Source organism: Trifolium pratense, linkage group LG1 (assembly GCF_020283565.1).
Source record: "Trifolium pratense cultivar HEN17-A07 linkage group LG1, ARS_RC_1.1, whole genome shotgun sequence".
NCBI classification, from domain to species: Eukaryota; Viridiplantae; Streptophyta; class Magnoliopsida; order Fabales; family Fabaceae; genus Trifolium; species Trifolium pratense.
The window spans coordinates 24,016,344-24,088,432 of NC_060059.1; the positions used below are offsets into that span (position 1 = coordinate 24,016,344).

The window sequence follows — 72,089 nt, forward strand, 5'->3', positions numbered from 1 at the left end:
TACAGTGATTTCTTCAATTTAAAAACATGTTCTGGGTTTGAGACATCTTCAAAACCAGGAGGTTGCTTAACATACACTTCTTCAGAAATAAAACCATTTAAGAAGGCACTCTTAACATCCATCTGATACAAGGTTATTCCATGATTAACAGCATAGGATAGAAGTAACCTGATTGCTTCAAGTCTAGCAACTGGTGCAAAGGTTTCAGTATAGTCAATCCCTTCTTGTTGACTATAACCTTGTGCAACCAATCTAGCCTTGTTTCTTACCACTTCACCTTGTTCATTCAGCTTGTTTCTGAATACCCATTTTGTTCCAATAATGTTCTTGTGTGAAGGTTTGGGCACTAGAGTCCATACATCATTCCTTTGAAATTGATTCAGCTCTTCTTGCATTGCTACAATCCAAGCATCATCCTTCAGAGCTTCATCAATCTTTGAAGGTTCCATCATTGAGATAAGACCAACTAAAGATTCCTCATTTCTTAGTTGAGATCTTGTCTTCCTTGGACTATCCTTCTTGCCTAGGATCAGTTCATCTGGATGTGATGATTTGTATTTGAAGGTGTTTCTTGGGGGCTCATCATCTTCAGACTCATCAACATCAGGTTCAGCAGTTGCTTCAGTTCTTTGTTGTTCAGAGTCTGTAGGAACTGTTATGTTCAGAGGTTCTTCAGAGAATGGATGTTCTGAGTAGTTTGGAATATCTGAATATTGATCCTCTGATACCTGAAATCTAGACAAACCTTCCACAAGCTCTGACACTTGGTCAGGCTCTTTGTCATCAAATTTGACATGCATAGTTTCTTCTACAGTGTGTGTTTCAGAAATATACAGTCTGTATGCTTTTGAGCGTTCAGAATATCCTATAAAGATACCCTTATAACCTCTAGCATCAAATTTCTTTAGATGGACTTTGTTGTTTAAGATATAACATGTGCATCCAAACTGATGAAAATAAGAAATGTCAGGTTTTCTTCCTTTGAACAATTCATAAGCAGTTTTGTTCAATTTAGATCTGATATAGATTCTATTTTGAACATAACATGCTGTGTTTACAGCTTCTGCCCATAAAAATTTTGCTACATTAGTTTCATGCATCATGGTTCTGGCCATTTCTTGCAGAGTTCTATTCTTCCTTTCTACAACCCCATTTTGTTGAGGAGTTCTAGGAGAAGAGAATTCATGCAGAATGCCAAAAGTTTTCAAAAGGTTCATTTTCAAATTCTCCATCATGATCACTTCTAACTTTTAAAATGGTGTAGCCTTTTTCATTTTGAATTTGTTTGCAGAAGATGCTAAACTCATCATAAGCTTCATCTTTTGTTCTTAAGAATTTTACCCAAGTCCATCTATTGTAATCATCAACAATTACTAATCCATACTTCTTTCCATTGATAGAGGCAGTGTGAACTGGCCCAAAAAGATCAATGTGAAGAAGTTCCAATGGTCTTGAGGTAGAAACAATGTTTTTAGGTTTAAAAGATGATTTTGTAATTTTTCCTTTTTGACAAGAACCACAAAGTGTGTTTGAGTGATATTTGATTTTTGGTAAACCTCTGACAAGGTCAAGCTTGCTAAGCTTAGAGATTAACCTCCAGTTAGCATGGCCTAACCTCTTATGCCAGATCCATTTTTCTTCACTCAAAGTCAAAAGACACAACACTTTTTGTTCATTCAAATCAGAAAGATTAATTTTATAAACATTGTTTTTCCTCAGACCTTTGAATATAATGGAATTATCAGATTGTTTGGTTACAATACATGATTCCTTATTAAAAATGACTACATAACCATTGTCGCAAAATTGACTTATGCTCAATAGATTATGCTTAAGTCCATCAACTAACCAAACATCATTAATAGATAGGGAGGAATTACCTACTGTACCTGTACCTATTATTTTTCCTTTCTGATTTCCTCCAAAGCCAACTGATCCTCCTTCTTTCATAGTCAGCTTAGAAAATAGTTGTTTGTCACCAGTCATCTGCCTTGAACATCCACTATCCAGATACCATGAATGATTCATGATACTTCTTTGAGTGGCAGGCTGTATGAGAAACAACTTTAATCATTGCGATAGAACTCTTCATCACAGTTAATGATAAAGTCATCCCAGTATTCTTCCTCTTCATTATTCAAGTTCTGATTGTTAACTCGAGAACTTGTCAGCCATTTGTCTAGGACATAAGCCCTTCTTCCTTTGCATAGGACTTGTTTCCATACTCTAGGTAGGACATATCCTTTCCTAGTTGGTAAATCTGAATGATACATTATTTCAGCTTTTGGTACCCATCTTCTGGGTCCACGCTTGTTAGTCCACAAATGCTTACTATGTTGTCTAGTGTTAGAGAAAGATCTTGGTTTGGAATAATAACCTTTTTGAAACCTTTTCTTTGTTTGAAATCTGTTATTGTTCCAAGATTTGGATTGTTTATGATTCCAGGATTTGTATTTATCATCAATCCCATGTTCTGATTGATTATATCTACTGACTCTAGAATCATAAATAATCTGAGTCTTGTACTTCATCTGAGATTTGGAGTTTGAATTTTTTCTTTTAAAAACTTCTGATGTTTTAGATTGACTAGCTTCAGGTACTGAAGTTCCTTTGAATCCAGAATTTGAAGTCTCAGATGTTGAAGCTTTCAGAACATCTGAACTAATGTTCTCAAGTTCTGAACAACTTCTATCTTCTGAACTTTTCTTTCCAGATCCTGAGGCACTTGGTTCCTCTGAGCTGTCAGCTTCTAAATCACTCAGATCATCATTGTCATTTTCAACACTACCAGAATTCTTTCCCTCTTCACTTGGTGGAACAACATAATAAACCCAAGATTTTCCAACCTTTTTGGCAAAGGTCTTCAGCTTTGAATATGTTCTACCATATTCATAGCCAAGTCCTTCTCCTCTATGTCTCAAAACATTATAAATTCTATTAGCAGCTTTGCTCTTCCCAAGGTTGAGATGCACAAACTGTTGAAGAGCTATTTCCTGCTCATCAATAGGTTTGTGACAAACAGCACAACCCTTTTCAAAGTCATTCACTCTATTCAGAGTTTCTTGATACAGACCTTGAAAATGTTCAGCTTGTTCAGTCAGAGTGTTAAGCTTTTCTTGTAAAACTTTTTGTTTACTTAACACTCTGAGATGTTTCTCAATGACCTTGTTAAGTGCAGTTATAAGCTGAGATTTAGAGCAGTCAGAAAATACCTCATCAGTTACTTCTGATTCTGATTCTGATTCATCTTCTGAGTCTGCATCTGAGTCAGTTGAAGCCATCAGGGCTAGATTTGCCTCTTCTTCTTCCTCAACTTCTTCCTCAGATGATAGCTCTTCAAAAGTAGCCATCAGACTCTTTTTCAATTTGCTCTTGAATTGTTGCTTCTTTGAGCTGTATCTTTTGCTTTTATCTTTAGCAGACATTTCTGGACAGTCAGCAATAAAGTGTCCTAGCTTCTTACAGTTGAAGCAGTTCTTCTGATCATCCTTTTTGCTGACAAAATTTCTGGAGTTGTTACCTCTGAAATTTCTTTTGTTAAATCTGTTCCATTGCTGAAACTTAGTAAATAAAGCAAACTCATCTTCACCCATTTCCTCCTCTTGACCATCAGCAGAAGATTCTTCTTCAATATCAAGAAGCTGAGTCTTAAGAGCCTTAGAAGTAGTCCTAGTTGACTGTAAAGCCACTGACTTGGACTTCTTCTTAGTTTCTGAGTCAGCATCCAGAACCATCTCATGGCTTCTGAGATTGCTTATCAGAGCTTCAAGACTCAGAGTCTTGAGATTTTGAGCTTCCTCTATTGCAGTGACCTTGGGTCTCCAAGCAATAGGAAGACTTCTCAGAATCTTCTGAACATGGTCATAGGTGGAATAACTTCTCTTAAGAGCTTTAAGACCAGATACAAGGATTTGAAACCTTGTAAACATAGTCTCAATGTTTTCATCTTGTTGCATAGTGAATAGTTCATATTGCCTTATCAAGAGACTAGCCTTAGCCTCTTGAACCTTTTCATTACCATCATAGGTAGCACACATAGAGTCAAAGATAGATTTAGCAGTAGACTTGTTCTCTATTCTGACATAATCCTCATGTCTAATAGCACCAACAACAATGTCTTTAACTCTATGATGCTTAGTGTAGGTTTTTAAGTTAGCTGGTGTGAGTAACTTTCTATGCTCAATGGACAATCTTCCATGTTCATTTAAGTTTTCAAAAGTTACTCCCAGCTCAACCAAATCCCACAACTCATGATCAATAGCAGTAATATTGCTATACAGTCTTTCCTTCCACCACTCAAATAATGATGCATCACCATTGAATATAGGGGCTTTTCTGTTGCCACTATGTTCATGTGATTCATTACTCAAGTAGTCAAAACCAAAAGCATTTCTAGGACCACCACCAGCACCACTGGCCTCACCGGCTTCACTGGTTGTTCTAGTGCTACTATCGTCTCCTCCAGACATAGTGTTCTCACAAGATCTTTACTGTCTCACTGTTAAGTGAAAGTAACAGACCAGAGCTCTAGATACCAATTGAAGGTGTGAAAACACAAGAAGGGGGGGGGGGTTGAATTGTGTTTTAGCCAAGTTAAAACTTTTTCAAGTTCTTAACTCAACTACGTTAGCAGCGGATAAATAACACAAATAATAACAAGATAGAGAGAGAGAGATCACACAAGCAAATTATACTGGTTCCTCTCACAAAACGAGAGTAGTCCAGTCCCCTTGCACTTCCAAGGGATTTCACTATAATCACACAAGATTACACCTGCTCAAGCACACAAGCAAGAGACTTCTCAAAAATGCTCAAGCACACAAGCTCAAGACTTCACACTTAAGCACACAAGCTTAAGTTTCACACTTAAGCACACAAGCTTAAGTTTCCTCAAGTAATAGTAAAGTATATGAAGATATACAAATGCTCTTAGAAGAACCTAAAGAGAGCAAATACAAAGATTACAGAGTATTTGACTAAAGTGCAAAAACACTTGATAATAGGTTCAGAGCTTGTATACACAGAATTCAGAGTTTGTTCAGCGCACGTTCAATCCTTGATAATAATTGTTGTCTTTTTGCAGCTGATCCTTCTAGTATATATATATACCACCAGAAAAGAGTCGTTGCAAAAAAGAACCGTTTGAGTTGATAATCTTTTGTCTTCAAGCAGTCTGTCTTGATGCAGTTAGTTTGTATCTAAACTGAGTAAGAGTTTCAGATACTTTGACTACTGCAGAGTGGACTTTCCTTATTCAGCTAACAAGTCTGAAGACCCACGTTCTCAAGTGAGGATAGACAAAAACGAGAGTAGCTGAACTGATCAGGCTTGAAAGGTCCTTTTCTTCATTGGTAGAAGAGTTGACTTGCAAAGGGAATCTTCACAGATATCAAAGAGATCTTCAGAGGTTGATGAGGCTTTAGTCACTCAAGAAGTTCTGAAGACTTCATCATCTGAAGGTTGTAACTTCTGAAGTCCAACATCTTCTGAGCGCTTGTGAACTTCTGAATTCACATCCTCTGAGCTTCACTCAGAGCTTATCTGATGCTTATATCTGCGCACTTAAAATAAATTTTTAGTCCTTCCAATTGTTTATTAATACTTTGTTATCATCAAAACCTTAATAGATTTAGGGGCAAACATTTTTAAATCAATTTTATTCCAACAATACTTTCATCATCCTTCATCCTTAGATTCTCAAACTTAGTGGTTGGAAGATGTAGCCTTGATATTTTCACCTTAGAAGTACCTTCATGTACTGTTTTGAGAATATCCCAAGCTTCCTTTGCAGAGGTGCATTTTTTTATGAGTTTGAACATATTTTTGTCAACTCCATTGTACAAGGCATTCAGTGCTTTAGAGTTTCCAAGAGCTAGTTCATCTTCTTCTTTGGACCAGTCCTCCTCAGGCTTCAATTCAGTTGTTGGTTTACCATCTTTGTCAACAATCACAGGATGATCCCAACCTTTCAGAACTGCTTTCCAAGTCTTGCTATCAATAGATTTTAGGAAGGCTGCCATGCGCGATTTCCAGTAGTCATAGTTAGAGTCACCAACCAGAAGTGGTGGTCTGTTAACAAGTCCTCCTTTGTCCATATTCGCCAGAAAAATCTCCCTGGAGCTCACCGTAAAAACCAGAACAGGGTGCCTGCTCTGATGCCAATTGAAATTCCTGGCACACAGTAAACAGGTGTTGAGCAAAGTGTATCAACACTCGTCTGTCACGCAATAGACAGGTGTTGAGCAAAGTGTGTCTACACTTGTCTGCACACAGAACACAAATAACAAAGACAGTAAAATAAATAACACAAGAGAGTTGTTAACCCAGTTCGGTGCAACGTCACCTACTCTGAGGGATACCAATCCAGGAATGAATCCACTATAATAGTATTAGTTCAAAGCCCTCAGCAAACGCCCCGTTTACGACTTCTCGCCTAATCACTACCTGTGCTAATTCTACATAGGAACTCCTAGATATGAGACCCCGTCTTAATTCCCTCAACCTTACAACTAGTAAGGATTTTAATAACAACTCTAACAAACCAATGGTGGAGACACCCTCCTATGAAACTAGGATTTACTCTTGCTTAAAAGCTTACGAGCAAATCGAACACAACTTAAGAACTAACTCCGTACTTCAAAGCTTAGGAGAAGTTCACAACTACAACTCAATAAACTCAGGTCCTAAGCTTGCATCAATGAGACACAAGAAAGGCTCACAATAAAAACTCTAAAACCCTAAGAACACACACTTTATAATAACACAGTTTTTGATGCGCAAAACCACACACTTGTCTTCGTATTTATAGGTGTGAAACATCTTGGGCTCCAAGTCAGAATTAGGTCTTCAAAACCTTGTGGCAGCAGCAGACATATTTTTGAATCAAATAATATATTTTCTAAAATTATATTCCTTTTAAAAATAGAACTAGGGTTCGGCTGCCTTCAGAAACAAATAGACCACGTGCGCCTTGTTGTATAAGTAACCACGAAATAATTCTCCAAGCAAATCTTCAAAAGATTGGATATAAAATAATAATGCAAGTTGGCGCGCAGTCAGACTACACAGGTGTTGTTCCAATGTGTACCTACATCTGTCTCAGCACCTGATGTATGCACATATGTCTCAACACTTGGCTGACAGATGTTTTTGCAAAATGTAGCCAACATACAAAAACCCAACAACATGGTCAAATGTTTTTACTAATTCTTGAAAATTTTGACTTTTTTAAGCATTTATATAGCGTACGGACCTTAACCTGGTTTTATTCATCCTTAACCTGCATTTATTAGGCGAATAGACCATTTCAACTTTTAGTCAAATCTTGTATTGGTGAAACCTTGCAGTATTATTTTATTAATTCTTTAATAATTTGGTTATGAGGGTTTATTGTCAAAACAATGTTAGAAGAGAATTCATTTGGTAGTATGCTAAAGGTCTAGTGGTGAGGGGTTTTGGTAGTATGTTAGAGATCTTGGGTAAAGCGGGTGGAAAAAATGCACACGTGAAAAGCGCTCGCCAAACAGTAAAGTCACGATCGAAGTTTTATTTTTAAAAAGGGAAACGTCAATAAACCCCTTCAAGAACGAGAACAAGGTCATCGCAAATTTAATCGAAAGACGAATACTTTGAACGTAATTGAGACTGGGATTTCGCGTTCCGCATTTGGGGTCGGATGTCTACCGAATTTTTCCTTTTTTGGTCGAGTAAACTCCTATTGTTTACAATAATATAATATAATATTTACAAACTTACCCGTTTTCCCATCCTAACTTTTTGCTTACTTTTTTTTTAGGATACTTTTTGCTTACTTGACAATAATATAATATTTACAATACTAATATATATTTTGTTGAAATATATTATCTAAATAATTGTAAAATGTCAGCTAAAATTATTTAAGTATAAGTTATTGGTCATTAATTCTATAACTGAACAAATTAGAAAAAATAAAACAGAAAATAATTTTAAATGAGATATATAAATAAAAAGTCCTTCAATTATATTGCCTCGTCGTGCTAATTTCAACCTCAGCCAATATATAAAGAACCATCATTGGTATCTGATTCTCAAGCATAAGCATGTCACGCTTGACATATTGTATCACATGAAGTCTTCCGTGTTGATCAAACACGGGATCATTTTCATCATAGTCCGTCAAATTTTTAGAATGATAATTGACACTCAAAATCTCTAAAATAAAACAACCATCAAGAATCATCATTTGAAGGAATTTTGGTGTGTTGTCATTTGTTCAAATTAAATCTAATGGCTTATATACGAGTCTTTCGAATCGTGAGCCACCTAATCAAGCGTTAAAATAACAATTCAATGGGCTTTCCACACATCTCTTTAGAAAATGAACAAGGGCTCTATGTTTGTCGAGAACCTCATACATTCCCTCCATTTTTACACGTGTTACATACAACTTCAATTTTTTGAAATGTTCAACATCTATCATTGGGCGTTTTCTCCCTTTAATTTGCAGAGAAACAAGTTCTATAAATAAAAAGAAAATTGAAAATAATTTCATGCATGGGAATGGGGTCACTTGTTTGTCAATCCAATGTTTAGTGAGAACAACAATTTGATATAAAGTTACAATGACAAATCAAGTGTCAAATACATTATATTAGTATTCAAAATGAAAGCAAATTAGAAGTATAGATCAAATTATAAGTAGAGAAGAGAAGTTACAAGAAGCGGGCTAGGTAGTTGGATAAATTGCCGGGCATGGTGTGATTAATTATGGACGACGGTGAGGCCTCGGAGTAACCGGAAAACTAGGTGACTTGGTCGGGCTTGGACTTGGACTTGGGTTTTGATCAAATTGGCGAACCGTGTATATAGTTTGAATTATAGTAAGAGCAAAAAGAAAGATAGCAGCAACAAGCGACACTATAGCCCAAGGGTTCCTAAAATAAGCATGAATGAGACAAGCACGCCAATTTTTCCATGGTTTCTTACAATACAGATTCATACTATTCCGCACAATAACAAGATGTCCACCGCGTTCTACGGGGATTTCTTTGGACATTGAGTTGAATAATTTGGCAACAACTTTGTCATTCCCAAGAGCATTGATCAGGATCCCACTCCGGCTAAGAATTGGAACGTCCATAGCACTGTCGACAATAGTGTCCATTAAGAATATAAACGATGTTATCTCGTTACCTGCACCAACGTGGATACGCTCAAAGGCAATGAGGTTAAGGAACATGTATTCCGTGCCATCGTCTAATTTCAAAGCCGGGAGCCAAAGAACACCCCGATTGAAGGGAAAATCTTTTAGACTCCTTGTTTGCTTTTTTTGAAACGTATTCCAGCCTCTTGGAGCTCGATTGCGGATCGAATGATATGATCTATTTCACCTGCCTCTAAACATAAACAATTTTCTTTGGTTTTTTGGGGCTTGGGTGGTGGTGGTGCGTAGCTTGGTTCTTCTAGTATTAGACTTTTTCTATACAAGTCCAATACACGCATGCATTTCCCCAACTCTTTGATTTTCTCGTTCGAGGAGGTATCTTCCATGAATATTGGGTTTAACAACTTTATGATTTTCTTGTTTAACTCATAATCATCTTCCTGCAATGTTTCATATAAATTCTAGCTTTAGAATAATCAATCAACTTATCAACCAACATTTATATATAGCTATAAATGGAAAAATAGGGTTTGTCTACAGGGACGGATCCAGAAATCAATCACACGGGGGGCCGAATTTCTTTTTTTAATAATAAATAATAGAGTTAAATATATTTTTTTTCCTTATAAAAGTTTTTATGTTTAGTCCTATTAAATTTTAACCGAAAATATGCTCTAAAATCTTGTAGTTTGGTAAGAATAGTCCCTATTTTCAAATATTTTTACAAAAAATTGATACTTTTAGTCCTCAAAATAATTGCTATAAAATACAAATATGGACTAAAAGTAAATTTTTTGAAGGACAAAACTTAAAAACTCTTAATTTTATAAAGATAAAAAATATATTTAACTCAAAAATATAAGATAAAATCACAATAATTTATTTAGAAACACCTAAAATAAGAGTGGGTAAATTAAGATGTGTCATTAGCAACTCATATATATTAAAAATTATACATATTAAACATATTTGCATGGGGGAGGGGGGGTTGGAGCCCCTGCTTGCCCTCCCTTGGGTCCGTCCCTGTTTGTCTAACATGTACAATATATCACATGTTAAAACAACCAAAAGTGATAACTTTTTATTGATTAACATTAGAGAATTGCTATATATGACGAGAGAAATTAATGTTCACGAAACGGTCACGAATTACTATCTAGCCAATTAAAAACGTTGCTGGGCGGAAAACATGGGATTGGTGTCATTATTAAATTTTTTGATGAAGCATCTGACGGACATCAAATTGCCAACTCATTCGCTAACCATTCACGAAACATACTTTCGCTATGTTCAGCATTCTCCTTAACATTATTACTATCTTTACACTAACATTTGGTCTTTATACATATTAGTAAAAAATTATTTATCAATATCTTCTACACTAACATTTAGTCTTTACATATTAGTAAAATGTTATGTCAAAGTAGATTTTGTGAATAGTTCATGTAGTCAAACTGTGACATTTATTTTAGAATGGAGGAGTAACATTTTCCGTAAAAATATATTATTTAAATAATTGTAAAATGTTAGCTACATTTATATTTAAGTATAGATCATTGGTCAATAATCTTATAACTAAACAAATATAAAAAAAGGAAAATGTTAAACAGTGCCCCGGGGGCACTGTTTAAGGAAGCAAATATAGTAATATGGCATTGGAGTTTGTGCAGTCAACTCCTCGAAAGTGTAAAAAGTATTATTTTCAATTTAAAATTTTCCTTTTTTGGTTTCCTTAACCAATGCCCCGGGGGCACCGGTTAACATGACCCATAAAAAAATACAAAAAAAAAACTTAAATGACGAACAAAAAATGGACCATTAATATTACCTCGTCAACCTCGGTTTCAACCTTAGTCAATATATGAAGAACCTTCATAGGTATTTGATTCACAAGCATGAGCATATCACGCTTGACATATGGCAACACAATATCATTCTCATCATAGTCGACAACCGAAATTTCAGGATCATTGACTCTCAAAATCTACAAAATAAAACAACCATCAAGAATCATCATTTGAAGGAATTTTGATATGTCATTTTTCCAATCGGTATCAAGTGGCATGTACGAGTCTTTCAACTCATCAGCCACTTGATCCATACATTGGAAGAGAAATTCAATACGTTTGTTACACCTCTTTAAGAAATGAACAAGGGCTCTATGCTTTTGTACTTCCATAGCCTTTAAACTCTCCTCTCCATAATGGTAAGGACCAAAGGAAATTGCCCGTGGTTTGTAGGCTTTTTTGTTCAAATCTGTGACTTGTGACTTGTGAGGGTATTTTGGAATAATCTTCTTTTTATAGAAAATTAAATAATTACTTTCAAAAAGAGAAGTTAAATAATTTAATGCAAAGAAATATATCTTAGTGTTGGAACAACTAGTAACAAAAGAAAATAAGAACGAATAAACGCAAACAATAATGAAAACATCAGAAGTTTATAACGAAGTTTTTCAAGTGGTGGGATGTCTCTCTGACAGTAGAATTCAGTATAGCACATTTTTGTTAGATGGATGAAAGAATTATGATTTCATTGTTACAAATGAGCCATATCCAACACTTAGATTTTATATATCCTTTCAATTCCTTCTATAAGTGCCATTTAATTAATCTTATATAAGAAGATTGAACAAAGTATACATATTCATTATTGATTGATTATGCCAAAAAATATTTATTATTAATGTGAAGAATCAAACGTGGCTAAGATGATTTTAAATTAAGGAGAATGTTAACATGTGCACCAAAGACACATGTTAAGAAGACAAATGTGGTAAACATTAAATGTTAAGTTGTGAATTCAACTCTTTAAACATTAAATAAGGGTCATGTTAACATGTGCACCAAGAGCACATGTTAAGCTACTTAAAAATAGAAATATAGCATTTAATGATACAAAATATTTAATATTTAATGTTTAAAGAGTTGAATTCACAACTTAACATTTAATGTTTACCACATTAATTTATCTTCTTAACATGTGCCTTTGGTGCACATGTTAACATTCTCCTATAATAAAAATGTAATCAAAACATAACAAAGAAAAACTGAGTCAATCCTCATGTATCTAAACTGAGGTTTGAGAAAGCAAAATACAGAAAGAAAATACGAAACCTGGGATAGGATCCTAAATCGCTAAAACTCTACCTCCCTATGCCTCCAACAAATCCCAACAGCAAAAGATGCGAGAAAACTAGGTTAAAAACACAATTTATAGTCTGCACTGCAGCAGGCTGTGGTCTAGAGCTGTTACGCACACAGTAAAACTGTGCACCCTCGCAGAGCTGATACGTGGCGCGATCTGACGCAATGGTACACTATAAGCTCGTGGACCCTCGGCACACAGGATTCCAGCGACTGATCAGCATCCTAAAGATAAAAATAAAATCATTAGTATTTTGTCTTTCTGCTATGAAGCATGGATACTCCATTTGAAGGAGAGTACCGATACCGAGTACGTATCAGGTATTAATACGTATCTGGTATATCATGGTACGCACCGAAACCGTATCAATATTTTTAATTTTTTTCTCATACCTAATATGTTGGGTCTCTCTGCATGAGTTAACATATATATATATTACTTAATTAGCTAGCTATATGCTAATTAAGTAGATAGTAACATATAATATTCAGAATCTTATCTGAAAATAAAGCTAAAATAAAATATTCACCTCATAAGTTGTAAAATTATCAACATCTAATTGGAATCTTCTTTTTTATATTACTTTGCAAAATAAATAATTAAAATTCGAATAATCTTCTTTTTATAGAAAATTAAATAATTACTTTCAAAAAGAGAGAAGTTAAATAATTTAATGCAAAGAAATATATCTTAGTGTTGGAACAACTAGTAACAAAAGAAAATAAGAACGAATAAACGCAAACAATAATGAAAACATCAAAAGTTTATAACGAAGTTTTCCAAATGGTGGGATGTCTTTCTGACAGTAGAATTCAGTATAGCACATTTTTGTTAGATGGATGAAAGAATTATGATTTCATTGTTACAAATAAGCCATATCCAACACTTAGATTTTATATATCCTTTCAATTCCTTCTATAAGTGCCATTTAATTAATCTTATATAAGAAGATTGAACAAAGTATATACATTCATTATTGATTGATTATGCCAAAAAATATTTATTATTAATGTGAAGAATCAAACGTGGCTAAGATGATTTTAAATTAAAATGCGGAAAGCAAAGCATAGCTTTATCTTTTTGTTAGTAAATAAAAAAGCTTTATTTTATTTTGTTTTGTATATATTGAACACCAGCTTTATTTTAATTAAGTGATAACTGAAGTGAAGTTTTGGATTAACGACTACAAGAAAATGCTTCTGTATGATCACGTGGTGATGGTGCTTTTATTCTTGTTCTTTTTCTTTTTCTTGTTTTGGCTTTCATTTTCATTTTTTTACTCTAAAGATAGTTGGAGGCAAGTGATCTTCACGAGGATGAATATGACCATTCTGGAGGACTGAAATAAATATGTTATGGTGAAACTTGCGAAGCTACCTGAAAATTCTATGGTAGTTGGATATAAGATATTTAAGAAGACGGAAGATATTCTAACGGGTTGAAGAGAGGTGATTGTGATGAAATAATATAAATAATCATGTTTAATTAATATTTAATTTTTTTAATAAAAGTAAAATTGATAAGTTTGAAGCTTTGAGCTATAAAAAAGAGCTATGAGCTAAGTAAAATTAAAGACTTAATTGTATGTTGTGTTTCATATTTTTATTTTAAATTTTAAGTTGGTATTACTAATATATACTGTAATTTCATTCTTTCCATCAAATTTTCAATTAATTAATTTTCCTATCAAAAAAAAAATTCAATTAATTTGATCGAAAATTTCGACGTCACATTCTAAATTTCTACATTACACTCCAAATTAGACAAACGGATTTTAGTTATAGGCTGGCTTGCTATGCCCGGCTGCCCGCGAACCAAACCCTATAAAAGAAAATTTCAGAATTCCCGCTCCTCTCTCTTCTCTTGCGCCTTTTTTTCTGACACTGAAGAATTATTTTGCGCTTCTCTGTCAATTTTATTCCATACAAGGTTAGTTCGTTCATTTCATCCACAATTTATTGTTTTAGGGTTGCTGGTTGTATGTTTTATGATTCATGTTTTGATTTTTCGTTCTTGACATTTAACTCTTATTGAATCATGTTATCATTGCAAATTGCAAATGCTGCATATAGTTTCAAAATAATTATCATTACATTGAACAAAACTGTTTGAAATCACCCTTTTTGCAATTTTGTTTTTCTAAATTTATTTTTTTAATATTGTTTATATAATCAATATTGAGAAAAATAAACAGACATAGAAGTTTCATAGAAGTTCACATAAGTAGTTGATAAGAACTTGGAAAGAATCTGAATACGAAAAAATATACCATTACCATCTTGAGTTGAAAGCTTCATAGAAGTTTGAGGAAGTTTATCTTTCTCTTCTTCCTTCTTCTTAGTGTATCTAACATATATACAGATAACAAATAATACAAACCCGAACATTCCTGCTATAGATATACCAACCGCTGCGCCCTTAGCAAGACCTACGTAATATAGAACCAATTTTAATCTCACACCTCACACGAGGCATTAACCTTTTTTACTTTCTCATATTTTTTGTGCTAAAAATAATCATCATAATATGAATTTAGAAGGCCAAACCTGTTCTGCAAGAAGGAAAAAGAAAATGAAAGTTAGCAAGATTGAACCAAACATGGAGTAATATTTAATTCTATAAAAAATTCAACATGAAAAGTAAGATAATTAAAGTTACCTACCTAGGATATAAGGGAACATAATCTCCATTATGATCTGCAAAATTAAAATAGAAAAAAAAAAAAAAAAAACTTTGAGCAAATCATTGAAGAAGAATAAGAGTAATTTTACCATTGAATATACCCTATAGTTGAAACCAAATGGTTGGACGCAGGTGATTAATGAATTTTAGTAAAGTTCGAATCAATTGAGAGTACCTGAGTTCAAATCATGATTGAAATAATCATTGACCAAACTTTACTTACCTCTCGTTCAGATTATAAGTACCCCTTTTCCTAAGAAACTAGATGGTCAAGACCATAAAAATTCATATATCTCACTCATCCACATATTTTTCATCTGAACCACCAACTTCATCGAAAGTTTACGATAAAATTTATGTATAACCTACCAACTTTTTTATTTTAGACCTATCCAAGTTACACCAGGTGTGAGCGAAAGATCCAACTATTTGAGCCAACCGCAGTTAACACAATAACTTAGCCTTTGACTATATTTATACTAAATACTTTCGAACAAAACATCGAAAGAAACTAAAAATATACATACCTCTTCCTGGAAAGAATACTATCCCACTCTCTTTGCTGAAATCGACAATTTATAAAAAGAGTACATAAATTGTAGGATCTAGAATGGTTTTGGTATGTGATGTCTGAAAACCAAAATGATTTTTAATGGTTTCAGGTTGAATAATAATGATTCGGTGAAGACAGATTCAGTGAAGACACAAGCTGCTGATTCAGTAATGCAGGAGGAGAAGCATTTGGAACCTGACACAGAATTTGTTATAGAGTAAGAAGCAACCAATGTGACAATTCTACTTTAGAATTGATTAATTAAATTCTGAACAATAACAATATTAATTAAATTCTGCAAAATAACAATTATGTAATTTATTTGACAGGACAACTCTGTTAAGGTCGGTCTTACCAGATGAAATAATCGACTTGGGTAATGTGGAAACTGTGAAGACAAAGAAAAGAAATAAGCATGACATGCTTTATTCTGATAGCACATACCCTGAACGTAGAAGAGCTGTGAAGAAATCAAGGTACCTTACAAGCCCCTATGATGAAGCTGTCTACGAGTCGAATGCATCGAAGCTGCACAAGGATATATCAACATATGCATGGAGCATTTCACATGATGAGTAAGTGAAAACCATTTTAAAAGATTGTCATTAGAAATGTTAAAGTATGTGACCAAAGGCACATGTTAAGAAGATAAATTAATGTGGTAAACATTAAATGTTAAGTTGTGAATTCAACTCTTTAAACATTAAATATTTTGTATCATTAAATGCTATATTTCTACTTTTAGGTAGCTTAACATGTGCCCTTAGTGCACATGTTAACAGGACCCGGAGAATGTTAACATGTGCACCAAAGACACATGTTAAGAAGATAAATGTGATAAACATTAAATGTTAAGTTGTGAATTCAACTCTTTAAACATTAAATATTTTGTATCATTAAATGTTATATTTCTACTTTTAGGTAGCTTAACATGTGCCCTTGGTGCACATGTTAACAGGACCCTTTATTATATTATATATGAAGGTTTAATTTAATTTAGTTCACGAATTTCTTCACCTGCTTTATAATTTAAATCTAGTTGCAAATAGATGCATCACCAGCCTAGGATGTTAATAGCGGCGCTACAGCGGGATAGTGTAGCGGCAGACCCCTCCCCGCTATAATACATGTCTGCTTTCTGCTATAGCGGGATTGTGAGGTTATAAATTAATATCCAAATAAACTCATTCTTAAACATGACATAATAAATACATTATGTTGATGTTGAAATCAAACTTGGCTAAATACAATTTTTCTTAAAATGTTATTTTAAAACATTGGTGATTTCTCTGCATTGGTTAATTGACAGCAGAAAATCGGTGGAAGGCAGTGGTCATGGGTGACCCAACCTGCGGAGAAGAGGTTTTGTAAAAAAAAAAAAAAAACATTTAGAAAAATATTATACAGGCAAGTTTAGCATAAGCTCACTCGCCCACCGTGGGGACCACCCTAGAAGGCGCCCACTAGAAATAGGTGGTTTAACAGTAGGGACAAAAACTTCGTGCATAGTAATTTTTTACGACCAAAACATGCTACTTTTTTTATAGAGACCAAAAATAAAACTTGATAGTTAAATTGTAGTATCAATAATTGCTATTTTCATTTTTGTGCTAAAACCTTAAACAACAAACCTTTTAGAATGAACTATGTACTAATTTTGGTTTGATTTATTCTATCTGAGTGAGCGAAACTTATCGTCATTGGTTTGATTTATTCAGTTCTTGTATTGGTCTCAACAATGATCTTGGGAGCATGCACAGGGCTATCATGTTACCTTGCAGTAGCATCAGCTAAGCCTAACCCTATCAAGTCCAATGGCTCCTATGCAATCAGACACGATTTATGTTGTCCAATCGGCGGTTACAGCGGCGTATTATCAATGTCGACATCGAAGAGGGGCAAGAACACGGTGGTTGCTGGAGCAGGGGGCGAAAGTCTCACGTACAGGGGTGCCGGCGTTGATATCGACGCAGGTTCTGAACTCGTTCGAAGAATAGCGAAGATGGTGTTGGAGTAAGCCCTAAGAGCCAATCTATTTTCATAGTATTTGCTTTAGGAGTTTGAATATAAATATGGCATTTCTTTATTATATTTGTAAGGTTGCAAAATAATGAAGTCCCTAGAATAGAAAGTCCGTTTAATAATTAAGTGTGACTTAATCATGAGATAATATTAAACATAAGGACACTATTCTTAAAGTATCCGTAGTCGAGCTTTAAGGTAAAGGGGATAACCTTAAAGCATAAAGACTATTATGAAGATAGACTGATGATCACATCTCATGGATCATGGGATAAGGAGTTATCAAGTCTTGACGTAGGTATAAATATTAGGAGTAATATTTATACTGGATTGACCCGCTATGAGAGTACTACATGCAAAGTTATGCAAAGTGTCATAAGTTACTCTCATGGTGATAATGGTGTAAACCGCCCTTAGACCTGAAACCACTTTGTACCCTAGATGTGGAGTCAAGTACTTTGTTGCTGATCTAACGTTATCCGTAACAGGATAACCATAAAGGCAGTTGATGGGTACTTCACAAAGCATGCTGAGGGACAGTAGTGACCTAGATGGAATTTGCCAATCCTGCATAACAGGATAAATGTCATGGGCCCAATATTGAACTGGACAAAGATGACACCAAGTATGTTTTGTGTTCAATATAGACATAAAGGGCAAAGGGGTAATTATACACACTGATATTATCACAAGAGGTTATGTTTAGATCACATGTTAATTTCTCGTAACTTGAGTAGCAGTGATGTGTTGCTAGATACCGCTCACTGTTTATTGTAATAAATAGTGATTTATTATAATTGTCAATGTTACGGAAACCTACAGGGTCACACACATAAGAACAATCTAGTGAGATTGGAACACCGTAAGGTACGGTGCACCTTGGAGAAATAAGGAAATATGATAAGGGTATTATGGTAATTAAAATGAGCATTACATCATATGGTATGATGTAGCAAGAAGGGGGTGCAAATATGTACTAGACATATTTACATGAGAATGGCGCCCACTATAGCCCATTTAGTTAAAAGGGATTTAGTGTAATTTTGCCATGGCAAGTGGTTCTATAAATAGAACCCTTGTGGTAAGGAGAAATAGTTACACACTTTTGTTACTCATTCTCATGAGCCTTTGTTCTCTCCTCTCTTGAGAAACCCTAATCACCTTTCTAGAGTTTTTGTGAAAAACCCTAATCCTTATTTTGTGCCTCCTTTCTCCTAACCCTTCAAACCATTGGAGCTAGCACTCCATTGAAGGTTGTTGTTCGTGTGGACTGGCTAGAGGCGTTATACCTTTAACGCTTGTGATCAAATTCGTTGGTGACTTGGTGGTGACCTTGTTCGTGACGGTTCGAGGTTCTTGTTCGTGACCTTGTTCGTGATTCGAAGTGTTCGATAGCCGTTCGTGATTTAAAGGGAGTTTTCGAACCAAAAGGTAAAACTCTAAACACAATTCACGACCATTCGTAAGGATCACAAAAGGAAAATTTTAAAATTCCGCTGCTTTTATCGTATCAATTTTCCTTCAGTGGTATCAGAGCCACTTACGAAACCATGAATTGATGTTTGTTTAAATTCATGAATTCAGTTTTAATATGATTAAAACAGTTAATAAAAGATTAAAATCGAGTAATTAAAATTTGACGGTTGTTTGTGTATAAATTGGATGATTAACATTGAAAAGGCTCCGGAATCCGACACTTGTATGGTGGAGCATGCGATATGTTGATTGTCCTAAGGTTACACGAACAAGAACGGTCAATACTTACATGTGATGTAAGTTTTGTGTATGAATTGGGTAATTAACATTGAAACGGCTTCGGAATCCGACACTTGTATGGTGAAGCATGCGATATGTTAATTGTCCTAAGGTTACACAATCAAGAACGGCCATAAACTTATATATGATATAAGTAACCGTAATGCAAAATGGTGTATGTGATATACCGTTAGTAATTTCGTTAAAATTATTATGAAAGTTATTCAATTAAAGCGAGCCGTGTTCATTTGTTTCGGAATCCGACATTTGTATGGTGAAACAATGACATGTTGATCAATTGGATTGAATTTGGTCATAAGGAATTTTGACGGCATGAAAGGGTTGCACAAATGTTGTGTCATTAAAATTAGGATTTGCAAAACGTATCAAGTGTTGATGCGAAAAGTAGATGATAAATATATTTAATTTTGAAATCGTTTCAAAATTCTAGAAATATCTTTTAAAATTGTTTTAAAAGATAATATCATCAATTTTGGAAATATTTTATTCAAAAGGGTTTTGATTAAATAATTTTCCATATTTGACAAATATATTTAATTATGAAATCGTTTCAAATCTCTAGAAATATCTTTTAAAATTGTTTTAAAAGATAATATTACCAATTTTGGAAATATTTTATTCAAAAAGGTTTTGATTAAATAATTTTCCATATTTGGAGAATTGTCAAAAGATTTAATTCTACTTTAAAATAATGTTATTTATTTTAGCAAATTTTGATTCGAAATATTTAATTGTGAATTAAATATTTGAATCAAACTTACCTGATTTGATCAATCGCCGGATTTAATTAATTATGAGACTTTAATAATAATAAAGTTTGTTTGTTATTATTATATTTGATGATCGGTTATGGCCTTAGTTTATTTATTTTATTGCATTTGGTTTTTAAATACGGCCTGCGTGTCGTGCCTTATCTCTATTCTCTATATTCTCTTCTCATCCACTCCCTCGTATGTAAAACGAGTATTCTTTTATATTATTATGTAATATTATGAAGAAGAAGAACAATGGAGGTCAACCTTGGAGATCATGCTTGGAGAAGTATAGATCGTTTTAGGTTAGATTAGGTTCTCTCATTGGCTTGGGAGAACAAATGCGCTATGGGCCATAACTGTTTCATTTTATTATATTATGTATGTTGATGCATGTTATGTATGGAGTGACGTCATTGTATGTAAGCCGTGGTAAGTGAGATCAAATTAATTATAAAAGCCCTCAAAGGAATTAATATTAAGTTTTATTGCTTTCCAACGAATAGCGCCCTTCAAGATCAATATCGATCAATGTAGGTTTTGCCAACGCGAAGTGCATTGTCAATATTGATAAGTTGCGGTGAGGTAATTTATTTATCCGATCGCTATTTAATGGGTCTAACTTAACTAAAGAAAATATAATAAGATTATATGACTTTAGAAGCAAGTATTGGGTCATTCCATGTGATGGATTAGAATAAGTGTTATTCACCCAATAGAAAGGATATGAGAGTTGTATGAGATACAATTTGAAAGGAGTTTCCTACCTAAATAACTAAGTTTTGTGTAATCAGCCCAACGCTGACTTAAAACGAAGTGAAATATGGATCTCATTCTCACTAGAAAATCTTCCAACGGGATTTTCCGAATCAAATGTCGAGGGTCATTTGTTTTGAGTAAAATAGTGAGAGAGCGTATTTAATTAAAGACCAAATTAAATATGATTTAGTCATAATATCTTACATATCTTTGTAATTAGAATTTCGAAATACAATACATATTAAGTTGTCCTTATGAAGGACAAGATTTTCAGAAAGGAGTTTCTGTATTGGTACAAATTGAGAATTGTTCTCAAATGCGAGAAAACTATAAGTCTTGAACTATAAACTGTGAACAACCTACCATAACTAGATTGGAAAAGGGATACTTGTTAGAAGCATCAAGTTGACGTCTAGATATAGAATATATAATAAATGATGTGATCATTTAATCTCAAGTAAGATCCTTTTGAAAGAACTTTAGAGTATGATAAATTTCTCAATGGATCAAAAGGTTGGTCATAGGATCAATCTAACAAATTATAATGGAATAGATATAGACAAAATTGTTTTGAATATCTACCGGAATTTGTTGAGTTGAATGAGAATTAATTTGCACTATCAAAGATTTGAGATATAATATAAATAAGATTTATATTCCTCTTATTTGAATAGTACAAAATGGTTGTCAAAGTAGAACGGCTATGGTTAGACCATTAAATAAAAATGACGTAAATAGTTCTTGGAAGAGTCAAACCAAAAGTATGAAGTGAGACTTCAATAATGCACATATTGTTATAGAAAGTCAAAATTTCTATTTCTACATCAAAAGTATATGATACAAGATGTTGAATCTCAATTTTTCGAAAATAGAGATGCTTAAAGAATTAGAACATTGGCTATAATTTTAAGTCAACCCATATCTAGAATGAAAATTGTTTCATTGATAATGAGAGCTTATGCAATGACTTAAAATCGAGTTTGAAATGGAACACAATAATTGTTATTGAATTCCATCTAGTAATAGAAGTAGCAATTGTATATCTTGTATTGACAATATATGAATTGTAGCCTTAAATAATAAGACAAGAAATGGTCCTATCATTTAAGCAAAGTTTTCTATACTATTACTCCAAGTCAAGTAATGGACTAGGGTTCCATGGTCTTGATAGGGTTATCTATAACAATCGTGATAAGAGCCAAATATGATTTGGACCTTAAATATATCAAGAGCATTGTTGTTTAGTACAAATATTCGATGTGTCAATAAAATAACGCATGACCTATTTGAACAATATACATGAGATGTATGTCGACCACTAAACATATTTTGTATATTGAGTTTATTTTACTTCATTAACATTGATGATTAAAATCATTAGATGTTGGTAGGTGTATGACACCAATTAGAAATCTTTGAATTTGTCAAAGAAATTCAACAATGAAGAAAATAGAACTCGACAAAAGTATTTAAGTTATATGAATGAGTCATATCAGTAAATACTTAATTAAAAGACTATAATAACTATTTTATCACATCATGTTTGACATGATTTAAGGATAGTTTAATTATATATTGACTCTTTCTATAAATCTCTTTACTTATAATTAATCTTCACCCACAATTAGTTCCCTTTTAAAATGATCATAAAGACACCATATGCGATATGGAGGTAAGAGTACCAAGTTTGTCTTTATGAGAATTTTGGATTAAAATTTATTAGATAAATCTAATTCCAAATGAATGAATGAATAAGTGGAAATATCCTAAAGAAAGGGATATTGGTCCTATATCACTCTTAAGGACAAAAGGTTGTTTTGTTTCTAGGTTTGAAACATTCCTCTAGTGGGAGTGTGTCTCTAAAAGAGACAGTGGGAGTGATATAGAACTTGAATAAATTCAAGTACCACAAAACATATTTATTTAAAAGGGAATGCAAACCGGTTCCTCAAGGTTGTTGAAGAACCATTGTTTTAAAGTTGCACAAATCCAAGATAAGTCTAACATATCACATATGGCTACAAGGTATGGTTTTATCATGACTCAGCAATGTGATATGATTCTCATGGAAGATGAGTCTTTGACTTTCTAAAAGGTCGTAAGACGATCTAGATTATGAGAAGTAGCTAAATGCCATGAAATCTCATACAGAATCCATATACACTAACCTTATGTAGATAATGGTTATGTCTTCAAGATGAGTAAGACTCATACGATGAAAGTGAGTATTCCTTTTGAACACTGATATGGATGGTATTAAGAATACCTTATAATATTTGATTGCTTCTGCTAAATGTTGTACTACATGTTTTGGTAGATGGATAACAAAGTTGCATTCCTTAATTGGAATGACCTCATATATATGCGTTGGACATATACGTAAGGGTTTTGTTGATCCAAATGATGCTAGAAAGGTATATAACTTGTAGCTATCTAATTTTGATTAGATAGAGTTCTCAGAAAATTAAATTATTGTTTGTTCCTTTTATGAAGTTTTATGAAAACAAATTAACAAGGACAAACCTATCTAACTTTGATTAGATCGAATAAATTTGAATATTTGTTCCTTTTGAAAGTTTTGTGGAAAACAAATGAAGGACAAATATAAATCTTGTGCATACAAAGTTTTAGTGGGAGTGATAATATCTGATATCATATTAATCATCAAGACATTTTTCTTATACATGTGAGACATGACTAAGAAAATAACTCTTGATGAAACACTTAGGCAAGAATTCCTAAAGAGTTAGGAATAGCCTATGTACCAAAATTGAAATTAGTGTTTGACACTAACTTACCTTCAAGAATATCCCTAAGGACCTTAAAGGAACTAAGGCCTATTTCTTGAAATAGATAGGTATGGGAAGGATCATTATAAGGAAGTTATAATGAAGGAAGTTTCCATACCAATGTATTGTATATCATGGCTGAATACAAGCATTGAAAGCTATAAGATAAGCTTCGTAATATGTTTGTTTCAGTTAAATAAGTTGAGTATTTAAGATTGGATCGTTTGGCTCATGATTGAGCTAAAGATATGTTTCCGGTGTTACAAGTCACATTAATCACATTAGTGATGGTAATAGTTTAATCTTGCAAGAACACTTGAAAATAGATCTCACCGACGATTCATGAATATACTTAGACACTTATATATTTCGATAGAGATCGAAATAGAACGTTGGAAGATACGTAAGATACCAACATAGGAAATAGTTCCTTATCCACTAACAAAGCCTCTTGCGCAGTTGAAGCGTGATGGGCATACTAAGTCTATAGGTATTAAGAGAAACCTAGATTGGCTTTAGTGCTAGTGGGAGATTGTTGGAGTAAGCCCTAAGAGCCAATCTATTTTCATAGTATTTGCTTTAGGAGTTTGAATTTAAATATGGCATTTCTTTATTATATTTGTAAGGTTGCAAAATAATGAAGTCCCTAGAATAGAAAGTCCGTTTAATAATTAAGTGTGACTTAATCATGAGATAATATTAAACATAAGGACACTATTCTTAAAGTATCCGTAGTCGAGCTTTAAGGTAAAGGGGATAACCTTAAAGCATAAAGACTATTATGAAGATAGACTGATGATCACATCTCATGGATCATGGGATAAGGAGTTATCAAGTCTTGACGTAGGTATAAATATTAGGAGTAATATTTATACTGGATTGACCCGCTATGAGAGTACTACATGCAAAGTTATGCAAAGTGTCATAAGTTACTCTCATGGTGATAATGGTGTAAACCGCCCTTAGACCTGAAACCACTTTGTACCCTAGATGTGGAGTCAAGTACTTTGTTGCTGATCTAACGTTATCCGTAACAGGATAACCATAAAGGCAGTTGATGGGTACTTCACAAAGCATGCTGAGGGACAGTAGTGACCTAGATGGAATTTGCCAATCCTGCATAACAGGATAAATGTCATGGGCCCAATATTGAACTGGACAAAGATGACACCAAGTATGTTTTGTGTTCAATATAGACATAAAGGGCAAAGGGGTAATTATACACACTGATATTATCACAAGAGGTTATGTTTAGATCACATGTTAATTTCTCGTAACTTGAGTAGCAGTGATGTGTTGCTAGATACCGCTCACTGTTTATTGTAATAAATAGTGATTTATTATAATTGTCAATGTTACGGAAACCTACAGGGTCACACACATAAGAACAATCTAGTGAGATTGGAACACCGTAAGGTACGGTGCACCTTGGAGAAATAAGGAAATATGATAAGGGTATTATGGTAATTAAAATGAGCATTACATCATATGGTATGATGTAGCAAGAAGGGGGTGCAAATATGTACTAGACATATTTACATGAGAATGGCGCCCACTATAGCCCATTTAGTTAAAAGGGCTTTAGTGTAATTTTGCCATGGCAAGTGGTTCTATAAATAGAACCCTTGTGGTAAGGAGAAACAGTTACACACTTTTGTTACTCATTCTCATGAGCCTTTGTTCTCTCCTCTCTTGAGAAACCCTAATCACCTTTCTAGAGTTTTTGTGAAAAACCCTAATCCTTATTTTGTGCCTCCTTTCTCCTAACCCTTCAAACCATTGGAGCTAGCACTCCATTGAAGGTTGTTGTTCGTGTGGACTGGCTAGAGGCGTTATACCTTTAACGCTTGTGATCAAATTCGTTGGTGACTTGGTGGTGACCTTGTTCGTGACGGTTCGAGGTTCTTGTTCGTGACCTTGTTCGTGATTCGAAGTGTTCGATAGCCGTTCGTGATTTAAAGGGAGTTTTCGAACCAAACGGTAAAACTCTAAACACAATTCACGACCATTCGTAAGGATCACAAAAGGAAAATTTTAAAATTCCGCTGCTTTTATCGTATCAATTTTCCTTCAGATGGTGCCTGGGATTGGAGGCTTTGGCGGTTTTTTCCCTTCAGGTACTCTTTTTTTCATCTTCACTCGTGTTTTGTTCTTTCTTTTATTATATTTTGACCCACCTTTGCTTGTTGCCAGTATGGATGGTGTTGGAACGAAGCTGATGCTTGCACTCGAAACTGGCATTCTTGACACAATTGGGATTGATCTGGTGAACTTTGTGGAAACTGAATTTTAATTTTTAAACTTTTGGAAATGTGTTATGATGTTTGAATTTTTTGCATTGTTTCTGTTTAGGTTGCGATGAGTGTCAATGATGTTGTTACTTTGGAGACAAAGCCTTTGGGTTTCCTTGATTACTATGCCACTGGCCACCTTGATGTGGATGCTGCTGAGATGGTAATGGATGTGCATCTGATGTTATGGTTTGAGCTCTGGTTTGGACAAAGGTTTGACACAGGCAGGAAAGGAAGGAGCCCTGACATTTAACTCTCCTCGCAACAAGCACCTTTCATGGCTTTCACCTCCGTAAATCCTAAAATTGATTCATAAGACTTAAGAGGTCACTCATCATAATATTAGATTAAATTGTGATTATTTGTACGTTTAAAAAAATGGATTATTTTTGTTGTTATCTCATTAAAGGCATGTTTAATTGTTTACACGGTATAAATTAAATCCTTAAACCTAAACCAAAATACCTTTCTCTCTCACAGTCTCACACTCTCACTAGTCTTCCTCTTAACCGCTTTGTATTGGTCTCAGCAATGATCCTGGGAGCTTGCACAGGGCTATCTTGTTACATTGCAGTAGCATCAGCTAAGCCTAACTCTAGCAAGTCCAATGGCTCCTCTGCAATCAGACACAGTTTATGCTATCTAACCGGCAGTTAGAGCGGCATATTATCAATGTCGACGTCGAAGAGGGGCAAGAACACAGTGTTTGCTGGAGAAGGGGACGAAGGTCTCACGTACAGTGGCGCCAGCAATGATATCAACGCAGGTTCGCAAACTCGTTCGAAGAATAGCGAAGATGGCGCCTGAGATTGGAGGCTTTGGCGGTTTTTTCCCTTCCGGTACTCTTTTTTCATCTTCACTCGTGTTTTGTTCTTTCTTTTATTATATTTTGACCCACCTTTGCTTGTTGCCAGTATGGATGGTGTTGGAACGAAGCTGATGCTTGCACTCGAAACTGGCATTCTTGACACAATTGGGATTGATCTGGTGAACTTTGTGGAAACTGAATTTTAATTTTTAAACTTTTGGAAATGTGTTATGATGTTTGAATTTTTTGTATTATGAGCATCCTTGTTTCTGTTTAGGTTGCGATGAGTGTCAACGATGTTGTTACTTCGGGGACAAAGCCTTTGGGTTTCCTTGATTACAATTCTATTGGCCACCTTGATGTGGATGTTGCTGAGAAGGTAATGGATGTGCATTTGATGTTATGGTTTGAGCTCTGGGTGTATTGGTTAAATAGAGCTTATTGTGTTTCTCCCCGTGTTTCATTTCTTCTTCTTATTATTTAGGTTATCAAAGGCATTGTTGATGGCTGTAAGCAATCTGATTGTGCTCTTTTAGGAGGAGAGGTATTGAAATATATTCTAGTTTTTTATTTATTTATTTAAATAATTCTCCCTCCTACGCATATACCCAACCATCTGCAAATATGGTTGTTGATAAAGAGATAATATGGGTGACTTAGTTAATTTTACACTTACAGACTGCAAAGATGCCTGGTCTCTAGAGAGAAGGTGACTTTGATCTATGTGGTTGTGCTGTTGGCATTGCGAAGAAAGATTCTATAATTGATGGAAAGAACATTATTGCTGGTGATATTCTTATTGGTTTGCCATCTAGTGGAGTTCATTCTAATGACTTCTCACTTGTAAGAAGGTTGGTTTTGGTTTTGACGATGAGTAATCAAATCTATCAGTTTTGTTAAAGTTCGGCTTAAATATGATTTTGGTCCTTGCAAATATGACTCATTTTGATTTTAGTCTTGAATAACACCTAAGAAGTTCCTTGTCGTCGGAACTCCATTGACTGAGACCGCTGGTGTGTGGGCATCACTTTTGGCAGTTTCCACAACCACAATAACAACAACCACCACCATCAGACAACTGTCTCCCTTTTTTGTGTTGCTTCTTTATTATATGTCATACTCTTTTTTGATAAAAAACCGAAAAAAAATCCCATTTTTTTTGTGTTTGGCGTACCCCATGGTGTACCCTTTATGAGAAAAAAATTAAAAATATTGATACGGTTTCGGTGCGTACCATGATGTACCAGATACGTATTAATACCCGATACGTACTCGGTATCGGTACTCTCCTTCAAATGGAGTACCCATGCTTCATAGCCGTAAGACAAAATACTAATGATTTTATTTTTATCGTTATGATGCTGATCAGTCGCTGGAATCCTGTGTGCCGTGGGTCCACGAGCTTATAGTGTACCATCACGTCAGATCGCGCCACGTAGCAGCTCTGCGAGGGTGCACAGTTTTACTGTGTGCGTAATAGCTCTAGATGACAGCCTGCTGCAGTGCAGACTATAAATTGTGTTTTTAACCTAGTTTTCTCGCATCTTTTGCTGTTGGGATTTGTTGGAGGCATAGGGAGGCAGAGTTTTAGCGATTTAGGATCCTATCCCAGGTTTCGTATTTTCTTCCTGTATTTTGCTTTCTCAAACCTCAGTTTAGATACATGAGGATTGACTCAGTTTTTCTTTGTTATGTTTTGATTACATTTTTATTATAGGAGAATGTTAACATGTGCACCAAAGGCACGTGTTAAGAAGATAAATGTGGTAAACATTAAATGTTAAGTTGTGAATTCAACTCTTTAAACATTAAATATTTTGTATCATTAAATGCTATATTTCTACTTTTAGGTAGCTTAACATGTGTCCTTGGTGCACATGTTAACATGACCCATAATATAAATAATCATGTTTAATTAATATTTAATTTTTTTAATAAAATAATAAAAGTAAGGAGAATGTTAACATGTGCACCAAATGCACATGTTAAGAAGATAAATGTGGTAAACATTAAATGTTAAGTTGTGAATTCAACTCTTTAAACATTAAATATTTTGTATCATTAAATGTTATATTTCTACTTTTAGGTAGCTTAACATGTGTCATTGGTGCACATGTTAACAGGACCCTTTATTATATTATATATGAAGGTTTAATTTAATTTAGTTCACGAATTTCTTCACCTGCTTTATAATTTAAATCTAGTTGCAAATAGATGCATCACCAGCCTAGGATGTTAATAGCAGCACTACAGCGGGATAGTGTAGCGGCAGACCCCTCCCCGCTATGATACTGGTCTGCTTTCCGCTATAGCGGGATTGTGAGGTTCTAAATTAATATCCAAATAAACTCATTCTTAAACATGACACAATAAATACATTATGTTGATGTTGAAATCAAACTTGGCTAAATACAATTTTTCTTAAAATGTTATTTTAAAACATTGGTGATTTCTCTGCATTGGTTAATTGACAACAGAAAATCGGTGGAAGGCAGTGGTCATGGGTGACCCAACCTACGGAGAAGAGGTTTTGTAAAAACAAACATTTAGAAAAATATTATACTGGCAAGTTTAGCATAAGCTCACTCGCCCACCGTGGGGACCACCCTAGAAGGCGCCCACTAGAAATAGGTGGTTTAACAGTAGGGACAAAAACTTCGTGCATAGTAATTTTTTACGACCAAAACATGCTACTTTTTTTATAGAGACCAAAAATAAAACTTGATAGTTAAATTGTAGTATCGATAATTGCTATTTTCATTTTTGTGCTAAAACCTTAAACAACAAACCTTTTAGAATGAACTATGTACTAATTTTTGGTTTGATGTATTCTATCTGAGTGAGCGAAACTTATCGTCATTGGTTTGATTTATTCAGTTCTTGTATTGGTCTCAACAATGATCTTGGGAGCATGCACAGGGCTATCATGTTACCTTGCAGTAGCATCAGCTAAGCCTAACCCTATCAAGTCCAATGCCTCCTCTGCAATCAGACACGATTTATGCTGTCCAATCGGCGGTTACAGCGGCGTATTATCAATGTCGACGTCGAAGAGGGGCAAGAACACGGTGGTTGCTGGAGCAGGGGGCGAAAGTCTCACGTACAGGGGCGCCGGCGTTGATATCGACGCAGGTTATGAACTCGTTCGAAGAATAGCGAAGATGGCGCCTGGGATTGGAGGCTTTGGCGGTTTTTTCCCTTCAGGTACTCTTTTTTTCATCTTCACTCGTGTTTTGTTCTTTCTTTTATTATATTTTGACTCACCTTTGCTTTTGAGCAAATGATGGTTCGTACCTTGTTGCCAGTATGGATGGTGTTGGAACGAAGCTGATGCTTGCCCTCGAAACTGGCATTCTTAACACAATTGGGATTGATCTGGTGAACTTTGTGGAAACTGAATTTTAATTTTTAAACTTTTGGAAATGTGTTATGATGTTTGAATTTTTTGTATTATGAGCATCCTTGTTTCTGTTTAGGTTGCGATGAGTGTCAACAATGTTGTTACTTCGGGGACAAAACCTTTGGGTTTCCTTGATTACTATTCTACTGGCCACCTTGATGTGGATGTTGCTGAGAAGGTAATGGATGTGCATTTGATGTTATGGTTTGAGCTCTGGGTGTATTGGTTAAATAGAGCTTATTGTGTTTCTCCCCTTGTTTCATTTCTTCTTCTTATTATTCAGGTTATCAAAGGCATTGTTGATGGCTGTAAGCAATCTGATTGTGCTCTTTTAGGAGGAGAGGTATTGAAATATTTTCTAGTTTTTTATTTATTTAAATAGTTCTCCCTCCTACGCATATACCCAACCATCTGCAAATATGGTTGTTGATAAAGAGATAATATGGGTGACTTAGTTGATTTTACACTTACAGACTGCAGAGATGCCTGGTCTCTACAGAGAAGGTGACTTTGATCTATGTGGCTGTGCTGTTGGCATTGCGAAGAAAGATTCTGTAATTGATGGAAAGAACATTATTGCTGGTGATATTCTTATTGGTTTGCCATCTAGTGGAGTTCATTCTAATGGCTTCTCACTTGTAAGAAGGTTGGTTTTGGTTTTGACGATGAGTAATCAGCTCTATCAATTTTGTTAAAATTAGGCTTAAATATGATTTTGGTTCATGCAAATATGACTCATTTTGATTTTAGTCTTGAATAACACCTAAGGAGTTCCTTGTCGTCGGAACTCCATTGACTAAGACCGCTGGAGTGTAGGCATCGCTTTTGGCAGTTTCCACAACCACAATAACAACAACCACCACCACCAGGCAACTGTCTCCCATCCACAACAACCGTGAGTTTCTCTCACTACCACTCTCACATCCACAACAAAGATCAATTTTGGCTTCAAGGAGTGTTTGGGTTTAATTATTTAACTGTATAAAACAAATTGGTTTAATAATTAATTAGTTTTACATTTTTAATTAATTGATTAAAAGAATTAATTAGAGATAACTATTAATTAAATAATTTAAAAGTGCCAAGTCAGCAACAGTTGTACAGTCAACATGTGCCACATTTTCCTAAATTTGGCCAAATCATCGAAAAATGTAGTTTAGGGATTTTTTTAAAACTTTTGTAATTTTTTTTTTTTTTTGGTATCAAAGAGGGCAAAACGCCCAAAAGAAGAAATTACAAAGTAATTAACCTCGGGGTAGAGATCCCCATATTATCATAAGCGAGTATCGCACTAATTGATACCGGACAAACATCATAAAAGACTATGTCATAATCAAGCGAGCACCCTAGATTAGCCAAGGTATCAGCACACTTGTTGGCCTCTCGGTAGATATGTGATATCTCTATGTTCGAATCCATATCCAATAGCTTCCATATTTGCTTTGCTAAAGCAGCTCCCAGTGGACTAGTTACACGCCTTTCCTTCAAAACTTTACAAGGGCATAAATATTTTTTACAGGGACTAAAATCAAAATGAATGATATTTGCAAAAACTAAAATCGTATTTAAGCTTTAAAATTATTGGTTACTGAAATGTATTGATATGTTAACAGTGTGCTTGAACAAAGTGGTCTATCATTGAAAGATAAACTTCCGGGTGGCGATATTACAATTGTTGAAGCTTTAATGCCTTAAGGTTTTGGGTGGAGATGTGGCGTCTCCCTCTCTTGTGGTCCTGGAGCATTGGCCCATGGTTTCTCCCGAGCTCCCCCGGACTCCCCAACAAGTGGTATCAGAGTCGTGGTTCGGCTTGGTGGGGGAGCGGGAGGGGATCCTGATATTGGATCAACTATAGGATGTGGGAACTCACACTTGGGGGGAGAATGTTGGGTTTCAAGTGTGAGTGATTAAGTCCCACATCGACTATGTATGGGAAGAATGTTGGATTTATAAGAGAGGTGACCCATTAACCTAATGCCTTAAGGTTTTGGGTGGAGATGTGGCGTCTCCCTCTCTTGTGGTCCTGGAGCATTGGCCCATTATTTCTCTCGAGCTCCCCCGGACTCCCCAACACCTACCTTCTCTTTAGATTTTGAAGATTTCTCATATTTTATCAACAGGTGCTTGACTTAGTTAGCAAAGGAGGGGTGAAGGGAATTGCCCATATCACAGGTGGTGGTTTCACAGAAAACATACCCCCTGTTTTTCCAGAAGGCCTTGGTGCCCTTATATACAAAGACTCATGGGAAGTCCCTATAGTGTTCAAATGGCTTCAGGAGGTAATACATGTTTCAATAACCAACTTCTGATACTTGCATATAATTGAATTCAATTTTCATTTTCAAAATCTTAAGTATAGTTCTGTATTAATAATCTCTCACATTAGGCTGGGAACATACAAGACTCCGAGATGAGACGAACATTTAATATGGGCATAGTGTTGAGAATAATGCCTAAATATCTTTTTTGAAGATTTTAGATTTAAATATAATTTAGATTTATATTTGAAATAAAATAATATTAGGGTTTATGATTTATATTTCTGTTTAGAATTTTAAGGATTTATTTAGAATTTATAGGATTAAGTTGTTATTTAAAATATATGATTTGTTTTTATGTAGCTCTATAAATAGAGCCATGTACTTATGAATAAAATATGAGAAAGAAAAATAAGAACATGAGAGTATTCTCCATGTAACAATATATTTTCTTCTCGGCATAAACACAAAAATATATCCCACCAAATTCCGCAATACCAAAAATACACAAAAAACCATATCAGTGGCATCAGAGCAAGGTTCATACGGATCTGTGAAGATGGAAGAAGACGAAGATGAAGAAGATGGCGAAGAAAAAGAGGAAATCAACAAAAACCCATAACTGAAAATCATAACCACAACTACATGGTTATGTGTTACATGGAATATGCACATGTCATAACCAAAACCAAAATCAAAATCAATACATGAAAAGTATCAAACCTATACATGTATTATATAACCCATAACCCATAACCAATACATGAAAAGTAGGATACATACACATGTATTACAAAAACCCAAAACCAATACATGAAAAATATGCTCATGTATCATATGAAGATGTAGAGAACAACAACAACAAAAAAAAAAAAAACATGAATCTCAGGTTAGATACAACACAAGGATATTCAGTCGGGGAGGAGTGTTCAAAAGTTTTTCAATTCAAATCTCAGGTTGGATACAACACAAAGATATCTGGTCAAGGAGGAGTATTGAGGAACGACAACAAACAAAAAAAAAGGAAAAAAAAAATTATTTTCAGCGCAAATCTCGGATTGGGTACAACAAAAAGATATTCAGTCAAGGAGAGTGTTGAGAATAATGCCTAAATATCTTTTTTTGAAGATTTTAGATTTAAATATAATTTAGATTTATATTTGAAATAAAATAATATTAGGGTTTATGATTTATATTTCTGTTTAGAATTTTAAGATTTATTTAGAATTTATAGGATTAAGTTGTTATTTAAAATATATGATTTGTTTTTATGTAGCTCTATATATAGAACCATGTACTTATGAATAAAATATGAGAAAAAAAAAATAAGAACATGAGAGTATTCTCCATGTAACATTATATTTTTTTCTTCTTCGCATAAACACAGAAATATATCCCACCAAATTCCGCAATACCAAAAATACACAAAAAAAACCATATCACATAGGGATGGTCCTGGTAGTTAGTCCAGAGGCAGCTAATAGAATACTTGATGATGTTGAAAAAGCTTATCGCATTGGTGAAGTTATAAGCGACAACGACATGGGAGTTACCTATGGTTAATTTTGGTTTTTTCAGTCATGTTTTAACTCCTAATACTTTATTTCTTGTTTGGAAGAATTTGCAAATTTCTTAGTTCCATTTCAATTAACGTTTTAGTTAATTATATTATTTTTCCTGATGAGAACTAGATAATACTTAAATTGATAATCACTTGATGTCAGAACTGAACCTCTAACCAAATTAAACTGATGGTAAAAGCAAAAAAAAAATCATGAATGTATTTTTTTACCCTCCTTTCAAACAATTTCACAGAAAAGTGCAACAAAAAAAAATTCACTCGAGAATAGAAATCAACCGGGCCCTTAAAACTATCCATTCTCTTGTGATACATAATAATATAATATCAACCAGCCAAAGCTGAGCAAAGCAATATCAACTTGCCACTCTCAAAGATTCATGTAATTTGGAATTTGGATGTTATAATTTTGGGTCTATGTGGGGCAGCCCTGCGTGGGAGACTCAAATCCTCTTGAAAGCCTGTCTCTTTCCCTATCCCTCCACTAAGAATTTGCCACATTAGTTAATGTTTACACGTGTATTTTGAAAGAAGATAAACGTTTTTTAAATGGATGCCCACATCATGAGAACTCGATGAGGGAAATGACGATCTTTCCTAATGCAGCGTCATCAGTGGGTGTGGAGACCCAGCCGCCCTGACGCACGGGGAAGTCATCGGTAATAACGCCGAAGAGGACATTTGATGAGGGCTACGAGGATTTTGCCTAACACGGCGGAGCGTGCAGAGTAGGAGGCCCTAACACATGGATATGTAGTCGTCGATAGCAAGATCGATGAGGTGGAGTTCTAGCAATTTTCGTTCTGCATGGCGAATACCACGATGCAGTCAATGACGTAGAAGAGGTCGCTTGACGACGAAGCTGTTGTTGCTAATGCAGGGGTGTTGAAGCAGATCGACAAGTTGTGGTGTATGGGTGCAGATACGCCGCTAGAACACACCATTATCCTACACAGCCTTGCACCACGGCTTTGTCATGCATGCACCCGACCATAATCGACGGATACAGGACCGTTTCATTAAACCCAAGTCTTTTGGTTGTAGTTTTTAACAAGAATCTTCATCATATTAATATTAGGCATCAGTAACATATGAATGCAGATAATAATGGCCTCCATGTATTACAATTTTTTTCCACTGACACCTTTCTTACAGACCATCCTCTTTATTATTAATTAAACTAATACCTCCTCCCTTGTTGTCTACAATTTTTGTTTGATAGCAGACAAAAAAAATGTCATTTGAATTTTGAAGGGCAAAATTAATAGCTAACTCCTAACTTCAGGCCGCTACTAGCTGTCTCATATTAATAGGAGAAGTGTAAGTTGAAGAACCATAGAAAATTTTGTCGACAAAGATACGCGAAGCTGCCTCCGTAGGATGAAATTGATCCCAAAAAACGTGGTCTTGTCCGTTGGGACAAAGGTTTGACATAGGGAGGCAAGGAGCCCTGGCATTTAACTCTCCTAGTCCACAACAAGCACCTTTCACCTCCGTAAATCCTGAAATGGATTCATAAACTATTTTAGTATCAAATTTCACAAAAAGTTATTATATAAAACTAATATGTGCGATCAATTTTGATTTGATAAAGTGGCTAGATGAAGTGCAACACAAGACTTCTTAAGAGGTCACTCATCATAATACTACTCTCGCACAAACACGTGTGGAGTTTTGATAAAAAATAACAATCACAATTCTCATGAAAAGAGAACATTGTAATACCGTAGGAAGCTGGACTTTGAATAAGGATGCTCATGGCGGAATAAGTGTCAAAATAGGAGTAGATTATGCCTTCATTCTTCGATTGCCATTCTTTCAACATAGATTGAAGACCTTTGTTATATTGAACTGACCAGTAATCGACTTCTACAACGCATTCCGTTTTGTTCTTGAGCCTGAACACAGGACATCATCCAAGTGCCCCTACTCCCGCAATCTCAAATTTACGGCCACCGTTATCATATAATTGCTGCCGTATTAAAAAACATAAGTGATCGTACCTGATTCAGAGAGGTTGATCGACGGCCAGCTGCTTGACGTTCCTCGCGGTGGTTGACGGTTGACAACGGAGGGGGGTTTGTACCTGTTTACACTCCGACGCTCAAGTCAGTGAAATGCACAAAAAGTATGAAGTTAAGAGTGAGAATGAGATACCTGAACCTCAACTGTGAGGTTGTATTTATAGCCCCCAGCGCGGGGCCAACGATTCCTTCTATTGGGCCGCCACAGGGCAGATCCAATAGGGGAACTGCTAGGGTTAGCGTGGTGTGCAAGAGAGTTTGTTGTAACAAACTCTTACCCTAGATTGGTGCGCAAGGCACGGAGATGATTTGGGCAAGTTTCCTTAATAGGAAACTTGCCCATTAAGACACGAAGGTGTGCTCGACATAGTTATTGAGGTGAGTTTTCAAGCGTGTGCTCGACATGTTGAACGCTGTTATATTCGACATGTCGAGCACGTCATGCGCGTTAGGAAATCTCTGGAAGAATGCTGAGCTGGATTGGAGGGCTAAGCGGGTCAAGATTTCGGACCCACGTACCCAAGCGGATTGGACCTGGAGCGGGCGGTGGGTTGCTAGGCCCAGTCCAGAACAATAAGTAATAGTTTATCCTCTTAGCAAGCATGACAGAATATAATAATGGCATTATTATTATGGTTCAACTATATGTACACCATTGTGTCAAGAAAAAAAAAACTATATGTACACCATTTGATTAAAAAAAAAAACTATATGTACACCATCAATAAAAGTGCTGATGAAATGAAATACAGTAAACTTATACTAGCCTATTTCTTGCTTGAAATTTCATATTTATTGATAATGAGTTCAATAACGATAATATAATAGGAATTGGCTTATATTCATTGTTTGAAATATGTTGTGCTTTAACGGATTCAAAGTTGGACTATTTTGTGATGGTGAAGCCTAAGCCTCTATTTGGTTCTGCGGCTAGATTTATGCGTTTTCACAAAACCGCGGCCAAATTTCGACATTAAGATAGAAGCTCTATTTTGTAGCTTCTTGAAATCACGGCAAGATTGTATCCACAGATGCGCCTCTTAATACGAAAGGTGCAACCAAACACACTATCTTTAAAATATATTGTGGAAAATTTACCGATATCAAATGAAAATTAGCCACATTAAATTTGTAAGTGGTACCTACGAGTTTCACTTCACTTTCAATTTCAAATTTACTTATGTGATTAATTTTTATTGGATATTACACAATTCTTCAAAAGTAACTAAGAAAAAACCTTTTGGGGTTGGTGCAAGTTAAACATCCTTGTAATGTATGATAACTTAAGTAAAAACCTTCTGAATGACACATACAAACACGAACATAAGACACAATATTAATATTGACATGTCAACACCGATTACACTTTAAAATGAATTTTTTTTTATTATAATTATGTGTCGGCATTGTGTCGATGTCTCCATATCAAAATGTGTTAAACATTAGCCACACATTTAATTCGAAGTGTCGGTATTAACAATCTAAGTACAAGCTATATGAGTTGAGTTATGCGTTACCTGTAGTTGCAGTTTTAGTGAGAAAATCATGGAATCAACATATTGTTGTGGGCAGGGGCAAAATATAAAAGTGGCCCCTTAATAAAAAAATATAATTTTTTTTAAAAAAAAAAATTGTCGATTTAAATTGCATATAATACAAAAAAAAAAATTATTCTTATTCTTGTAAACATATAAATTATCAATATTAAACCAATTGCATTAAATCAAATGGGACAAGAAATACAAAATAATTATCTTTGTATATAACGTCAAAAAGGAACATCCTAATCTAAGATTAAATTTTATGCAAAGATTAAAATGAACTAGAACTATATTTACGAGTATAGATAACTAATCTATTGATACTCATATAATATTTTATGAACATTAACAATATATAACTATTATTTTAGGGCCTAAAAATTAATCTATTAATATACATCTGATATTTTATAGGTGTAAATAATATATAAGCAATATTATAGACCTCAAAATTTTGAGTTGAAGCCCTCAAAATTTTAAGGCCCGATGCCGTCGCACATCCCGCACATGTGTGCAGGCCGCCCTGGTTGTGGGGTACTTTTCTTACGAAGTTCAGATGACTCAAAATATCCAAAGAGATCATTGCTTCCAATCACCACAGCAAAAATTGATTTTGAGAGATGCTTTTGTAAAGCACTTGCTCCAATTTCTTGTGTCAATTCCCCATACACAACAGTAGAGTAATAATCCACTTGTTTTGTCAACGGTAACGATTGTTTCTGAAAATATATAAACTAAGAACATAAGAATAACATCAAGCGGGGATAACTCAGTTGGGAGAGTGTCAGACTGAAGATCTGAAGGTCGTCTGTTCGATCCACGCTCACTGCAAAGCTTCACATTTTTTTGTTTTATGTTCTCTAAATATTTTGGGCCAACACAATGTGTTAAGAATATTGATTGTTAGCCAAAGCTCCCTTTAGTTAGTTACATTTATCATTAGGTGATTAGTTTGTTAGAGTTGATTAATAGTTGGTTAATCTCCAGATAGCTCTATATAGGAGCTACTATTGTACCAAACTCATTATCTTTTATCAAAATGAAATCTTACAATTTATATTCTCTCTCAAGCTTTCTAAGCTCTTATCGTGAATCTTCTCTTTTTTATCAACAACTTCAAAATCTTAACATGGTATCATCGCCTCAGTTGCGATCTACGGCATACCGTTCTTCTCATGCTTTCGCCGCCGTACTGGTACCGGAAAAATCAGAGCGATACCTTGATTATGATTCCGCTGATGAATATGAAGAAGATGCAACTTCTGTTGATGTTACTGATTCAGTTTTTGCCAACATTGTTCAAGCTCAAGATTCTGATTTTGCAGCCATGGAGGAAAGGAATTCTGAATTCCTTTTCGGCAGTTTCAGTCAAGATTCAGAATCTGAAATGGTGCAGATAATTCCTATTGAGACTATCAAACCTTCAATTGAAGGAAGATCCATCAAAATTGGCGAAATTGATTGCTTTCTATTGGCTTCTGAATCTGAATTGGTAGCAGAACGGAAAGAGCAAGGATTTGTTTTTGAAGATGACGAATTTGTTCCTTCTTGCAATGAAGAAAGCTTCATGGAGTATCAAGACGATACCACCTTTGGTAGCAAGAATTGGTTCAATTTGCCTCAGCTCGGTGCCTCCGATGACGATTATGCGATCACCAATTCAAGAACCACCATGTTCATCTTTCTTCCTCCGTATAAGGTTCGGTTCTCATCTTCTAAGCTTGAGAAATTGGTTTCAGCAACAACCACGCTGAAGCACATCAATTTCTTCTTCAACCTATGTGGTGTCTACATTGAAGTTTTTGATCCCGGTGGAATTATGTCAGTACTTTACAATTCTGCTATTATGCTCTCTACTCTGTTAATTTTCAATTCAATTTCACTTTTCCCTTTCGATCCCGGTGGAACTTCGGAAAACATTTTCTTTTCCCTTCGCATTATAGCCGTCAATTTTCCCTTTCTCGGACATTTTGACAATTCAGCTACATATTATTTGTTCATGATTGAGTTTATTTTGGAAGTTGAATTGAATCTTGATAGAATACATGCGGTTGTTATTGTTACTCCATTCACAACTTTGTGATACAATGGCTGTTGTAATGTGGCATTTGCAAGAAAGAAACAAAATAGCAAGGCTCTTGTTCTGTTTTGACATTGATGAGTATTTGGAGTTCTTGAGATTCGGCCATTATGGTCTTATTTTCTGCAGTTAAGAAGTAGGATACTGATACAGTTTCTATAGTTGTGGAAATTGCAATCATTATTGTCCTTGCTGTTTTGGTTTTGTTTTCCAAACTCATACTAAGAATCCTCTTGCTATGAGTTTGAGGGAGGCTATTACAAATATAGGTCAATTCTGCAACATTGCTAAGTTTTGGTTCTGCAACATTGTTCAAGATTGATTGATGGTTAGTTACTGATGGCTTTCAATCAAATGGTTGATGAGGTTTGCAAATTCATACCTTTGGAAGCATGCTTGTGTGTTTTGTTGGAATCATGGTTAGTTGTTATTGCTGCCTCAATTGTGAGTTTAAATGAATGCTCAAAATCAATGAATTGGTGTAGACTTTGTTGCAAATGAAGTAAAATCACAGTTTCTTGTGGATTTCCATTTCATAGTTGATCCTTTATCCACTATGTTCTACTGCAACAATATCCTGTATGCTATTTGTGGCTTCTGGTACTACTACCCTTGCTAGAATAATATCATTGCTAGAATTAATTGGTACTTCACACTATTGTCAATTACTGAGCTGCAAGTTGCAGGGTGTTTGTGCCTATTCCAACATCATATTAGTGGTTTGGTGCTTCTCTGTGCAAGACTGGTTTATAGGTTCAAGACTTATGTGATTGTTCTATGTAAAAGTTTATGAAAGAGTGGACTTCGTGTTGAGAATGTCTCCATTGTGAATGTATTGCTTTTTGGTCTCAGTTTGCATCACTTCATACTAGATGGTCTTTATTTTTCTTGTGAACCATTTAAAGCTCTCAAATTATTTGTTGCTGCTACACTACAGAAGAGTTCTTGGTACAGTTCAAGCTTGTCCTTCAACCATAGAAAATGTTATGGAATAGATGTTTTTGAAACAGTCCCACCATTGTTATGTGTTCTGGATATTGTGATTCACTTGTGCCACCAAGGATTGAATATAACAGCTATGATATGGTAGATTGGGCTGATACGTTTCTGATTTCATCTGAGGCTACTCATTTGGTTCCTACCTCTCTTTGATTTTCATGATGTCTGTTGCTGCATTTTATGTCACTTTTGGAGGTTCAAAAATGGATACAGGTTTTAGTCTAATTGGAAGGTCACTTGCTACAGAATATGGAAGGTGGTATAAGGCTAGTTGCGCAGATTTTATGTTACTTGCTTGGGGTCTATGGTTTACATGACTGTATTACAAGCCAATATTCAATGCTTTGTTTGTCTTTAGTTTTGTAATTCAAACTCAAATTGGTGAATTTCCCGATGTTGAGTTTGAGGGAGACTGTTAAGAATATTGATTGTTAGCCAAAGCTCCCTTTAGTTAGTTACATTTACCATTAGGTGATTAGTTTGTTAGAGTTGATTAATAGTTGGTTAATCTCCAAATAGCTCTATATAAGAGCTACTATTGTACCAAACTCATTATCTTTTATCAAAATGAAATCTTACAATTTCTATTCTCTCTCAAGCTTTCTAAGCTCTTATCGTAAATCTTCTCTTTTTTATCAACAACTTCAAAATCTTAACACAATGGGTCGTTATCACTATTACAGGCCCACATCCCTCAGAAATGAATAAGATTATCCAAAACATCATTTAAATTATTATTTTTGGTATTAATCATCATTTAATTTTTTTGGGTTTATAGAATTCTTAATTTTCTTTTGAATTTGTAATGTCCCTTTTATAAGTTTCCAATTCTACTCTTAATTTTTATTTTTATTTTGAAGAAGAATTCTACTCTTTATAATTGCTATACATAGAGAATACAGTATGAATTATTTGACTTTTTTTTTCAATTTTACTCAATAAAAATTAATTTTACAACTATTATTTTTCTAACAATTATCCTTCACATGGGTTTATTATTTTACCATTTTGGGAAATTAAAAAAGGAAATGAACTTTGTGACTTACATAACGTTCATCTGTACCATCAAATATCCCAGCACCTGCGGAGGCAAAGCTAACACCATTGATGAAGGATACATTTTTCTCATTTTTGTTGGCCTTTGATGTTAAAAAGAGGTAAGGTGGTGAAGTTGCCAAACCCAATTTCTCACCTGCAATCATACATTTCATTTAAGACAAACAAAAATAAATGACTTGGAAACTCTATGGAAACTCTATTCTTGTCACCACACGTGTATAATATTTTACTAGTGTGTGCATCAACATAAAAGCCAAAAGACAATAATGATATTAACATTTGAATTGGATGTATATGTATCATGTATGTACTAATTTCCACATTAATTATAGGGAAGTAAAAAATAATTCACCACTAAAATTTATATACTTGTAAGGTCTCGATTTTAGGATGAATTAATATGTATGTCAAAATATCACGATCACTATTGTACATAAAAATAATGTTGGAGAAGTAATATTTTCTACCATTCTTGTTTTGTTTTTGGCCATAACCATATAATAGTATTTTTTTTTTTCGTTGTTAGTTCACCAAATCAACTCAATCACATGAGTTTCTTGGAAGAAAAAGCTTAGAATTGAAAAGAAATATACTTTGGCCACCAAAAATATCTATCCAACAGACTACTAATTGGAGATTACTAACATACATAGTTCTAATTAGTGTTATTAAAGTAACTGATTGTTAGTTGGTTCAGTGGTAATTGACGCTGGACTTAGTAGGGGAACCACGGTTCGATCTCCCACAACTGCGATCGAAAGGGGCTTGATGCCAAAACTGACCACCAAACCAGATTAAGAGGCCCAGTGGGCCGGATACTGATGGTGAAAACAAAAAAAAATGTTCATTAAAATGAGTTGATTAATTAGCAAGTTAATTATAATTTGTTATGTTTTCAAAATTAGGCATAACATATTCTCCCATTTGGAAAATAAAGAGGAAATAATGAGACCATAGAAATTAGAAAATAAGATTTGATGATTTTGGAATTTCCATAATAACAAAATATTTATCATCAAAGATATCATTAGTAGTATCTAACAATATATTTGAAGAGCCAAATAAGATAATTGAATATTGAATCACATACCAATAAAATCTGCAGCATTTTTGCCGTTGCTAAATCTCCCAGTTGGTTTATGATCAAGAAAATCAATACCATAATGACGATGATTAGCCTTAGCAATAGAAAGAGTCAAGTAATTGTTGTTTCCAACATCTACAAGTGAATCTCCAAAATACATAAACAGCAGGAACCATTTGAGACATTGAAAAACCATAGCTTAAAATAAATACAAAAGAATACACAAAGAAAGCTTTGAAACCCATCTTGGAATAATATTACTACTATGTATGTGATTGCTTAATATTGAACTTGTTTTTGGTTTTAAAGCAATTCTAAAAATTTATCAATGAATGGTACACGTCAATTTACGCGTGAAAAGTAGAGAGATTTGATCGAATGGTTAGTGAAGCAAAGTGCACTCTTTAGAATATATTCTCCACCCACTTATAGTTGATATTTTATTTTTGTTATAATTTTTTTCTAACATAACTTAGATCTGTTATCCCGTAAGTATATCTTAATTGATAGAGACAATGGATATAAAATACAGAGATTGGGGTTCGAACTTTGATATTCCCACTATTCATCGAGTTAGTAATGAGATATTTGAGATAAACTACTTGACCAAAAAGAAACTTAGATCTTTTAAATTGGCTATAAAACTATTCATCGAGTTAGTAATGAGATATTTGAAAAAAAATTATTAGAGTCAACTCATTATAGTCGAGTTATATTTTTAGAGAAGAGATATGTTGTCAACTCTCTGAATATCCGGTTAATATAATTGATAAAAAAAAAAAAAAATCATGTTAATATTCTATGTTGACAAATGTTGTCATTGTCAAAAGTAAAATTCTTAAGATGGGCTTTGGAGCTAAATTGCAATGATCCAACTAGGACATCCTAATATCTAATCTTTTAACATTTGTAAGCTTTATGATTTTAATTTTTTATGTAGCTGATAATCACGTGACATCCATATACAATAAATTAGTTGAATGAAAGCGAAAGCATTCAATATACACAAAAGTGTACTAGTATCTCAAATCTTCTATTCTTTATAGTTTGGTTTAATATATGTTTGTAAGCACATGAGGCTGATACATCAAAATCCTATGCAGGGTATATCCCACTAATAAAAGCTACATTAAGCGCAAAGAAAGCTTTTATACGTGTACTAAATAGATTATTTTGATCTCCATGAGTTTAGCTCAGTTGATTGGAACATTGCATTATATATATAGAGATCGAAATTCAAATTTCAAACATTCCATTTTTCTATTTTAAAGTATAATTTTTAGTCACTAGATTACTTAATAAAAAAAATTATTTTGTGTACAAATGCGGGAATTAATTAATTAAGTGTTTGAGACGGGTAGAATCATGTAAATGAACGTATTGAGGATGTGTAGGAAAAGCGACCGCACAGAGTCCTAAATTTTAAGGCACCAAAATAATTATTTTTCTTAGGTTAAAGTAAAAGACTTTACTTTGAGTCTGGTAAAGAGTCTTTCAAGAGAGTTAGAGAGAGCAATAGACTCAAAAGATTTGAGCAATAAAACACATGCAAAGATGTTTTTGGAATTTTGTTTATACTATTGAAAAACTTAGGTCATTTTCTAATGACAATTTGAAATTATCTAGCATAAATTTTTTTTGAAGGAATCTAGCATAAATCTGTAATAATTAACAATTTAGAGATCGATATATTATATGAAATTAGAACACACTTACTTGAATAATCATAATCACAAACCATTGTTACCGGAAGCGCACCAATATCGAAAACATCGATATACTAGACAAGGTCTTCCTCTGCCTATCACATGCTCCAGTCTTTGAGATCTTTGATGGGGAAGACAACAAATGAGCTTACTGTGTTTGTACGTGATGGCAAAGGGGACCTAGCCAATCTTATATAAGATCACAACCCTAGTACCACCCATCATGGACTCTAGAGTTGGGCCTACACTTTGTTTCTACACAAATCAGAATTAGTGTTCAAGCCCATTATTACTGATCACAATTATCGGGCTTAAGCATCATCAAATGGATCACAACAACATCAACCCGTTTTTATTAAAACCAAAACTTACAATTGATTGCAGCCCACATAATATTGGAAAATATTCTAACATTCTCCCACTTGGGCAAAATCAATTGTATATTTTTAATTTGAGAAAACATTTTGAAAACGACTCTCGGGTTGATAACATATTTTAATGTGGCCACAATGATCCCAAGATGCAACATCTAATTAAGACTCCATCCAATCATGGCGGCAATTATATCGTTATTGATACAATACCTTCCATAGTTACAAATACCACCAAACTCCGTCGATTAGTCATTCGTGTAGAGTGTAGCGAGAAAATGATATGTTTGTGATCTCAACCATACTATCATTTTCTTCGTCAGTCCTCAATTTCTCTCAAATGCATTAAAGCCAGAGAAATTATATGGTCCATAAGATACCACAAGTCCAAGCTTCAAAAAAATGTTGACTACCGCGGTATAATGATCTAATCAACATCGAGCTCCAATATTTTAGACATAATTTCTCTCAAATGCCTCAAAGCCAGAGAAATTACACGGTTCTTAAGATACCATAATGCCTCAGCTCCAAAATAGTGTTGATCACCGGCTAAGTGATCCCGACAACACTGAGCTTATTTATTTATGTTTTCACATAATGCCTCAGCTCCAAAATAGTGTTGATCACCGGCATAGTGATCCCAACAACACTGAGCTATAATATTTATTTATATTGTTGGATATTTGAATTGGCTTAATTTTGCTAAAACAAATATACTAACAAGATGTTGGAAAACATGTTACAACATCATATTTATTCAAGGAAATCTCGCGCATTTATGAGAGCATCTGCTATATATGGAAATCCACTTAAAGAGCACGCTCAATGGAGATTTGATCTGATCAGGAGCTTTAAGGATAAGACAAACTTAATGAAATAGCTGGATGACTTATCCTATCATATAAAGTCCTTTAAACACTTTTGGAAAGTCTTGATATATCCTTAATGAAGATTGAAAAAGTATCAGATCACACTTTATGATTCTCAAGGAGCGTCTGAGCATTTGTGAAGTAAGAGGAGCGTGCTATTACACTATATATACGAAGACCAAGTTCAAGACTGAGTATTAGTTCACATATTGAGTCTTTGTTGAGTCTTTTATTGTTTGATTGTAATTCTTGCTTGTGGATTCTATAACACGAGTTAAGAAGTAAGTTTATTATTTTAAGGTGACTCCTAAGCTTTGAAGTACGGAGTTTACCGTGTGTGATTCACTTGAAGCTTTTAAGCAAAAGTGAAGTGTTGTCTTGGCAAGTTGTCGCCACATCATTCCCAACATTGTATAATCAACACAGGTTGTGTTGTGTGAGTGGAAGTGAGATGGGATCTCATGTCTAGGAGTTCCTAGGCAGAAGTTGCATGAGTAGTATCGAGGTTATAAGGCGTAAACCAGGGGTTTGCTGGAGGTCTTAGTGTAAGGCGTAAATCCTAGGGTTTGCTGGAGGTCTTAGTAACTAGAGCTATTAGTGGATTTCCTTCCTGGATTGGTATCCCCCAGAGTAGGCAGTTGGCTGAACTGGGTTAACAATTACTTGTGTCATTTATTTATTTTTCTGTCAGTTTTTATATGTTATATAAGATGTGCCAACAATAGAAAACAACATTGTTCACAAAGTAGTTGTTGGGACATCTTAGGCAACATCATTCTAGTGATACCAGAATTTCAATTGGCATCAGAGCGGGCACCCTGTTCTGTTATTTTGGGTGAGCTCCAGGGAGAGTACTTTCTGGTACAATGGATAAAGAAGGAGGGTCAGTGTCTAAACCCCCCTTACTGACAGGTCCTGAGAACTATGATTATTGGAAATCTAAAATGGAGGCTTTCATAAAATCAATTGACAGCAGGACATGGAAGGCTGTGTTACGTGGATGGGAACCACCAATGGTTCTTGACAAAGATGGCAATAAAACTAATGTCAAGAAGCCACATGATGAATGGACAAAAGATGAGGATGATCTAGCACTTGGCAACTCCAAAGCCTTGTATGCAATCTTCAATGGTGTGGATGCTAATATGTTTAGGCTTGTAAAGAGATGTGTTACTGCTAAGCATGCCTGGGAAATTCTGAGAAAAGCTCATGAAGGAACATCAAAAGTTAAGCTGTCTAAGCTCCAGATGCTCAAAACCAACTTTGAGAATCTCAGAATGAAGGAGGAAGAAACCATTCATGACTTTCAAATGAATGTGCTTGATTTTGCAAACTCATTTGATGCGCTTGGAAAACCTATCTCAGATGAGGAGTTAGTTGGAAAAATACTCAGATCTCTGCCTAAAAGATTTGATATGAAGGTAACAGCCATTGAGGAGGCTCACGATCTCTCCAGCCTGAACTTAGATGAACTCATAGGATCACTTCAGACCTATGAAATTGGCTTGAACAGGAGGAATGAAAAGAAAGATAAGAATCTAGCCTTTGCCTCAAAAAGCACTGCTGATGACTTACAAGTTGAATCTGAAAGTGAAGAAAGCTTAGCTGAGTCCATGGCTATGCTTGGGAGACAATTCAACAAGTTGATGAAGAAAGTAGATCAAAGGGCCAAGCCAAATGGTCGATTCAACAACAACAAACAATCCAGCTTTAAGAAGAAGACAAATGAAGATGAAAGAGGAGTTAGGTGCCATGAATGTGAAGGTTTTGGCCATATCAGACCTGAATGTCCAACCTTTCTAAAAAGGCAAAAGAAGAGTCTTGTGGCTTCATGGTCTGATACAGATTCAGAGGAGGAAGAATCTGCCAAATTTGTTAATGCTCTAACAGGGGTATGTGTATCTGACTCAGAATCATGTGATGAGGAGGTAACTTATGAGGAACTAGCTGCAACTTACAAAGATCTTCATAATAGAAGTATAGAAGTTTGTAAAGCATTGGAGAAACAAAAGAAGATCAATGGCAAACTACAAGCTGAAAGAAATGACTTACTCATGAACATTAATAATCTCAACATTAAGGTTGAAGATCAGAGTAGTCAAATTCGACAGTTGGAAATGGAGAAGTCTAACCTCCTGTGTAAAGTTGCTGAACAAGGTGAAGAAGTGACCAAGTTAAATGCTGACTTGGATCAAATCACAAAAGTGGCTAAAATGATGACCAAAGGTACTGATGCCTTTGAGGAAATGTTACAGAGACAAAACTATGGGAAACCTAAGCCCATTGGTTTTGAACATGAAAGAGTAAAGCAGCAGATGAAGTTCAACAATGCTACTGTACATACTCCAATCAGCAGTATGTTTGTGTTAGGAGGATTGTCGCGACATCTGATGGGACATCCTATGCCCAGGTTCTATAACTGGACATGCCATCATTGTGGTAGGAAAGGACACATTAGGCCCTTCTGCTATAGGCTGCACGGATATCCAAGGAGAGTTCATCAAGAAAGCTATACACCTGCTTTTCCTAATGTTACAACCAGAATGGAATGGAGAGAAAAGAAGAAGATCACGGGTCTAATAGCTCATACATCCTTGAGAGCTTCTTCAAGAGAAACTTGGTACTTTGATAGTGGTTGTTCTAGACACATGACAGGTGTTGAACACTATCTTGAAGATTTGAAGTCATATGCTTCCAGCTTTGTGACCTTTGGAGATGGGGCCAAAGGAGAGATCAAGGGAGTTGGTAAACTTGAAAACCATGGCTTACCAAAGCTAGATAATGTGCTGCTTGTAAAAGGGCTTAAAGCAAATCTTATCAGCATAAGTCAACTTTGTGATGAAGGCATGAAAGTCAACTTCACAAAAGCTGAATGCCTAGTTACAAATGAGCAAGGAGAACTGTTGATGAAAGGAGTAAGGTCTAGAGACAACTGTTATCTCTGGATTCCTAAAGAAGAAGATGTATCCACATGTCTTATTAGCAAAGAAGATGAGGTAAAATTGTGGCATCAAAAACTTGGCCATCTGCACCTCAAAGGCATGAAAAAGGCAATAGCTAAAGAGGCAATCAGAGGACTTCCAAAGCTCAAAATAGAGGAAGGGAGTATATGTGGAGAATGTCAGATAGGGAAACAGACAAAGATGTCGCATCCAAAGTTGCAACATCTTACCACAACAAGGGTACTAGAACTGTTGCACATAGACCTGATGGGACCAATGCAAGTGGAGAGTCTTGGAGGAAAAAGGTACGCGTTCGTAATGGTAGATGACTTTTCAAGGTTCACATGGATTGAATTTCTGAAAGACAAGTCTGAAAGTTTTGATGCATTCAAAGAACTTTGTCTTCAACTCCAAAGAGAAAAGAACTCTGCTATTGTTAGAATACGAAGTGATCATGGTAAAGAGTTTGAGAATGCAAGCTTCCTTGAATTCTGCATCTCTGAAGGAATCAAGCATGAATTCTCAGCTCCAATCACACCACAACAAAATGGTGTTGTTGAAAGGAAGAACAGGACAATACAAGAGTCAGCCAGAGTAATGTTGCATGCAAAACATCTTCCATATCATTTCTGGGCTGAGGCTATGCATACTGCCTGTTATATTCACAACAGTGTCACACTCAGAACTGGAACCTCTACAACACTATATGAACTGTGGAAAGGCAGAAAACCAACTGTCAAACACTTTCATGTGTTTGGAAGTAAGTGTTACATCCTAGCTGATAGAGAGCACAGAAGAAAAATGGATCCTAAAAGTGAAGAAGGATTATTTCTTGGGTATTCAACAAACAGCAGGGCTTATAGAGTTTACAACCAGAGAACCAAAGTAATAGTAGAGTCTATCAACGTTGTGATAGATGATATGACATCTGCTAAAACATCTGACACTGAAGATGATGTTGCAACAACTTTGCCAACATCCGAAGAAGAAGTAGCAGAGAAAGAATCAGAGTCAGATGATGAATCAACAATTCCTACACCTGGTCCTGTTAGTAAAGCTCCTTCAATTAGAATACAGAAGAACCATCTTGTACAAGTCAAAAGGATTCTGAAGTATATAAAGGGCACCAGTGATTATGGGATTCTGTACTCCCAGACAAAGAATTCAACTTTGGTAGGGTATTGTGATGCAGATTGGGCTGGAAGTGCTGATGATAGAAAGAGTACCTCAGGAGGATGTTTCTTTTTGGGTGACAACTTAATCTCATGGTTCAGCAAGAAGCAGAATTGTGTGTCTCTATCCACTGCAGAGGCTGAATACATAGCTGCAGGTAGCAGTTGTTCACAGTTGATGTGGATGAAACAGATGCTGAAAGAATATAATGTTGACCAAGATGTCATGACATTATATTGCGACAACTTGAGTGCAATCAATATATCAAAGAATCCAATTCAACACTCAAGAACCAAACACATAGACATCAGGCATCATTTTATCAGAGACCTTGTTGAAGAATATTGTGTGGAACTCAAGCACATTGGTACAAGTGAACAGCTAGCTGACATTTTTACAAAAGCGCTTGATGCTAATCAGTTTGAATTTTTAAGGGGCAAATTGGGAATTTGCCTGCATGAAGAAGCATAGCAGTTACAACAGTTGAGGCGTGCAAAAGGAAACCGTTTTCTCTCCCATCATTCAATGCACGCTAATTTAGGGAAATCATTACAAACTTCCCTTAAATATGTCTGTACACGCAATCAATACACCTTCACTCAAATCCTAATTTTCTATCGTGAACCCTATTCTTCCACTTCCAACTTCAACTTTCATCCATTCAACTTCCTAAACCTCAAAAATCATCATCCAAACATGTCTGAATCTTCCCAAACTACAAAGTCCGGTCGTTCTACTCGATGAAAGGCACTAATCATCAAGGATGTTGTACCTGTTACAACTGTTCGTTCTTCCAAATCCAAAGCTCAAACAAATGTCGCTGAGAGGAAAGGAAAGGGAAAATCTGTTGAAAAGAAGAAAACTTCAAAAGTAAGTGATGCTATCTCTCCATCTGATAATAAATCTGAGAAAGGAACTTCTAAAAGGAATAGAAGGGATTATAAATCTAAGTTTGCTCTGTCTATGTCTGATTTGGTTTTTGAATCGAATGTTAACATATCCGAGAAAACAACTGAAGTAGCGTCTCAGAACCCTAAACCTGTGTCTGAAGTTGTTGAGACACTTATTTCAATTGCTGGTAATCCTAATCAAGATAATTTGGGATCTGATGCTGAGAAGAGAGATCTGAATAATGTGCCTGTTGATACTGAGATGGAAGACACTCCTACAGAGGTTGAGCCTAATATTGCTGAGAAATCACCAACAATTGCTGAGATGGTGGCTGAAAAATCAACCCCTGCTGTTACTGAAGAAGTTGTTATGAAGGATGTTGAAACATCCTTGAATGAGAATGAAGAAGTTGAAACTACAACTGCTGAGGAAGAACCTGTGAAGGAAACTGCTGCTGAAAAAGATGTTGAGACAACTGACACAACATCTGAGTCCACAGATGAAGAAACAGGAACTGCTGATGAGGGTACTTCTGATAATGAAGGGGACACTCAATCTGAAGAGAGCAACCGGTCCATTCCCACAGAAGAACCAGAGATTGAAACTGACAAGCCTGCAGAAGCTGAGAAGGAAACAGAGAAAGATGTAGTAGATGTTGATGATTATGTCACCACCAAGACTGCTGTTAAACCAACTGGTGGTATAACAAAAAGGTTGAGAAGCTGTACAGGGAAGGCTGTGGCCACTGCAAGCAAGACTCCTGCACCAAGAGTGAAAACAAAAGGTGTTGGACCTGTAAAAGGTTGGAGTAAAATTCTATCACCTCCTGGCAAGAAGAAGGAGACACTGAAGAGAAAGAAGGAGTCATCCAGTGACTCAGATTATGATGCTGCTGAAGATGTTGCTAACATCTCATCTCCCAACCCTAAGAAGGCTACTGTGAAGAAGGCTCCTCAAGGTGTTGAAGAAGCCCCCTGTGATAACATCTCCTTCCATCGTGCTGCCTTTGCACTGAGATGGGACTATATTTACCAAAGGAGATTAGCTGTTGAAAGGGAACTGAACAAAGATGCTCTCAAATGTCAAGACATCTTTGACTACATCAAGGAAGCTGGTCTGATGAAGACAGTCTGTGACTACAGTCCCTGTTATGAGCTGCTCGTGAAAGAATTTCTGGTGAACATCCCTGAAGAATGTGATAATCCACGGAGCAAGGACTACCACAAAGTTTTTGTCAGAGGTAAATGTATCAATTTTTCTCCTGTTGTCATCAATGAATACTTAGGTAGGTCTGTAGAACCTAAGGCTGAATTAGAAGTTGCTAATGATGTTGTGAGTGCTGAAATAACTGCTGGTAAGGTTAAGGTCTGGCCCACAAAGAAGCTGATACCCACTAGTAAATTGAATGTCAAATATGCCATCCTCAATAGGATAGGGTCAACAAATTGGGTGCCAACCAAGCATGCAACCAATGTTGCTACAAACCTGGGTAGATTTATATATGCTGTAGGAACCAAGTTTGACTATGACTATGGAACCTTTATTTTTGATCAAACCATTAAGCATATTAGATCAACTGCTGTGAAGATGCCAATAGCATTTCCATCTTTGCTATGTGGAATTATCTTGGCCCAATATCCAGACATTAAGGTTGTGACTGACACTCCCAAGAAAAGGGAATCTGGTTTTACGTTTCATCATAAGCTCTTTGGTAATCACAATGTTACTGATCATGTTGGGACATCTGCTGCTGGAGCTGGTGTTATGACCAAAAAGGAGATTATTGCTGGTTTAAAGATTCAATGTCAGGAAATAGATAAACAGCAGGCTGAGCTTGAGGAAAGGAAGAATGTGTTCTTGAAGATGATTGAAGGATTGGAAGCTGATGAAATACCTGTCAAAGCTAGTGCAAATGTGGCTGCTACAGGTGATCAAAACAATGCAGATGATGATGAAGGTTATGCTACTGCTACAGATGAGGATGAAGCCTCTGACAGTAGTGATGATGAATGATTCTGTAATCTGTTTAATATTTTACTGTACTTTGTTTTTGGTTTGTGGGTGTATTTGTGCCCTGGATTTTAGCACCTTCTGAGTGCATGGTCTGTACTTTAAATTCTGCACTTTGGATACTTAACTTTCCTGTTTTGGCACATTTTGTGGCTAAAAAGGGGGAGTAGTACTTTGTTTTGTTTGTTTCTGCTACATGTTGTTGTGTCTTTTGTTATGACATGTTTTTAAGTAGCAGTAAGCAAGTAAGCAAGTATTCAGGGGGAGTAAAATTTTTACCCTGAGATGATGCACAAGCTGATGAAGTCAGGGGGAGTTTGCTACTGAATGGATGCTGCCCTGATTGGACGAACATGTGCTAGAAGATGTGCTCCCATATGTCACAACATCTTTAATGACATATGACATATGATATATGTTTTGCTCTGATACCACGTTTTATTTTGCTCGAGGCAATTTGATGATAACTCCGCTACTGCTGCCTCTGATGCATATTTTTTCACCTATGTGAAATTTGATGCTCTAACATTCCTTCTTTTGTGTGACCATGGTGATTTGAAGGATTGCGCTTTTTATATCTCTCAAAGGTAATGGCCTGAAATTGTTTTAGCCAAAAATTGCCAAAGGGGGAGATTGTTGGATATTTGAATTGGCTTAATTTTGCTAAAACAAATATACTAACAAGATGTTGGAAAACATGTTACAACATCATATTTATTCAAGGAAATCTCGCGCATTTATGAGAGCATCTGCTATATATGGAAATCCACTTAAAGAGCACGCTCAATGGAGATTTGATCTGATCAGGAGCTTTAAGGATAAGACAAACTTAATGAAATAGCTGGATGACTTATCCTATCATATAAAGTCCTTTAAACACTTTTGGAAAGTCTTGATATATCCTTAATGAAGATTGAAAAAGTATCAGATCACACTTTATGATTCTCAAGGAGCGTCTGAGCATTTGTGAAGTAAGAGGAGCGTGCTATTACACTATATATACGAAGACCAAGTTCAAGACTAAGTATTAGTTCACATATTGAGTCTTTGTTGAGTCTTTTATTGTTTGATTGTAATTCTTGCTTGTGGATTCTATAACACGAGTTAAGAAGTAAGTTTATTATTTTAAGGTGACTCCTAAGCTTTGAAGTACGGAGTTTACCGTGTGTGATTCACTTGAAGCTTTTAAGCAAAAGTGAAGTGTTGTCTTGGCAAGTTGTCGCCACATCATTCCCAACATTGTATAATCAACACAGGTTGTGTTGTGTGAGTGGAAGTGAGATGGGATCTCATGTCTAGGAGTTCCTAGGCAGAAGTTGCATGAGTAGTATCGAGGTTATAAGGCGTAAACCAGGGGTTTGCTGGAGGTCTTAGTGTAAGGCGTAAATCCTAGGGTTTGCTGGAGGTCTTAGTAACTAGAGCTATTAGTGGATTTCCTTCCTGGATTGGTATCCCCCAGAGTAGGCAGTTGGCTGAACTGGGTTAACAATTACTTGTGTCATTTATTTATTTTTCTGTCAGTTTTTATATGTTATATAAGATGTGCCAACAATAGAAAACAACATTGTTCACAAAGTAGTTGTTGGGACATCTTAGGCAACATCATTCTAGTGATACCAGAATTTCATATATAATGCCTCAGCTCCAAAATAGTGTTGATCACCGGCATAGTGATCCCAACAACACTGAGCTCAAATATTTTTATATTTCAAATTTCAAATAATTTCAAATTTATAAAAGGAGTTAATATAAAATTCAAACTCCCACTAATCAAGCATATCAAGAGAATATAAGTTATCTCCCACTAATCAAGTGATCTATGATGTTCAACATTTCAATGGAAGCATAACTGGAGAAATTCATTTGAATCAAAACCAAATTGGATTAGTATTATCATAAGAGGCCAATATAATAGTACAATCACCTTTGGGCAGAATGCACTCACTAGGGTCAAAACCTTAGTCAAAACCTCAGATGAGTTAATCAATGAGTATACATTGAACTTTGAAAGTTGTCACCTTTAGGCAGGCAAATTCCTCCGATCAATACATCCTCCAATAACTTCATCTCAAATTAATTTTTAATCGTAACATATAATAATCACCTTTGGGCAGAAAATTACATGTTATAATTAAAACCATTCCTCAAACTACAAAGAAAATCTCATCAATCAATATAAGCGATCCCACTTTGGTGGTAACGGCCTATACCAACACATGAAATCTCTTGCATAGGAATCAATAATTAAAAGTTTTCACATATAACTATATGTCTTTAGTTGGGGAGAGAGATCATTACTATGAAACAGTCAACTCATAAGAGATCATTATTGTAAAACAGTCAACTCAATATAATAAATAAATAATTTATGCAGCGGAATAATATGAGACTTTATTTGAATATTATTGAGGATATAAAGCAAACAGTCCCGAACTTTTATAAATAACATAGGACTCCTCAATATAAGTCTCTATAAACATTTATAAATAGTTGACATGTAATACTCTCCCACTTGATAGAGAATTATAGTTGAATTACAATCCAAAAGTGTTAAAATATTTAAACAAATATTCAACTATTTTCTCTATCACACAATGGACATGTCAAACAATGTCACACTAAATTTATATTTTTCCAGAATAGAACTCTCAAAATATTAAACTTGAAATACTCCCACTCAATATAGTAAAATTTAAAATAATGGAGTATGTAACAAATTAATTAATGATTATATTGAGAGTTTCTAATTTAGAATATTCTGGAAAAATAACAAAACTTTAGTATATAATTGCACATTTATTATTTCAAAAGGAGTAGACGATATTGAAAACAAATTTCTCCTTATATGCAATTATATATAATAAGTCACAAGAGAATAAATACTTGCACAACTAACCTCCAAAAGTGCGACATCCATCCTTGCAATTAGAGTCAATGAACTTTAATGATTTGAGAGTATAATGAAGTCCTTTACGGCGTCATTTGAATAATCATAATCACAAACCATTGTTACCGGAAGCGCACCAATATCGAAAACATCGATATACTAAACAAGGTCTTCCTCTGCCTATCACATGCTCCAGTCTTTGAGATCTTTGATGGGGAAGACAACAAATGAGCTTACTGTGTTTGTACGTGATGGCAAAGGGGACCTAGCCAATCTTATATAAGATCACAACCCTAGTACCACCCATCATGGACTCTAGAGTTGGGCCTACACTTTGTTTCTACACAAATCAGAATTAGTGTTCAAGCCCATTATTACTGATCACAATTATCGGGCTTAAGCATCATCAAATGGATCACAACAACATCAACCCGTTTTTATTAAAACCAAAACTTACAATTGATTGCAGCCCACATAATATTGGAAAATATTCTAACAAAATCTTGAAACTTATTTGTAACATCATTCATATAAAATTTGTTGTGAATTAAAATCAATTGAGAAGACCACGGTGGAATAAATAACAATAACAATATCATGTTATTATTCAAGGTATTTAGAATGAGTTTCTTTTGTACCAAAAAGTTTCTCAACTCTAGAATTTCACCTAAAAGGCGTGTTACACACACCTTTTTTAAATTGTTCTTTCTAATTCTAATAAGCAACTATTAGTTTTGGGTCTAACTCATCCTCACAAAACCGGCTTGTAAGGTGAGGATTGCCTCTTACTTATAAACACTTGTCTAGGCCATCTCACAACCGATGTGGGACTTCTCTTAACACACCCCCTCACGCTCAGCACTATTGGGCTTGGTGCGTGGATATAAACGGTGGGTGGCCCGATAACGGGTGACCCAACGGATCTCGGAGAGGCTCTGATACCATATTAGTTTTGGGTCTAACTCATCCTCACAAAACCGGCTTGTAAGGTGAGGATTGCCTCTTACTTATAAACACTTGTCCAGACTATCTCACAACCGATGTGGGACTTCTCTTAACAGCAACTGTTAAGTGCTTTGCTATTGGTGCACCCGAACCAATTAGGGTGACTTTTGAAAATGTCAGTCTAGTCAAGTTTCCTTACCGGGTAGCGTAAAGCATGAGATTCTCAATCTGGCACTTTTTCCTTAACTATTTTTCGCCTTTTTATCCATTTTAAGTGCTTCTCGCAACTGAGAGGTCTAAGCCCCGTCTATTTACATGGGATGGCTAACGATCATTCTTTTCCTGTACTTTACTAAATAATGAGTACTTTTGCACACTCACTTTTTCTTGTCCTTGTCTTTTAGACCTTACTTTAGTCCTACTATCAATAGCTCTTATAATCTTAGACTATCTTAACTATAAATACCAAAGCGTCCTTCCTTCTCAATGGTCGGACATCCATACAATACATTCTTTTTTATCTTGTGCCCAGCAAGAAAATGAATATGTGAACACGCAGCTTAATCCCTTGTTTGTTCACTTTGCATAGGCCACACAACGGGTACACTTAACACCAAGTCAATCTTCAAGAAAAAAGTGAACTACACAACATACACAAATGTTTTTTTTTTTGAAGAAGCTAAATTAGTCCACCCAAATTGGCACCAGAGATAATCGAACTTGAGATCTTAAGGAGGAGCACACTCTCAAGTCTCAAGCTAATACCACCAGACCAACCCAAGTGGGTTAACATACGCGAATGTTAATACACACTCACTCGCAACATGCACCTTGTGGTGTATTTTAACCACTTTTTAGTTATCATTTGCTATTACACACTTCCAAAAAATATGTGAGTGTATTATACCAAATGTCTATAGGAATTGTTATATTTGTGGTGACGTAGTCGTGTGTTTAACGTTTATTTTTGTGATTGAGAGCGAGCGAGAGCTTCCATGATTATTTCAGTCTCCCTAGTGCAAAACGTGACGTTTTATTTTACTCATGCGGGCGGATTTTGAGCACCAGTAGTCCAGTTCCCTCTCGCCGAACTCGCTCATACCAACTCAATCTAAACCAAATTTTTCAACCCATTCACCCGTTACCCATTTTAAACCATCCAAATCTCTAGGTTTTTTTTCAATTATTTTTTTGGTTGAGACGGGTCTCGATTTTTTGTCCAACTCTAAATATATTCATGTATTAAAATTTCGTTTATGTAATGTCTTTATCAATTGAATTAAACTCACAGAGACGTTACATTCAAAACTCAATCTCTATATATATAATTTAATATTTTAACAATTGAGCTTAGCTCACAAGTATTTTTTTTTTTTTGTCACCTATTGACTAGAAATTTCATCTTACAAGTAAATAAATTAAGTGTGCAGGATTCCAACCTCGACTCCGGAAAAAATCATTTGCAATAGTATAGTATTTCATTTTATTTTGAAATCTAGTAAGTTTTTTTGGAGACAACAAGTCAGGTGTAGTGTCGTGTAGAATACATACAGTGGATCCTTTGTGGTCCCTAAATGCGTACAATCACGTAATCAGTGGTTTGTGATGGTTTGATTAAAATTAAATGGCCTTAAATAAAAGTGTATTTTGATTTTTATTAATAATTAAATTAGGAAAATGCTAAACAGTGTCCCCGGACACTAGTTAAGCATATCTATTATTTATATGTTTAGGAGTTTCTCTTTCATGATTCATTTTCTAGATGTCATCCTCTCATTTATCAATTTCTATGTGGCATTCTCTCAAAACTCCTCAAAAAATTTAATCCTACGTGGCAACTTCTAATGGCATTCTACTTATCAAAAAGTGAACAAATTCAAAATAAACAAAAATCTATATTAATCAATTTAATATCAAATAGTAATAATTGTAATTGTATCGTAAATGGAAACAAATTAAATCAATGGTCAAGCGTAATTTGGAATTATATCCAACTTTCATTAGAAAATTAAAATATAATGATTTATATTCTATATATACTTGATTCCATTTTTATGAGATTATTTGCTCTTTTAAAATTGTTAATTATTGATTGACATCCTGTAAAAGTTTATGCAAAACTTTAGGAATACTGCCTTTAATTGTTAGTAGCATCAGCTGGATATAATAATTTTTATGGTCTTCAAATTCAATTAAAAAAATATTAAATCTTTATGGTCTCCAAATTATTCTCTCACAAAATTTTTTCTAAATGGTCGTGTATCAAAATACTAAGGTCACACACACACACACACACACACATATATATATATATATATATATATATATGGGGGCTGCTAACTTAGACCCAGTTGGGTCTAAGTTAGCAAGGTGCACCTTTTCAGTTGGACCAAAATACCCATTCTTTTTAATTAATTAACCAAATTAACATCAATGGACGCGGATCCAGTGTCGCGCGCGTACCGCAGGACCATGGTTACAGGCCGTTGATTTCCATCTGACAGCCAAGCACTGATCTCATCAAGACTGTCTGATCAATCAGACAGCCCAGATCATCCGAATCCATCAGATTCCAGCGCGTGCACCACACTGGATTACACCCTGGAGAGAGAAGAATCTACTTTTTAAAAGCAGGACACGTGTCGCTGTCTGATTGGCTGGGCGTGATTTTTTTCCATTTAATACTTTGAACTCAATTATTTCGTTGTAAATTAATTTTTTATTTTTTATTTTTATACCAAAATTCATAATTTTTTTTTCTCTACAAATAGAGACTTGGTTCGTTTGATTTGGACACAGAAAAAAAAAACCAAATTTTTCACTACCTTAATCTCATTTTTCACTACCTTACATCAACTCACTGAAATCATTCTACCAGGAAAATGGTTTCAGAGTACAAATCTCTGAAACCATTCTACCAGCTAAATGGTTTCAGAAGCAAATAACTAAGAATCAACTTACTGAAACCATTCTACCAGCAAAATGGTTTCAGAAACAAACACAATTAATAAATTACTCACTGAAACCATTCTACCAGTAAAATAGTTTCAGAGTACAACTATGTGCAACCATTCTACAAGCTAAATGGTTTCAGAAGCAAATAACTTATAATCAACTTACTGAAACCATTCTACCAGCAAAATGGTTTCAGATTACAACTCTCTGAAACCATTGTACCAGATAAATGGTTTCAGAAGCAAACACAATTAATAAATTACTCATTGAAACCATTCTACCAGTAAAATGGTTTCAGAATACAACTATGTGCAACCATTCTACCAGTAAAATGGTTTCAGAAGCAAACATTAGTTTTTAATTACCGTTTTATCTCATTTAATTAACTAAAAATAGTTTCAAAGCTCCAAAAATTTCATAAAATATACCAAAAGTTCCAGAATATTATCTACTATTTTCCTGGTATAATGGTTTCAGTGAGTTGGTTGAGTGGTGCGTGTTAAATTACAACACATAAGTAACGTATTTAGTAGACAAAAAATGAGATTAAGGTAGTGAAAAATTGCATTTTTTTTTCGGTGTCCAAATCAAACGAACCAAGTCTCTATTTGTAGAAAAAAAAAATATGAATTTTGGTATAAAAATAAAAAAATAAAAAAATAATTTACAACGAAATAATTGAGTTCAAAGTATTAAATGAACAAAAATCACGTCCAGCCAACCATTGTGTGACACGTGTCCTACTTTTAAAAAGCAAATTTTTCTCTCTCCAGGTTGTAATCCAGTGTGGCGCACGCGCTGGAATCTGATGGATCAGGATGATCCGGGCTGTCTGATTGATCAGACAGTCTTGATGAGATCAGATCTTGGCTGTCTGATGGAAATCAACGGTCTGTAACCATGGTCCTTCGGTACGCGCGCGACACTAGATCCGCGTCTATTAATGGGTATTTTGGTTAATTAATTAAAAAGAATGGGTATTTTGGTCCAATTGAAAAGGTGCACCTTGCTAACTTAGACCTAACTAGGGTCTAAGTTAGAAAACCCCTATATATATATATATATATATATATATATATATATATATATATATATATATGAATTTAATTTATATGCACCGTCAGTGTAAAGTTGTTTTGCACATGAGTCCAATAATATACCGACACATCATGTATGGTAATTAAAAACACATGACGTGTCACATTCATTAAATGATGTGGCAACGCGTCATTGGATGTATGTGTAAAAAAAAATTACACTGACGGTGCACAACAATTAAACTCTCTCTCTCTCTCTCTCTCTCTCTCTCTCTCTCTATATATATATATATATATATATATATATATATATATATATATATATATATATATTGTAACACCCTAACCCGTACTACCCTTAAAAACGTAATTTTAAAAACTTTTCAACAAGTGTAAAGGCAGAGTGCCACGCGGTAATTAAACACAAGCATACACACAGAGCATCATGAAATTTAACATGAAAAGCAACAGCGGATTCCAATCAAACCAAGCATGCATATATATACATATATATATACATAAGCCATATTCATCCATAAGGATGTCACTTATACAAGAACTAGCATAACAAAAAGGTAACACCGATATACGATGAAATCCAAGCGTAAACCCCGACTCGATGTTACATTACCAGAGCATTTACTATTTACAAACTCTAATCAAAAACTAGTACTAAGAGGAGTAATCTATGCTAAGTCTCCTCACCAAAAGGTATTTCAACACCACGCTAGAACAGCAGTCTAAACGTCGGCACAATCCTCAGCCTGAATATCTGAACCCCCAAAGGTCCAGCAAATAACACAAAGCAGAGAGTTAGAAAACATAATCGCATATCATACGAGCATAAGAAAGACCTTACACTTTCGAACTACATCATACATATTCTAACTCACGCCAAAACATCGCACTAAACAATTATCAATTAATAAAGTTCAACACAATTCAACCAAATAAATGTCACATACCATTTATCAAATATATGCGCATTTACCCTAAGGTATCTAATGCCAATTAATTCACTGTCATGCCATCCCTAGACATAACTAAATGCATGTGGTACCAAGATGTCACACCAACGGTGGACCAAGAACAGTTTTATATCATGCTGGATATGTCGGAACTTACCGAACCATCTTATCTCCCTTGGATAAGCCAAAACAGTTTTATATCCTGTTGGATAGCAGCTCTGGACTCATGGATTCATCTAATCCGATCCTCGGCTTCATTATGGACACATAATCCATTTTCGTTATTGGAACCCAAGTTTCCAATGTTCACATACAATCATGAATGCATGTATGCATACACATATCAACCATATGATATTCTCTAGCTCGAAGCTACACTTTTATGAATGCGGGAACACAATCCTAACACATTCACTTAACATTGCAAATTAATGCCAAAACATAACATTGCTCACTTTAAGCTACACTTATTGCATACACGTTTATCAATCATATAACGATTAACAATAAGCATTAACAGTATCAACATGTATCAACAATCATGTAAGGATACTCTTAAACCATGTTACAAGTGCCTAACCACACTTACAAACATCAACAAGAATTGCAGGTTCAGTACTGTTCGCTAAGCGAATCCCAAGCGAACAGGTAGCGAACTTATTCGCTAAGCGAATCTCAGTTCGCTGTAGCGAACTACATCAGAGGATTACAGGTACATGGCGAACAGGTAGCGAGCTCGTGGCGAACAGTTCGCTGTAGCGAACTCCTGTTCGCTAAGCGAACTACACCAGAAAGAAAATCTGTTCTTGAGCTATCTAAGGCGGTTTAACATAGATTCAGCTCAAAAATTCATCCAAACATGTTATAAATTCATATAAACAGCCATTTCAAACATATATGGTATCAAGGAACATTAATCATCCCTTCCAAACATCCAAATACCTCTAACAATCAAAATCATGCCAATTACTTGAGTTTTAAGTAACTTTCATAAACTTTTTCAACATGATCCAAACACATACATATTTATCATGAAATCAAGCTAGTGATTAACACATACAAAGTGATGATGAAGAACATCACACTCACATACATAAGCTTAATCAAAAGTCTAAAAGAAATTGAGTGGGAGAGTTCGGGAACGGAGACATAGACAATCTCCCCTCTCCTTGCCACTCAAGAATCATGAGTTCTAATCTCTTACCTTAAGCAAAGATGATGATCCAAGCCTTCTCTTGCTCAAGCTTTCTCTTAGCCAAAACCCTAGCTCTTGCTCTATCTTGCTTCTACTCACTCAAACTCAAAGAAATGAATTTATGATACTATTCATATGTTTGACTTGCTACTTATACTACTTCTCATGTCATGAACCAAGCCCAATTGGCTTAGGCCCATGCCTCTCACGCCCCTTAAGCCCAAAACAAAGGTTCTCGCGTCTAATAACTTACGTTCGGCTAAATAATTATTCGTCGCTCACTAAAATAATAAAAGCCAATTAATAAATAAAATAACATTTAATAAAATATATGAATACGAAAAACGGGTCGTTACAATCCTACCCCCCTTAAAAGAATTTCGCCCTCGAAATTACCTAGAAACAGATCGGGATAAGAATCTCTCATCTTGCTTTCCAACTCCCACGTTGCATTCTCACCAGCCGGTCCTCCCCACACGACTTTCACGGATGCAATCTCTTTGTTTCTCAACCTCTTCACTTCTCTTCCTTCTATCCTCAAGGGTACAGTCTCAATGGTCAAGTCATCCCTCACTTGAACATCGTCCGATTCAATCACGTGTGTCGGATCAGACACATACTTGCGCAACTGTGATACATGGAAAACATCGTGCAAATTCGCCAATGATGGCGGCAATGCAATCCTATATGCAACTTTCCCAACTCGCTTCAAAATCTCAAACGGCCCAATAAACCTCGACGTCAACTTCCTTGACTTCAACGCACGTCCTACTCCAGTAGTCGATTTAACTCGTAGGAATACATGATCCCCTTCTTGGAATTCAATGTCCTTCCTCCTCTTATCATGATAACTCTTCTGTCGACTCTGAGACGCTTTCATCTTCTCACGAATCATCCGAATCTTCTCTGTTGTTTCTTGTACAATCTCTGGTCCAAGAATTGCACCTTCTCCAGTCTCATACCAACACAGAGGTGTCCTACACCTTCTCCCATACAAAGCCTCAAACGGTGCCATTCCAATACTAGAATGGTAACTGTTGTTGTATGTAAACTCTACCAACGGCAAACAAGAATCCCAATTCACGTTTTGCTCCAAAACACACGCCCTCAACAAATCCTCTAAGGATTGTATCGTCCTCTCCGACTGACCATCTGTCTGAGGATGATAAGCTGAACTCAACCTCAACTTCGTTCCTAAAACTTCTTGCAAGCTTTCCCAAAATCTGGAAGTAAATCTCGGATCTCTATCCGAAATAATACTTGTTGGAATACCATGTAGCCTCACAATCTGCTCCACATAAATCTCGGCCAACTTAGGCACCAAAGTACCTTTCCTGATAGCAATGAAGTGAGCACACTTCGTCAGACGATCTACCACTACCCAAATCACCTCGTTACTTTTCTTGGTCTTCGGTAAACCTCCCACAAAATCCATTGCAATGCTATCCCATTTCCATTCGGGTATAAACATTGGTTGTAACAAACCAAACGGCTTCTGATGTTCAATCTTCGATTTCTGACAAGTTAAGCAGCAATAAACAAATTCAGAAATTTGCCTCTTCATTCCCGGCCACCAAAATAACTTCCTCAAATCCTGATACATCTTGGTTACTCCAGGATGAATACTCAAACCACTTCTGTGACCTTCTTCCATGATCATTCTCTTCAATTCGGGTACATCCGGTACACAAACTCTTCCGTGAAATCTCATGACTCCACTTTCGTCAATCTTGATATTGGTCTCCTTGCCTTCATTGATGAGTACCATCTTCTCCATCAACTTCTTATCCGATTTCTGACGTTCTTTAATCTCTTCAAGAAAAGGATTCGTCAATCTTAACATTCCAAGCTTCACACTTGAAGAAGTAACCTCGCACACAAGACTCATGTCTCGGAATTCTTCAATCAACTCTAACTCTTTCACCATCAATGATGACATATGCAAAGTTTTCCTACTTAATGCATCGGCCACTACATTGGCTTTTCCGGGGTGATAACTCAATTCAAAATCGTAGTCCTTTAAGAATTCGAGCCATCTTCGTTGCCTCATATTCAACTCCTTCTGGTCGAATAAGTACTTCAAACTCTTGTGATCACTAAACACTTCAAACCTCGATCCATACAAGTAGTGTCTCCACACTTTCAAAGCAAACACCACTGCGGCTAACTCCAAATCATGCGTTGGATAGTTCCTCTCGTGAACCTTCAGTTGCCTTGAAGCATATGCTACCACCTTACCCCCTTGCATAAGCACTCCGCCAAGTCCTAACTTCGAAGCATCGCAATACACGACGAACGATTCTTTGGCATCAGGTAAAATCAACACGGGTGCAGTAGTCAATCTTCTCTTGAGCTCTTGGAAACTCTTCTCACAAATACCATCCCAAACAAACGCTTGATCTTTCCTCGTTAACTTGGTTAACGGTAAAGCCAACTTTGAAAAACCTTCGATGAATCTTCTATAATAACCGGCCAAACCAAGGAAACTTCTAATCTCCGAAACAGATTCCGGCGTTCCCCACTGTGACACAGCGTCAACCTTCGCAGGGTCTACCGCGATTCCTCCACTTGAAATTATATGCCCTAGGAAACTCACCTCTTTCATCCAAAATTCACACTTCGACAACTTGGCATACAACTTCTTCTCCTTCAAGACTTGCAAAACAATCCTCAAGTGCTCTTCGTGCTCTTCCTCGGATTTTGAGTAAATCAAAATGTCGTCAATGAACACCACCACGAATCTATCCAAAAATGAATGGAAAATTCGGTTCATATACTCCATGAAAACTCCAGGTGCATTGGTCACACCAAACGGCATAACTGAATACTCGTAGTGCCCATACCTCGTCCTAAATGCAGTCTTAGGTATGTCTTCCGTCTTCACTCTAATCTGATGGTATCCAGATCTCAAATCGATCTTACTAAACACGCAAGCTCCAACTAGTTGATCCATCAAATCATCTATCCTCGGAAGTGGATATTTATTCTTGATCGTCACTTTGTTCAACTGACGATAGTCTATACATAATCTCATGCTTCCATCTTTCTTCTTCACAAGCAATACCGGCGCTCCCCATGGCGAAACACTCGGTCGAACAAACCTCTTCTCAAGCAGCTCTTCAAGTTGCTTCTTCAATTCATTCAACTCTGACGCTGACATTCGATACGGCGCCATCGATATCGGACTAGTTCCAGGTACTAGGTCGATAGAAAACTCTACCTCTCGCTTTGGAGGCACGTCAGATATATCATTCGGAAACACATCTGGGAATTCACAAACGATCGGTAACTCTTCTATCTTAACTCCTCCTTCGAGCTTCAATGATGCAAACATCATGAACATCTCGGCATGTTCTTTCAACGCTTCCGATACTTCCTTCCCGCTCATCAAATGCAAGTTCTCCTCCGGCTTCGGAAAAACAACGGCCTTCTCACGACAGTTGATATGAATCCGGTTGAAGATTAACCAATTCATACCAAAAATCACATCCATACCACTAAGTGGAATACACACTAAATCCATTCCAAAGTGCCTATCAAAAATGGTTACGGGGCAGTTACGACATACTTGTCGGGTAATCACTGAACCATTAGCAGGAGTTTCTATTTCCATCCTACCCATCATATCCGTTAAAGGAATACTAAGACGCTTCACACAATCCAAAGAAATAAAAGAATGCGTCGCTCCCGTATCTATAATCGCAATTAAAGGAGTGTCATAGATGAAACATGTACCTCTAATGAGATTGTCCTCAAGGCTAGCATCCTCTCCACTCAAAGCAAACACCTTGCCCATCACCTTCTTGGGCTTCTTACAAGTCAGACTCTTGTGACCTTCATCTCCACAATTGAAACACACCACTTTTGTCCTACACACTTCGGTCTTGTGGCCCAGCCTTCCACAATTCTTACACCTATCTCCCTTCTTCGGGCAATCATAAGACATATGACCCCTTTCTCCACAGTTGTAACAATTTCCATTCATCGGCTTCTTACCACTGTTGGCGTTGTATGGTTGGCCTCATTTTGCTAAAACATGTGATCTTTTCTGAAGTGGAACTACATGCTTTCACCATCCAGTATAAGCAAGATGTTCGGTACAATGCTTCAACATTGGATATCACATCCAGTAGGCCGGGCCTGTGTATGTTGAGATCTCGCGCCTAAGTTCTAAATATGGAATCCTTAATAAATGGTAGTTTGTGATAAGGAGCGTTGTCACGCATAATTATTAATGGATCTCGTGATCAAGTGTTGCTTGCTAATCAGATCTTCAAGTTAAGGAAACAAAACATTTTAATCGAAGAATATTCCTTGAAGGATGCATTAATCAAGCTATGCCATTGAAGCCTAATTGAAGACCTAGTCTGAGCTCGTGAAGGCTATTTAAAAGAAGGTTGAAGCCTTTGTTCAATTCACTGAAACCAGAATTGAGTCTTACAAAGCGTGAGTTTAGGTTTTAGTATTGTGTTCATTGTGTTCTAAGTCTTGTGTTGATTTCCCACTACACTAGGAACTGTGTGTTTTCGCATTGTAATATCTCTGGAGCTTCTAAGCAAGGAGATAGTGTGTGTATACAATTCCAAAGCTTTTAAGTAAGGAATTGGTGTGTGTTTTATGAAGTGTGTCTTCACCTATTGAATCTAGAAGTGTACGATCACAGTGGCTGTGATCAAGAGGAGGTGAGCGGAGGTTCTCATACCTAGGTGTGTCTTAGGTAGGATATAACACGGGTGGTGTTTAGGTGAGAAGTCATAAACGGGAGGTTTATTGAGGGCTTCAAACTAATACTATCATAGTGGATTCACTCCTGGATTGGTATCCCCCAGAGTAGGCTTATGCTGAACTGGGTTAACAAATCACTGTGTTAATTTACTTTCAGTTTGTTTAGTTTATTATTCCTTGTGTATGCGCTGTTGGATGTTGGATCATTGATTCACGCATTAAAAGTATACTATAGTGGTGAAGCGTTGAGTACAACATCTTAATACTAGTGTGCCAGAATTTCAATTGGCATCAGAGCAGGCACCCTGCTCGAAACTCAGGGTGAGCTTCAGGGACGGAAAATTCTGGTGAGATGGACAAGGAAGGAGGAACGGTTTCTAAACCACCATTGCTAACTGGGCCTGAGAACTATGACTACTGGAAAGCTAAGATGATGGTGTTTCTTAAATCCATTGATAGCAGAACTTGGAAAGCTGTAGAAAATGGATGGGAACCCCCTATGGTCATTGATAAGGATGGAAGGGTAACAGGTGAAATCAAGCCTAATAAAGACTATTCCAAAGACGAGGATGACCTAGCTCTGGGAAACTCAAAAGCCTTGAATGCCATATTCAATGGGGTAGACATCAACATGTTCAGACTTGTTAAACGATGCACTGTAGCCAAACAGGCGTGGGAAATACTCAGGAAAGCACATGAAGGAACCAACAAGGTAAAGCTGTCCAAACTTCAGATGCTTCGCACAAATTTTGAAAATCTGAGTATGAAGGAAGAAGAGACTATTCATGACTTTCACATGAATATTTTAGAATTTGCTAATTCATTTGATGCTTTGGGAGAACCCATATCAGATGAAAAACTGGTGAGCAAAATTCTCAGATCTCTACCTAAGAGGTTTGACATGAAAGTAACAGCAATAGAAGAATCTCAGGATCTGGCCAACATTCAAGTGGATGAACTAATAGGCTCACTTCAAACCTATGAGATGAGCATAAATCAAAGAAAAGAGAAGAAAAACAAAAGTTTGGCTTTTACTTCTAATACTACAGAAGATGATGAGATAGATATGGAGAGTGATGAAAGTTTATCTGAAGCCATGGTGTTACTTGGTAGGCAGTTCAATCGTATCATGAAGAGGATGGATAAAAGAAATAAATTCAATGGTCCAAATACCAAACCTGACTTCAACAATAAGTTCAATGGTCCAAGCACCAAATCTGACTCTAACAAACCTGTATCTACTCAAAGGAGGACCAGAAGTGATGACAAAGGTACTTCATCTAGAGGAGTTCAGTGTCATGAGTGCGAAGGATTTGGCCATATCAAATCTGAATGCCCTACTTTTCTGAAGAAGAAGAAGAGTCTTGCTGTTACTTGGTCAGATGAGGATGATTCAGAAGAAGATGAAGGTGAATCTGCTAAACTTGTCAATGCATTGACAGGTGTCTATGAATCTGATGCTGAATCATGCGATGAAACATCATATGAAGAACTGCTGGCTACCTATAAGGACTTATTCATCAGGAGCAATGAATTCTGCAAAGCCTTGGAAAAACAAAAGGAGACAAATTGTCAACTTCAGGCCGAGAAGAATGAATGTCTGGATATAATTAAGACTCTCAACAAAGAGATTGAAAAGCTGAATGAAGACTTGGAGCATGCTAGAAAACAAGTTAGAGTTTTTGCATCAGGAGAAGAAAAGTTTCAAGCCATGCTGCTAAAACAAAGTGCTGGTAAGAAACCTATTGGCTTTGATTACGAGATAGTGGATCAAGAAATGGGTTACAACAAAGCGACAATCACTACCCCCATTGATAAAACTTTTCCTGTTAGTGGTGGGTTACTACCTCCTCATCCTCCCACACATCAGGGAACTGACACATGGTTAAAACTCAAGCAGCATGTCCAGACTAACTCGATGCCTCAACATCCGCCTCACCATCAACACAACAGGTCAAGATCTAGGACTAAAAGAAGGAATTGGAGGTGTCATTATTGTGGTAGGAAAGGGCACATTAGACCTTATTGCTACAAACTGTACGGCTATCCACAGAATTCAAGGCCACTTGAACCCAAATCTGAGAACGTGAATGTCAAGAAAGAATGGAAGAAGAAGGAAGATGGTGTAAGCTTGATAGCTCATACATCACTGCGGGCATCATCTAGACAAGATTGGTATTTTGACAGTGGATGCTCTAGACACATGACTGGAGTGGAAGGGTATCTAGCCAACCTAAGGTCTTATGCCACAAGCTTTGTAACATTTGGAGATGGAGCTAAGGGAGAAATAAAAGGAATTGGAAACCTAATTGATAATGGGTTACCAAACTTAGACAATGTTCTGTTAGTAAAAGGACTTACAGCAAATTTGATTAGCATCAGTCAACTATGTGACCAAGGCATGAAGGTGAACTTCACACAATCAGAATGTCTTGTTACAGATGAAGAAGGAAAACTGATAATGAAGGGAGTAAGGTCCAAAGACAATTGTTACTTATGGGTGTCTGAAGAAGGAAATTATATGTCTACCTGCCTCATAAGCAAAAATGAGGAAGTCAAACTCTGGCATCAAAAGTTGGGTCATCTACACCTGAGAGGAATGAAAAAGGCCATAGCTGAAGAAGCAATCAGAGGATTACCCAAGCTGAAGATAGACGAAGGAACAATATGTGGAGAATGTCAGATAGGCAAACAAACCAAGGTGGCGCATCCAAGGCTTCAACATCAATCTACTACCAGAACACTTGAATTGTTACACATGGATTTGATGGGACCTATGCAGACTGAAAGTCTTGGAGGAAAAAGGTATGCTTTTGTTATGGTGGATGATTTCTCTAGATTTACATGGATAGACTTCCTTAGAGAAAAGTCAGATAGTTTTGAAACATTTAGAAACTTATGTGTACAACTTCAAAGAGAAAAGGGGTCTGTCATTATAAGGGTCAGAAGTGATCATGGAAAGGAATTTGAGAATAGCAAATTCTATGATTTCTGTGCAGCAGAAGGTATCCAACATGAATTCTCTGCTCCTATAACACCACAACAAAATGGTGTAGTAGAGAGAAAGAATAGAACCATTCAAGAGTCTGCTAGAGTAATGCTTCATGCCAAGGGTCTTCCATATCAGTTCTGGGCAGAGGCTATGAGTACAGCCTGCTACATACACAACCGTGTAACACTCAAAAAGGGAACATCTGCAACCCTGTATGAATTATGGAAGGGAAGAAAGCCAACTGTGAAACACTTTCACATTTTTGGGAGTAAATGCTACATTCTTGCTGACAGAGAACCAAGACGAAAACTTGATCCTAAAAGTGAAGAAGGTATATTTCTGGGATATTCCTTGAATAGCAGAGCCTACAGGGTCTATAACACAAAAACCAAAGTCATTATGGAAACGATCAATGTTGTGATTGATGATGCACCATCCACTCAACCATCGGATGTGGAAACTGATGTTGAACCATCCCCTGACAACTCTGATGAGATGACACAAAGTGAAAAGTCTGAATTAAAAGGTGTTGAATCTGATCAAGACTCTGCACCTGCCCCAGCAAAAGCACCATCTATTAGGACACAGAAGAATCACCCTAAGGATCTAATCATAGGTGATCCAGACCAGGGCATTGCTACCAGAAGAAAGATTGATGCTATCTCAAACACTTGTTTTGTATCAAAATTTGAGCCTAAAAACATAAAAGAGGCTCTTACTGATGAGTTCTGGATTGAAGCAATGCAAGAGGAATTGAATCAATTCAAGAGAAATGAAGTCTGGGATCTTGTTCCAAGACCACATGGAGTAAATGTCATAGGCACTAAATGGATATACAAGAATAAGTCTGATGAGAAGGGTACAGTAACAAGGAATAAGGCAAGACTGGTAGCTCAAGGCTACACTCAGGTGGAGGGAATTGACTTTGATGAGACCTTTGCACCCGTGGCAAGACTTGAATCCATAAGGCTGCTTCTTGGTGTTGCTTGCATCCTCAAACTCAAACTCTATCAAATGGATGTCAAGAGCGCTTTTCTAAATGGGTATCTTCATGAAGAAGTATTTGTTGAACAGCCCAAAGGTTTCATAGATCCAAATCATCCGGATCATGTCTACAAACTGAAAAAGGCTTTGTATGGCTTGAAACAAGCACCAAGGGCTTGGTATGAGAGGTTAACTGATTTCCTGATTAACCAAGGATACAAGAAAGGTGGAAATGACAAGACCTTATTTGTCAAAGAAATGAATGGAAACTTGTTGATAGCACAGATATATGTTGATGACATAGTCTTTGGAGGGATGGCGGAACCGATGGTCCAACACTTTGTGAGACAGATGCAGTCTGAATTTGAGATGAGCTTGGTAGGAGAATTAACCTATTTTCTTGGACTACAGGTAAAACAGATGGAAGACACAATATTTGTGTCTCAAAGCAAGTATGCTAAAAATATCATAAAGAAATTTGGCATGGAAAATGCTGCACACAAAAGAACACCTGCTGCTACACATCTAAAATTAACCAAGGATGAGAAAGGTGTAGATGTAGACCAAAGTCTGTATAGAAGCATGATAGGGAGCCTACTGTATCTCACAGCAAGCAGGCCTGACATCACCTTTGCAGTGGGTGTATGTGCTAGGTACCAAGCTGAGCCAAAGATGAGCCATCTTACACAAG

At 35.8% G+C, this 72,089-nt stretch overlaps 1 protein-coding gene, 2 long non-coding RNA genes, 1 other non-coding gene and 3 pseudogenes across 4 annotated transcripts; 4 read left to right on the top strand and 3 right to left on the bottom strand.

Annotated features, from left to right (window-relative positions):
• Positions 1-8,746: 8,746 nt before the first annotated feature.
• LOC123890768 lies at positions 8,747-11,324 on the bottom strand. Its single transcript, XM_045940455.1, has 4 exons — positions 11,238-11,324; positions 10,974-11,129; positions 9,372-9,585; positions 8,747-9,174 (listed from the first exon to the last, which is right to left on the bottom strand). Exons 1-4 carry the CDS (start codon positions 11,322-11,324, stop codon positions 8,747-8,749), a joined length of 885 nt encoding a protein of 294 aa, XP_045796411.1.
• Positions 11,325-14,511: 3,187 nt separating this feature from the next.
• On the bottom strand, positions 14,512-15,849 carry LOC123910272. Its single transcript, XR_006810179.1, has 4 exons — positions 15,502-15,849; positions 14,955-14,988; positions 14,839-14,843; positions 14,512-14,720 (listed from the first exon to the last, which is right to left on the bottom strand). It is a non-coding gene; the product is annotated as an uncharacterized LOC123910272 (long non-coding RNA).
• Positions 15,850-17,239: 1,390 nt separating this feature from the next.
• On the top strand, positions 17,240-27,624 carry LOC123890777 (annotated as a pseudogene).
• Positions 26,635-27,069, top strand: LOC123910283. Its single transcript, XR_006810181.1, has 3 exons — positions 26,635-26,755; positions 26,831-26,903; positions 27,002-27,069. It is a non-coding gene; the product is annotated as an uncharacterized LOC123910283 (long non-coding RNA).
• A 1,997-nt stretch (positions 27,625-29,621) lies between the features above and the next one.
• LOC123890784 lies at positions 29,622-33,977 on the top strand (annotated as a pseudogene).
• A 1,058-nt stretch (positions 33,978-35,035) lies between these two features.
• Positions 35,036-43,103, bottom strand: LOC123910275 (annotated as a pseudogene).
• TRNAF-GAA lies at positions 38,285-38,357 on the top strand. The gene has a single exon. It is a non-coding gene; the product is annotated as a tRNA-Phe (tRNA).
• Positions 43,104-72,089: the final 28,986 nt, after the last annotated feature.

Coding starts and splice junctions, on each gene's coding strand:
- LOC123890768 (XM_045940455.1), bottom strand. CDS start 11,324: ATGGAAGTACAAAAGCATAGAGCCCTTGTTCATTTCTTAAAGAGGTGT. Junction 9,586..10,973: donor TTGAAACCGAGGTTGACGAG/GTAATATTAATG, acceptor GAAACATTGCAG/GAAGATGATTATGAGTTAAA. Junction 9,175..9,371: donor TTGTTTATGTTTAGAGGCAG/GTGAAATAGATC, acceptor ACGTTGGTGCAG/GTAACGAGATAACATCGTTT.